This window comes from Setaria italica, chromosome III (assembly GCF_000263155.2).
Source record: "Setaria italica strain Yugu1 chromosome III, Setaria_italica_v2.0, whole genome shotgun sequence".
Lineage (NCBI taxonomy): Eukaryota > Viridiplantae > Streptophyta > Magnoliopsida > Poales > Poaceae > Setaria > Setaria italica.
Window position 1 is genome coordinate 23181094 of NC_028452.1, and position 70979 is coordinate 23252072.

Consider the following 70979-nt stretch of genomic DNA (forward strand, 5'->3'; position numbering starts at 1 on the left):
GGGTAACTATGTCGATTCACTATACATGATCCAGCATCACAAATATGTGGAAGGTTATAAAGGCAAAGCTATTATGAGGGGCACCAAAAGGGGCTACTTATGCCAAAGATGATTCCCAAATCATTGAACAATAGGCACGTCAAAATCAATATGGATGTAACTTTCTTTAAGGAGCATGACTGGCAGGATTAGGCTCTATTTTCATCTAGGCAAATTTGCTTAAATTACATGGATGAAAAGGAATTATAATTATTATCATGTTGGGAACAATTGCATATACAATGGTTTTATCCTTTTTGGGAGTATGTGAATAGGAAAAAAGGTGAAATAGAGTGTTCTAGCAACTCAAATCCCATTAAATGAAAAATAAAGTAAAGTTATATGAATGGTCATTTGCATGGGAAGCAGACAAAAACACAAGAATCGTAAGAAAGATAACAAAGGAATTTTTCTAAGAGGTTGGGCCTCATGTCAAAAATCCTCCATACTTCTTATGGAACAATCCATTTGATAGGAATTTAAAAGGAATTCTAAATGTTCAATACTTTGTTCTATAAGATTCAAATACTATAAAATTCCTTCATTTTCCTATATAGCAAAAGAGACCTTATAATTTTTTAGACAGGTTGTTTATCAATTTGTTTAGCGCTAAATTATTGGGCTATGTTGGCATTCATGTTGAAAGAAGTTGAAGGCAAGTTAAAGTTGAAAGAGGTTGAGATTAATCTTTTATTAGAAGGGGGGTCAGGTGTCGAAATTGGTTGTAGGTTTACTAGCAAATAAGGGCTCCAAGGAATGCAATACATTGCTATTTGCATGCATGCTACAGATTTCGCTAGTACCCTTGTGGAAGTAGATCGTAGCCCTTTAGCATATGTTTGATTGGTAGGATGAAGAGGGTTGAGGTGGAGCAAGCCCACTTCGGAGGGTGCCTGGTTGAGAGACATATGGGTGAGATATATATTATCTCACCGATCAACATATTCGATTAGAGATGGTCTAAACTTGAAATATCTCAGAGATATCATTTTGAACAATTTTTTTTTACTACATGTTTTGCTAGGACACTATAACACCTATTATTTTTATAAACTCAATAAAATTATGAGATTGCAAGAGCCTAAATCGACTAGTATAATTATGTTTCCAGTAATCTATAATATTTTGAAAGAAAAGTCTAAGATATATGCACACATTTAATGCAGGGAAAAAATCTTCTTCCATGATATAGTAAACATTATTTCACTAATAATTTAATAGTATAATCAATTGTTGCTACAAAAAAATTTGATATAAACGCATTGGATCTGGACGAGAAAGATATGCAAAAATCTGTATAGAGTATCTTGGCAGGGGCTTACCAATTTATGGAGTAGGAAGTATCTGTTGACTAAGATGCCAAACTTGAGGTATAAGAGACAAGGAATTAATTGCTGGGGATTACATGCCTTCAATACGGCCTCCACGTCGGCCCCCGTCCTTCTCCTCGCCTCGCCTATTTATTCGCCGGCCCGCCGCTGGCTCGCCGCGGCCGCGCTTCCTCCGCACCTCCCGATCCAGTCAGTCCAGCAGGCCACATCATCGTCCAGCACCCTGCTGGCGCTCGCGCTCGAGGGCGCGGGTCGTTCGGGGGTTAAGAGGCGCCGCGCGATCGGGTCTGGGAGCGGGAGCTAGGGATCGACGATGGGGAGGGCGCAGTGGCTGAGCGTGGCGGTGGGGTGCGCGGCTGCGGTGACGTGCGCGGTGGCAGCGGCGCTGGTGTCGCGGCGGGCGGCGGCGCGGTGCCGGTGGAACCGGGCCGTGGAGGTGGTGCGCGGGTTCGAGGAGGGGTGCGCCACGCCCACGGAGCGGCTGCAGCGGGTCGTCAACTCCCTGTCCGTCGAGATGTTCGCCGGGCTCGCATCCGAGGGCGCCAGCAAGGTCAGGATGCTGCTCACCTGCGTCGACGAGCTCCCCGACGGGTAAGCGGGTAACGATGGCGCCAACGCGTGCCCTTCCCTTGCTGCTTCGACGTGCAGTGGGTTCAGTTCGTGGTGTTCATGCATGGGAGGGGTTCCTGCTAGTAGGGTGTAGTCAAATGTTAGCAGTTCGCAATTGTTGGTTTGCGAAGTGTGAGCGTTCAAAAATGCGATTCTTAACCATTTGTCCATTGTTTATTGCAGTTCATTGGCACCGATTTGTCCACATCTCTTTCTTCTTTTCTTCACTTTTCAAAAGTCACGACCACGAGCAAGCATTTGGTGCAAATGCTCACGAGTGACCAGAAGTCCAGAACAATACAATTTTCGGGCCGGTTGCAGCTTGACATTTTGATTCATGCTGCATTACTCAATCATTCTGATGTCCTACTAATTGCCTGGACAAATTATCGAACCGCTTACGAAATTGCTCGAAAACTTGATGTTTTGCTTCTCTTAACATTAAAGAAAAATTGATGCGATGCAGAAACAATATTGGCTGCATAGATTTTCAATGTTAATCTGTTCTCTGAATTGAGAAATTCCGATTGCCAACTCAATATATATAGTGTCTACGTATTTATTTTTAGCATATGGATCTTTTGGTTCGTAATTTTCTAATCAGATGCAATACGTGATAGTGAACACGGTTTCTTAAATAATATATAGTATTAGTCTCTCATCCTCTTATGGTGATTCATATGTGCATGCGATGGAGCAGGAGCGAAGAGGGCATCTATTATGCCATTGATCTTGGAGGAACAAGCTTTAGAGTGATGAAACTAGAGCTTGGTCCAGGATCTATGGTTATCAATAAAAAGGTTGAACATCAACCTATTCCCGAAGAATTGACCAAGGGTGCAAGTGAGGTAACTGTCATCATTTATTTCACTTCTTTGCAAGATGTCTTGTTTCTGTATAGTAATTTTACCCTTTTTGCAGGATTTGTTCAATCTAATAGCCTCGGCACTAAAGAATTTTATTGAAAGAGAGGGTGGGAAAGATGAGGGAAGGGCACTTGGTTTTACATTTTCCTTCCCTGTCAGACAAATTTCCATATCCTCAGGGTCATTAATTAGGTGGACTAAGGAATTTTCAATTGAAGAGGCTGTAAGTTAAAAGTTGTGCCCTCAGTTATTCTGCTTTTTCATCACGCTTGAAAGTGAAATTGCTACTCAAAGAGCTAATTTTTTAGAGCTAAACTTTATGTTGCAAGAAATGATGTGATAAAATGGAACTTTATATCAGGCTGATAATATCTTGTTGCTATGTGTCGTGCTGATAATACCCTGATATGCAATCCTTAGATGCCAATACTTTCATAGATTTTAAATTCCCCTCTCGATAGACGATGCGTAAATATTTATTCACATTATTACTTGGTTGGCCTTGTGGTTACTGTTGATTAATTTTATTATACCCACTGGCTTGTTTGAACTTTGGAATGGCAGGTTGGAATGGATGTTGCTCAATGCTTAAATGAAGCTCTTGTTCGGAATGGACTGAATTTGCAGGTCACTGCATTGGTATGTCCCTGACATAGTTATGCTAGTAAAGTAATTTGTATTGGGAAATTAATTTGATCACACTAGTTGGGTTAATTGATTCCACTCTCCATCTCTTTTATGCGTACACTGTCTTAATTAGTTAGCATTCTTACCTGATAGTTCATCATATGTGAACACCATTATTTAAATAGCATCCTTTAGCAGAGAGGCAGTTGTACCCGTTATTCCATTTGCAGCAGCATAATGGGAACTATAGATAACCTCTAGCAGATGTTAACATGCAGGCAAATCGTATATGAAATTCTTTGATGTGAGCTAGTTTATTCGTATCTGACTGGTGGGTGCCGTCTCAACGGGTGGCCATACCACCATGCTATAAGCACATCCATTTTTAAACTAGAGCTATAACATGAACTAGATGGTTTTATGTTAGGGAGAAAATAAACACCCATATTAAGTTGATTATACATGTACTTGTGTTTTCTAGGTGCGGTGCAACTGAGGAGACTGCTATGATATTATTATATTTGAACCTGTATGGATAACCTCTCATCTATATACAACTGTAACTTGCTTTTAAAATAATGGAAATATATGTCATCACCATTTATTACTGTTCAAAATAAATGCTAGTATCGGATCTGGATGTCCGCATGTTTGTGTCACATTACAACAAGAGTGGGTAGTAAGTTCCTCCTTCATTGAGTTTAACAAATTGCTTTTCAAAGCTGATGTCTTTAGTTTATTCACTGAAGAATCATATCATATCTTTTCACTGATTTCATGTGCTACTGTAAAATAGGTGAACAATGCTGTGGGTACGTTAGCAATGGGGCATTATTATGATGAGGATACAGTTGCTGCAGTGATTATAGGAGCTGGTACCAATGCTTCCTATATTGAACGCACTGCTACAATCACAAAATGCCAGGGTCTTCTTACCAACTCTGACATCACGGTATATTGTTTTGCATTTTCCGCTTTATTTGGATCTTTCGTTTGATTAATTTTCAATGTGAAAATTAACTTGTTATTCTACTTCATGTTATATTAATGCTCTATTCATTAGGTTGTAAATGTAGAATGGGGTAGTTTCCGGCCTCCACAAATACCATTAACTCCTTATGACATATGTTTCAATGTTGAGAAGGATCGCAATCACTATGACCAGGTAAGAATTTATGAAAATTTCTGTTGTGGCATTGCTTGTGAAAAATCAAACTGAAAAGGCTTGCAGCAACTAATCTGAAAGTAACACCATTTAATGCATATAGGCTTTTGAGAAAATGATCTCCGGTGTCTATCTTGGGGAAATTGCAAGATTGGTACTCCAAGGAATGGCTCAAGAATCAGATGTATTTGGCTCTTCTGTGGATTTCTTATCGACCCCTTTCATATTCAGGTATCATCATCCTTGTATTCTTTCTAGTTATATTGTGATATTACAGATTAATTTTTATTTCTGGTGATTCTTTGGCTAGTTTCGTATGATACGCCTAACTTTACACTAAATCAATATTGCTCTGCTGCTAAGCTTCCCCGTTGCTTCCACTTTGCTCCATTGCTCTACTTACGTCCTGACACTTATGTTACGATATTTGTTTGGTGTCTCTACCTTCTTTCTGGTAATTTTTTCTTTTAGAGGACATGTACAGCATATATTGCATTAAGAAGAAACAGTTCAATAAAAAGACATTATATAGCAATCCAAATGTTAGAATTAGCCAGTAAGGTTATTGATGATCCATGCAATTAAGATGAATTAATTGGGTTAGTAACAACCTGTCGGTTGGAAAAATGTTCTTTGTTCTTGAAAACTGAACTTTCCATGTTAAGTTTCAAAGTTTCTACTTGCATCTATATACATATCTTTACTAACAGCGGACGTTTATATTTCCTGAAACTTAACAACAGCATCATAATTCGTATACTATGTTTGTAACTGATCGATGGTAAGGTATACAAATATTTGCTTCTCAGTTTAAGTTTCAGGGGTTTTATTTAATAAGAATTATAACTTTGTAAGCATGAAACGTGGGCTTTGCATTTTTTTCATGTATAGTCAGATTTGCACATTTTAGGAAAAATCTATGGTCTGGTTGCCTAAGAAAATGATAACGCTGAGACAAAAAAAAATTATGTTGATTATTGTCATACAGTACACCTTGTCTAGCTGCTATTCGTGAAGATGATTCCCCAGATCTGAGGGTAGTCGGTAGGGTGCTCGAAGAACAACTGAAGGTCAGTTCTAACATCTGACTGGCTTACCTAAAACATTATTTATATGTGAATCTCCTATATTTTCATGACACATTCATGTCATTTCCCTTGCAGATACAAGATGTTCCACTGAAGACTAGGAGACTTGTTGTGAGAATCTGCGACATTGTCACCCGAAGAGCAGCTCGTCTAGCAGCAGCTGGGATAGTTGCAGTACTACAAAAAATTGGCCGTGATGGAACCCTTTGTGGCACCTCCATGGTTAGAAAAATAAGAGGCAAGCCAAAGAGGTCGGTTGTTGCAATTGAAGGTGGCCTCTACCAAGGCTATTCAGTCTTCAGGGAGTATCTGAATGAAGCCGTGGATGAGATCCTGGGGGATGAAATTGCCTCCACAGTTAGTCTGAGGGTAATGGAGGAGGGTTCCGGGATTGGGGCTGCGCTCCTTGCAGCATCTTATTCGTCGACTAGACAAAATTCTGCATAGGCTTGACATAGGTTTATCTCCTGATTTATTCTTAGCCTCTCAGGGTAATGGACGAGGGATCTGAAATTGGAGCTGTGCTCCTTGCAGCACCGTATTCGTTGACTGGAAAATTCTGCATAGGCTTCATATAGGTTTATCTCCTCAAATGAGGTAGGAGGCATATGTCCATCCAAATGTTGTACCTGGTAGAAAGTCAGTTCTTGTACTGTTGTATCCCTTCTGGTTTGTCGGAACATGTCTTCTTCTCATCCATGTAAATGTACATGCTGTGTGGTGCATCGATATATAAAGGTTAACAAATGTATCATTCGGTGACTTTAGAGAATAATTTTAGTGACCTATGAGCCACATATGTACTGTTGTCTGTCAGAATGTTGTGAAACTACAGTCTACAGATGTAGGCTTGGTCTCCTTGCATGTATGATACGGATATATACAGCCTGTTAATAGGATTATTATATGTAGAAAGCTTCCGGTATACTGATAATAGAGACGCATGATTATTCTGTTTCCTGGTAGTAATTAATTTCATCAGCATCTTCGAGGTTCTTCAGCACTACAAACACGATAGGCAACAATAACCAAAAGAACCTCAAACTGTTTTTTATCAGGGTCGTTGTGTGATTATTTTCATGGCTGTGGAACTATCATTTTTATTTTATTAATTTCACCACCTAGTTAGAAATTAATCAAACCGTATTCTCTTATTTGAATGTGAATCCAAGAACTACGATAAGTTTGCTTCCAACCACTTCAAAAAAAAAAAGCAAATCTAACATATCTGCTGGTTGTTTCCATTTTTATGGCGAGAATTGTATGCAAAAAGAACTTTTCTTATGTTTCTACTTTTTTCTCTTTAGTTTTATTTTGTTTTCTTCTCTGGTGTTTTGTAATATATTTTTCATAGACTTTTTTCTTTAAGAGCTTTTAAAATTATGATAATTTGTTTAGATTTATTTTTTGGATATTATTTAGTTCATCAAAAAATTGGTCCAAAGAATACTAGTGAATATCTATTGACCTAATAGTGAAAATTTATCCTCCGGCCTTCCAGACATATGAGTCGCCTACGCTACTATACATGAGCGAGCCCAAACATAGAATTAATCCAAATTATTCCAAACAACCTGAATTATTAAGAACAATTGCCAGGGTTTGCCTAGCTTGATTTGAATTCATTACCCGACTAAACGATGAGATTTACATCCTCTGTGTGCAGCTTTTCATCTTTCAGTTTTCATTGATAGTGTGTATGAGGAGGGCATCGGCCAACTATGTATCACGATAAGATAGAGGATACAAGTGTTATCTGGAATGAATGGCGTAAAGCATCTATAGGTGGATTTTCGAGCCATCCTAATTGAAAGTAAGGCCCCGTTTGGATCATTGGAATTGAATTCCATCCTAATAATCATAATTTAGACACAAATTAATTAAGCTAATATAATTGTATGTGGAATATAGTTGTATATTATAGTTGGTGATATGGGAGAGATACTTGTATGCTGCACTTCTACTATAGAGAAGCGAGTCTAAGAGCGTGCTATAAGAATTGAATTCCATTCTAATAACCATAATCTATAGAATCAATTTCCATCTCCCACCCCATGAATTTAAGATAGGCTTATATCTAAACTTTGGAAAGTTGTGGAATGCCACATTCCAACATAAATTAGCCTACTCCATAAATAGATTCCAATTCCTTGGACCCAAACGGGGCCTAAGGGGAAAGAAAAGGAAGGAATTTGTGTCAACGAAACACTGCATTTGTGATTTTTGAATCAACCACAAGCAAGAAGTAAAACACAACAAGTCGTGAATTATAGTCACATATATACTAGTGTACTATATGCTACAAGTGCTCTGTCACATACATTATATTCAGGTTCCTTAGATCGCACACATGATCGATCCATCCATCCACATCCACATCCAGAAATAAATAAAAAATCGATCTAGCATGAATGCTAGCTAGGCTGATTCTTGAACCCTACATGTAGGCTGATCACGGCGAAGGCATGAATGAAGCCATGCGCCAAGCATGCATGCATGAGTTTCCTCCATGCGTCTCGCGACATGCACCTAGCTACCGATGCACACGTCACGAGTCCCAGCCGGTAGGCACCGGCACGAAGTCGTCGCGCAGCATGGCGGCGCGCAGCCGCGCGCTCTCCTCCCGCGCGCGCTCCATGTCCCGCACCGCCGCCTCGTACTCCGCCTCCACGGCGGGGTCCACCGCGCCGCGGTCGTCGTCGTCGACGACCACGTCGACGTACATGTCGGGGTCCGGAAGCGGCGGGACGCCGCCGGCGTGCGCGAGCCCGATGCCGCCGTTGATCTCCGCCCAGTAGCGCTTCCTCGCCGCCAGCAGCGCCTCGACGGCGCCCGAGTCGTCCCAGCGCGCGACGCGGCCGCCGGGGCCCTCGGCGTTGAGCCCCGCGCCCGGGTCCGTCACCTTCCGCCACGGCACGCCGCGGGACTCGCAGAAGTCCTTCTCCCACGGCGCCACCGAGCGCCGCACGGGCGGCGGCCGCGGCGGGCGCCGGCTGCGCCACGGGCGCGCCGCCGCCGCTGCCGGCAGGTGAGCGGCGGTCTTGCTGCTGTCGACCACCCGGCTGAGCGCCGCCATTGAAGCCGGTCTGTTGACTACCCGCGGGCTCCGATCGTATCGAGAGGAGGCGTAGCGAGAGCGCATTGCGCTTGCGCCTGCTGCATTTATATAGACGGGACGGCGGGGTGCATGGCGCCATGGCAGCTGGCGCGCCGCGTCGCGTGGACGAATCCGCGTCGGATCGCGCGGCTTCTTCACCGATACAGAGTCGGTCTACATTCCAACAAGGAGCCACCGGAGAGGCTCGTGAATCCGATTGTCCGGGGACAATCGGACATGCATGGTGCTACGTACCTAGCACTAGCAGAGGGCCAGAGCCTCGTAATAGCCGGCTATAGTGCTACCATAGCACAGCTGCCCATACAATATCATCAATTAATTGTTCCGCTATCTTGTTAAACACCGCTATTTGATTTAACCGCGAAATTTTTTTTAGAGGTCCAATCTTAAAGGAAGCAAATATTAATTATTTGCTCTACATCACCGGAACTCATGCCTCCGGCGTGTCTTTTTTTTAACTTAATTTAATGAATGACTTAATAATCACTGAATGAATAATGACTTGTTGATTGTTTTATGCTTAATGATGATATGAATAATGATTAGAGCCATCGGTATGATTGATTGAATAACATTGAATCAATGAACATGAAGATATGCATTCCTCAGGTACATGACATGTACTTGAGCTTTTCTTCTTGCAAAACACACATACATGCATGTACATACACTCACCCCTAGTACACAAACTCCTACATGTACTTGAGTCAAACGAATGTTGTGTTCATAAAATTTCCAGTTACATATTTCTATGTATAATTAACTAATTTTTTCATGTTTTCTAGTAAGACTCCCTAAATGAAAGATTTTTTTTTAAATCAATAACTGAAATAGCTACCGCTATATCCCATTTAGCTTTTGAAACTTGTTAGACAACCTAAGAAATTTGTTATAACTTTTGATAAAAAAAACACTAAATGACTTGGCCCGACATTTAAAACCTTAATGGAATAGGGAGCCATAGATAATATAGTACAGAGGGATGGAAAAAGTCCCGCGACTATACATCGCGCGTGACAATTGTTGATAGTTGTCGCCCACGTGTTTAGCTTATTCTTCCTCCTTTTCAGTCGTTTTTCTCACCGTTTAGGGCTTGAGGTTTCGGGATTTCAGGACGCGGGGCTTTTCTCCGGTGCACAGCCATAGAGGGAGGTTTGTTGGGTGGCTGCTAGCTGGTGGTGGTGGGGTGCTGCCGACAGCGAGATGGCGGGCTGGTGGAGAATAACCGATAGTCGGGGGCTTCAAGATGGCATCTTAGGGCGGTGGTATCCGACGGCAATAGCCGTTGGAGACGAAGAATACGGGTGGTGGCAGTCAGGACCGTCTCCGACGGTGAGGAACCACCAGTAAGATAAAGAGTGGCACGGGGCGAAACTTGCCATCTCTTGCTATGTACGATCGCTCCCTGGAGAAAGATAAGAGTAAAAGTGGCCCTACAGCTAGTTGATAATAAGGCCCGTATGAAAGTTTTTTTAATGAAGGCCCATTTGAAAGGTAGGATTCGAGCAGAATAATTGTGAGAATCATACTACTAATTTGACTCGATTACTTTCCAGGTTCGAAACGACCTGCTTCCGAAAGTTACACTCTGGAAGGAGATTCCACAACATCTCGCAGATGTTTAAAATGATGCCTTACATCTGCTAGCAAAAAGCCAAAAATACATGGCGAACAAGTGGAGTAAAGAACAAACAATTAGATTCCAACGTTGTGCAGTTACAATATGTACACTCGTTTCCAATTGCCAGGCACGCTACATCATCTGGATAATTTATAAACAAAATTGAACAGCGCACGCAGAAAAGAACATGACGCCTCTTCTTTCAGCTGATCTTTTTTCTGTAAACCTGAGACAGCAGCCATACACTCAACAAAAGAATGCCTTTGCCTATGGAGAAACCAATATCTTTCTCCGTGTTTCTAACCTTTGATGATGTTGTCAGTGTTCGGAGCAGAGACCATCATGCCAGCCATGATATCCGGATGGCCCCACTCCCAAGCAGTTAGTGTTCAGACACCATCAAGCCAACCAAAGATAACTTGAGGTCCCGTTTCCAGATCCTGCATATGTGCCAGCCAAGCTGCAACACCACAATCCTCCCAAGTGGCCAATCCTTGTGTTTCCATCCTCTCAAAAAATAAAAGCATCAAACGGATGGGGAAGCTGTGAGGGTGGATTGACAGTGGCACCTAAAAACCCCAGACAGGTGCTACTCATCTTTGGTGAAAGATGGCCTTGCTCTAGATGCAACTGCCAACTGATGCAAAAGTTGCTCCTCGCCCAATGAACGCACCATATGTAGCTCCCAATAAGCTTACCAGTAATCATCTGAGTGTCCATACCAACGTGAGCGTGATCCTCTGCTTGACTGCCACTGGCGTGGATTAAAGCCTCTGTTGCTGTAGTTTTGTTCAGGTGACCTATGCATACTCCTGGACTTAGATACTCTCTTACTAGCTTTTCTTACATCCTCTTCGAAGTCATAATCTTGACGCTGAAAAATTCAAACAGGACAGGCTTCAAAACTAATCCGTTTATCCAAGTGACAAAAACAAAGCAAACAGCATAAGACTTACATTGAAACTATAATGAGTCCGAAATAACGGCTATTAATAAGTAAGAAAAAGAAAAGTCTAAAATACCCATGGTCATTTTGTAGACAGAGGAAAACCTAGTGATAGAGCATTAGAGCACAAGTTGAGGTACCTAAGGTCATGGATTCAAGTACACAAACTCCTTCAAATCACACAAAAAAAATGCAGCTCCTGCAACATACTCTAGTTTTTTTTGCTAGGTTGTTATTAGTCTGTGACTCTGTGCCCAGTAGCATGAGAAATCCCGCAAGTCCCTGCTGATAGCAGATTTATCCTTTACGCCTATTATTTCCAGCAGAATATTTACACAGCAATTGCTACTCGATAAAATGAGCTTTAAGTTATCATAATCCCAATTTCCTCCAACCATGGAAATAACTAATTCAAGACAACATTACTACTAGTTGGTAATTATTGCTAACAGCAAGGATTTGACTTTGCATTTTACCTTGTCTGGGTCCGAAAGAACATTATAAGCCTCCCCGATTGCTTTGAACAGATGATCCGCATCTGCATAAACTTCCTTGACAACATCCCTCCAAAATCCATCGTCAGTATTCTCATTCCTTACTAGAAATTGAGCAGCCTGCACGTCAAAGCAGTGTTAAAAGCAAAGCTCTATATTGTAAAATCGATACGAGATCGTCAAAAGCAATGAGGACCTTGTCTGGGTGATGTCTCAATGCAGCTTTCCGGTATGCCTTCTTGATATCTGCTGCAGAGCAGGATGACTCCACTCCCCTGATAAGGAAAAGAATAATTAGCAATTAAGTTTATCTCCACTCAATACCAGCTAAATAGGATCTGCCTATGTCAGGATAAGGCACCAGAAGTTAATAGTAGTAGAATATCAATGAAACAATATTGATCACCATGTGATGACCTGAGTACTTCACAACATGAAACAGTTCACAATGGTCATAAAAAGATAAAACTTAACTCTCTTAAACATTTGTGAGATACTAGATGAAATTCTTAGCAACATGTACAAACAACAATTATCGATTTTCTCAATCCTAATGTAGTTACCGCTGCATCTCAATAAACAAATAAATGCAGCTACTAATGTTCCCCCATTTCAAACACTTCAACTATCTCGGAAAATTGGAATGCAATTTCTACGATAAATAATAATCATGCATGACAAAATAATCAACTACTTTATTACTCCTGTTCCCAATCACTAGTCGTTTTAGTTTTGTCCTATGTCAAAAAACTTGTCTAACTATGACCAAATTTATACAAAAATATATTAACATCTACAATATCAAATAAATACATAACCAATATATATTATATGGTGTATCTAATGAAAGTAGTTTGATGTTATAAATATTTGTGTATTTTTCTATAAACTTGGTCAAAGTTAGAGAAGTTTGACTTAGGCCAAAACTAACATGACTTATAATTTGGGGCAGTAGCAGTGAACAACTATGTTTGTACCACTCTTGTGCTCCTATTGAAAAGTAAGTCGTACTTGCTGCAAAATCCAGAAACGCTATGTCGCTATCTCAGGATAACATATTTAATGCATTCTACACGTTCCAAATAATGACATTTTTCAGCCAATTTCAATTCATTTATTGTGAAACAAATATTATTGCAAAACACAAATATATGCCTTAAAGGGCCACTGAGCAAAGCGCATTCAATACTAGCAGGCAATATAGCAAGCCGCATTCTTTTATTATCTGGATAAGTGATAAATTGATAACCACAGGTGAAAATCACATGCAGGGATAAGCATTAACAGCTTTCAAGGAATACAAACATTCAGGTTAACCAGGAACAAGTTAGGGCAAAGAAAACCTTACTAGAGTAACAAAAAGGTAAAACTATTTTGGAAAACTTACAAGATTAAATACAAATTCAGGGGAGTATCCTTTTTTGCTTCATCCTCTATGGATGAAAGCCGCGCGCGTGCTTGCTTGAGATCACTGTGCTTGTTAAAAAATTTTGGTGATACTCCAGACACATTGACTTTCTTCTCAAGAAGCAAGATTAGCTTCCTTACATCATTAGCAGCTTGTCCATAATCCCTTATCATCTCGTATAAGGTGGCTCGCCTTGAAATTGCCTGAATTATATATATTATGTAAGGTCTGAGAACAAGATGTCACGCTTAAACAGCTGGCACACATGTCCCAACATTCCTCCTATACATGCAAATTCATGCAAAATGACATGCTTCTAAATAGAAGAGGTCCAGCAATATACCTTTGGATAACTTGTATCAAGAACCATGGCAAGTGAACAATCTGCTATCGCATCAGTAACTTGACCCAGTGCTTGGTATGCAGCTGCACGATTGCAAAAACAGACAGCTGAAAACGGGCGTGATTCACTATTGCATGCCAAAGCCGCCGAATACTGTTCCACAGCATCTGAATATTTTCCAGCTTGAAATAATTCATTTCCAGCAGCCTAAGGATTAGAAGGTAACAATAGATTAGTGATGCTAGTTCCATCAAAAGGGAAATTGGTATTTTTGGCACTGCAAAGATACACGTTAGGATTTGTCACGCATGGATATGTGAATCATGGGTAGGGATGGGAACGGGTCAGGTCACGTACGGGTAGAGCAAATACACGCCCAATAGAATACCCATACCATCTCACCACACCCGTACCCGAGATACCTAATGGGTGAGAAATTGTACCCATGCCCGCTGGGTCTCTGGTACCCGCCGGATCTGCTCATGTCACAGCAAAAAACACATCCATCTAGCAACTAGCATTCAAGGAATCAAGCAGAGTACAATCAATCAGATCAAGAATTCAAGCAAATTAGAATTAATGCCATGATGTGGATTGCCAAGCTATATCTATCTCATGGATATGTGAACCAAGGATTCATGGGGCCACATGTCAGTGAGAAAGGAGAGGGAAATCCTGAATGGACCTCAATGGAGTGGAAAGTCTCAATTTTCAAGGTTATCTAATTTCAAGATTATTCCGTGATTTTGTACTAAACATGAAAAATAAACAGATGTTTAGTTATCATTTTTTTCTGTTTTTAAGCAATGTGTGCTGTCTGTCACCTGCACATACCACACTGGAAAATAGAAGAGTAGCACAAAGGCCAACATGTTCCCAGTTTAGAGCCAAACTTAACAATCAAGGTAACTCGGGACGTGCTAGTCCACTTGAAGAGAACAATAGCTTGGAAATTCTGCAACGTCCCGTGACGTGAAGATATGCCATATGCTAGGGTATTTTACCATTTTTGGATCTAACACATGCTAGTTCTCAATTTCCATAAGAAGGTAATTCTTGGAATACACATGGACATCAACAAGAGACAAAACAACAGCATAAAATTACATGAATGAGAAGTATTAGATATGATGAACACATATCACCAACTTCCTGCTAGTGCTACTCAGTAAGAGGATGCACAGAGATATTAAGGCATACCTTAAGGGAAAGTAGTTGTCTTATAGTTGCTGACAATGATGACAAACGTTCTTGATATAAGCTCTCGTCACTGTGTGAGTTGCACCATTCAAAAGTTAAACATCACAAGACACAAGACACCAAAACAGAGGAAATTTAAAGAATATGACAAATATACCTTTCTTTGACAGGTGTGACTTGCTCATGTTTCTTTAACAAATCAAGAGCTTCATCAAACTTGCCTGAATGGAAATAAGCCTTGCAAATAAGGTAGGGCCGCCAATGCCTTCCAGAGAATTGTGTCTTTTCAGAGACACTGGAACTCTTTGGTTCTCCATTAGCATTGAATAAAACTGAATTTCTTTCAGCCGGATTTACAGATTCCTGACATAGTTGAATCACTTCTTCGTATCTTCGTAGCTGTTTGGTGCAGAGATGATATTAGTAACAAGAAATAAATATATGAGGGCAAAACAAGACATCACCTGAACATTTGGTAGCATATACACTCTTAACAATTCATGGAAGAAGCAGAAAAAAAAAAGGAATACAGACCATCAGCAGTGCCTCAGCTTTCATCTCCTTGAGGCTATCCCAATGTGGACTTATGTGCAATGCATTGGAGATCAATTCTAAGGCTGTTGTTGCTTCAGGAGATGTTCTTTTCTCAAGAAGTCCCTTGCACTGGGATGCCCACTCTGTCACTCTCTGCAGAAATGATAAATGCACGTGAATGTAGTAGTAATGATAAAACCTCATTTGTGGAGAATACATTTGAGATTAAATGAACTAGAGATACTAAGGACACAATAATGGAACAGAACACATATATAATATAACCACGAATAGAATATATGAAGTATTGAGCACAAACTAATAGCCAGGCACAATCATAGAAGCCCCTTTTTTTATACAGTGACACAAAATCAATAGAAACAATCTAAATTTGGGTACGTACTCCACGGAAACTTCTGCATCTATAGGTCCTTCTGGGAAAAAGATGTCAGCGAAAGTTCAAATATTGCTGGCACAAACTAAATGTTAACTGTGGAACTTGAAAGTTATTTTTAAAGAAGAATATGTGTTGATTTTATGCCTGAAGTGAACTAGTTCACCTGATTGTACCTAGCAATAGGTTTATACTAGATTGAAACCAAAATAAGAGAAGTGCATCAAGTCAAGGTACACGATAACTCCATAAGCTGTATAGCAGGAAGAATGACCAGCTTCGATGAGCTAATAGATCACAGCAATAAAGTTTGTAGTTTTTTTTAAAAAAAACTGTATAGAAACTATGGGCGATTCAGTTAGGATATTTTTAACAGGTTGAATTGAATGCAAAGGGTAACAGGAAATCCAAGTGCAGCTGCAGTAATGTCCTGAATTATTTACAATAAATTCATGTGTCATGAATGCAACAGTGCATACAGAGATAATTTAACCATGCTGAAGAATTCAATCTCAATCATGCTCCTAAGGATGAGCATCTTAAACAAATGTATACAAAACCCCAATGATCCTGTTATTAGAATTATTGAGAATATCAAGGCCACATGATAACATATGCCTTGGTCTGTGGAATTGCTTTTTTTAAATTTTGTGGATTGTTGGAATGAATTCTGTTGCTAAAACAGAATATTTAATTTTTCCAAATGCGATGAGCATTTGCTTTGGAGTCTGTTACATGAGCAATAGATGTTCTTCCACACCTGATTACATAACCATCAGCATACCTACTTCCCCTAAGTTACGTTATCATATTACTCCTGCTATGAGGAAATGAATGCCAAATTGAGCCAGCTTACCAGGAAGGTATGCATGAAAGAAAGATAACACAAGGATTAACAATGCAACAGATCTCATTTGATGCGCCTATTGCCATCAACTGTTATGATGTAAAGGGCTAGTCAACTGAGAACCGATCCTTTCTATGTAAAGTGACATGAAGAATCACATTATACATGTATCTTACCCAATTTTTTACCAAGTCAATATTTATCTCAAAAGGACTTGTGGCAAATCTAATAACCAATGGAAGAATAATCACCCCACATCACAATAGTACCAGAAGGATTCAAATAAATGCAAACATAAACTAGGTCTCCTTGCATCATTACTAGAGTATAGTAGTCTTTCTTTTCATAACCTACTAATTGGCTAATTCAGAGTTTCATGCTAGTGCCAAATTATAGTTCCTTGCAAGTTAAGCTCTGCAAGTGTTCAGATACCCTCTTGCATCTGCATCCATTACCTCCAGATAGAACCAAATTGCTAACCGGTCCCTCAACCTACCACGTAAGGCAACAGACTACTTCCTCCGATCACAAATATAAGTCCATCTACATTTGTCCTAAGTTAATCTTTTTTACCTTTGACTATATATACCTAGATTTTTATATAGATCGACAATACAAGATCGTTAGTAGATTCATTTTGAAAAAATAAAATCATAATATATAACTCTTTTAAGAAATATGTATTTACAGGTATTACTAGTCCATGTCATATTGGAGCTTACGTGGATGCCATAGTGGAGTCATATGGAGTTATATTTGCAATGGGGGGAAGCACATATGTAGTTCTGTGAGGCATTACTATTTCAAAAGTACTGAATAATTTTGGGAACTAAATAAACAACTAATAAGTCTTTCTAACTAAAAACAATTGCATTGCATACTTACTACGTACTATGATTTATGGATTCTAGAACATAGAGAAAATCAATTCAAATTTAACAAAAAAAAAGATGGAATGTAAAAAATAAAAATAGTGAATATTAGATGTGTCTGCTATAAACAAAAAGGACAAGATAGAAGATACCTTGACTTTTTCCAAACCATCAGAAGCTTCAGTAAACATTTTGGGGTCAGAACTCGAAGTGTTACTGTTCAAACAGGACATGTAGTTCCTTGAGGCATCTTCAAGATTGCCTAATGCAAGGTAGCAACTGTATTTACACAGATAAAAAAGGTAAACTTAATAGCCATTTAAGGAGGAAAGAAGACGATCACAGAAAATATATGCAATTGAAGTTGCAGAGTCAACAATCCCTGCCAAATCAACAGGTGCAATACAAGATATTCCTAATAGAAACATTTTTCAGTACAATACAGTTTTGTTCATTTCAAATATAGCATGGTTATGTTCAAGCCGAAATTGAAGCACAATGGTGCTCAAACATCTACAATTTCCCAGATAAGCATATAGTTGAAAACATTGATAAGCCATCACGGTGCCTTACACTACTTGGAACATAACAGACTGTTCTCAGACATACTATGCTTGCGATCACTGAACTGGCCATACTCACAAATTGAAAAGAACACCTATATACAACAAAAAGAAGAAAAAGTTGAATTGAGGATAACAAAAGCCTTACTTTGCAGCTCTAACTTTAGCCTTAAGAAAGCTGGGGTCAATTGACATAGCAGTCAAACAATCCTGAAGCGCTTCCCGCATCATGCCAAGTGACATCCTTGTTGCTGCACGGTTGCTATAACACAGCATCAATGCACGGGAGCAGCGTCCAGAAGTGCCATGATGGGAAATAGAGTTTATTCCACGGGTATAATAATCCTCTGCGGTAGCAAAGTGGCCATTTGCATAGGCTTTATTTCCACTGGAACAAATGAAACAAGCAGGCTACGTTACATCAAACCTTGAGCAATCACAAGAACAAATTATATACTACCTCCGTTTTTGTATGTTTGATGTTAGGACAGCATGGTTAGCTTATTTTTGAACTAATTCTGCTGTCCTAACATCAAATATATAAAACAGGAGGTAGTGTGAGCCATGAACATTGAGAAATTAAGATAGCATTAAACATGTTCACACAAACCTAGTACGCCAGGTTTCACAGGTCTCCAAGGCTGCAGAAGTAGAAGAATCTCCTGTTGCTTGCTCTTTCAATGAGTCTTCATTTCTACTTGTTTCATGGAAAACTTGCATGCCCTTCGTATCTTGTGAAGATTTTGGCTGTACAAAGGAATTGGTAGTTGAAGACTTAGGTGCTGGAGTGCCCTTTGTTCTCAACTTCCTTCTTGTGTTACGTCTTTGTGCTGATGCGGAAATTTGAGGAGATGACGAAGCGCCAAAGCTAAAGTTCAGCCCACTAAAATTTGAAGAGCTTGATTGCAAAGCAACAGCTTCACCAAAATTATGCTGAGTTCTGTAGGCATTCTCATCACAGGCTTGCCCATTAACATTGTACCCATAACCATCAGCACAAGCTTCTGTTGTTCCAGTTTTATGTTCACCATTTAAGCAAATATTGACGTTAGTGAAAGAATGTTGCGATGCATTACTTAAATCTCCTTCAAAACTAGAAAAGATGCTCCCAAAATTGCTCTCAGATGCATCTACATTCGGTTCTCTACCTTCATTTGCAAACACCGGAGGGTCAGCATCAATAACCAAGTGCTCAGTTGCAGAAATTAGATCATCTGCACAACTGGAGTTCCAGTTAGAGATACCACTATCACCTATGTGAACAGACTGATCCGAAGCCACATATGCCTCTGTTGACACACGTTCAGTTTCTGCCGGATAAGGAGAACAATCCATTGGTGAATATTCACCTGCTAAATCTCCATTGGTACAGGGTTCCTTAGAAGCAGCATGATGGACTTGAGCATGTTGCTTTAGCCTAGTTGGTCTTTTATTTTTCCTTTTGCTTTTATGTACTTCTTTTTTATCCCTGTATGCAGACTTTATGCTGTCTAAACCAAATAAGGTCTCTCTGGAACACCCAGGTAAATCCTGTTTGACAACACAAGGATCATCAGGAGCAGTTTCTCCTTCTGCATTCATGGTTCCAAAACTGAAGGCAGGCACTGTATTCTCAAAAGTAGAGAAACTAGATGAACAATTCAAATTTGCAAATGGGTGAGACTCCTGTTTGGGTCGGGGAACAGCGCCATATCCTGTAGAAGCATCTGCTTTGCTTTGAAACAAAAATTCAGGAGCTGCAGAATCATTCAATTTAGTGCATCCTAGCGGAGGCCCTTCCCTGTTGATGTTCAATTTCTTGATTTCATCATGTAGTGTGTATTGCGCAGCTCCTTCAGAAGGAGCGGCAGCATTGCTGCCTCTACCAAAAACAAAGCTACTTCTCCCGCATCCTTGATTACTATTTGCCTCAGAATATGTAGATTTACTAATATTCTCATCAATAAAGTTTCTTCCCTCCTCCTTTGGTTGAGAGAATAAATTAGTTTGAAAACTAGTGGATGGTGTGCTTGCAGCCTGGGCAGAAGAAAAGCTAGAAACATTACTTCCAAATACAAATCCTTCTGGTGGTCGAGTAGCAGTTTCATCTTGCCTGCTCTGAGATGGAATTCCAGATCCTATATTTAACTTTGTCATCTTCTCTGGAATGTTAGTATTTGCATCATTGACAAAATTACTTCCATCATCCATGGCTACGCTTGCAGAGTGCGAAACGGAGCTCCGGGTTCCATTTCTTCCGAATAATGCCTCTGGTGGACAATTAGCACCATCACTTTCCATGCTCTGCGACATGACTCCACCTCTTGCACTCAAATCTGATGTCTTCTCTGGTGGCAAACTGTCTGCAGCATTAGCTGAACTATAAGCATTGCTATTTGCTGTAGAGAGAAAATCACTGTTTGAACTAGAAGCGTTGCTGTTTGCAGAGAAGAATTCACTGCTCCTATCTGAAGTGCTGCTTGCTTCCTTCCCAAAAACAGCACCTGGTGCTCCTCTACTCCCAAATGTAAACACTTCGGGTTGATGATTACCACCAGCACTTTTCATGTCATCCAAGGGTATGTCACTTCCTATGTTCAACCGTGTTATCTTCTCCTGAAGCACACCTTCATCATCCAAACCATTAACAGCAGTGGATGAACTCATATTGGCATCAGATGCAACATTGTTTGTACTATCCAGATGGATGCTTGTTGCAGTGCTTCCAAATGTGAAAGCTGTTGGTGCCCCATTATTATGTTCGATCCCCCTTCCCCTGGAAGGTGCTTGATCACCTATATTGAACTGTGTCGACTTCTCAGGCATAGCTTTGGCATCAGTAGCCTGAACTGAGGTAGGAGCATATGAATGTGCACCAGGGGCAGCAGTGTTCCCACTATCAGCAAAACTCCCAGCTCCGTTACCTCCAAACACAAGTGATTTTGGCACACCATTAGCAATGTCACCCTTCTCACTCTGAAAGGGTGCTCCACAGCCTAAATTCAACTGTGTCAGCTTCTCCGGGAGCACATTAACTCCGCTGTTAGAAACCAAACCAGATATATCAACACCGAATACAGAACTCCCATCCTTCTGATCCTTCCCCTGACTAAAACCAACGCCAACCTCCCCCGTTGGGCGCAGGTTCAGCTTCTCCATCTTATCAAGCAGCTTTGACGAAGTAGGCAGCCCCTCCTCAAAGCGTGGCAGGCTCTCCCTCACGCCCCCAAACACGAAGGGAGCCTCACTGGGTGAAGCCACCGGCTCCGGAGGCTGCTGGCTCACCGACGGAGCAGCACCGAACACAAAGCCCCCGGTCTGACCATTCCCGAATCCCGCACCACCTCCGCCGAGCCCGCCAATCCCGTCCTGCCTCGGGCCATCTGTACCGCCGCCGCCAAACGGGTTCCACGACCCCGCGGGGGCCTGCGGGGCGCGGGAGCGGGAGGAGGCGGGCGGGTGGCGCCGCTTTGCCAGGCGCGGCGCGCGGCGCGAAGGCGGCGGCGCCCCGGCGGAGGGCTCCGCGCCCGGCGGCGCGAGGCCGAGCCCTAGGCCCGGGTTCGCCATGTGGGCCGCCGCCGCCAGCTCGGGCCCGCTAGGGTTTTGGCGCGGCGGGTCGGGCGCTACCGCCGGCGGCATCCCCCGCGGCGGCGAGGCAGCGGCCGGCGGCGCGGGGGCTCTCTGGAAGGGTGGGGAATGGGGGGCGCAGGGGGTGGGGTGGGCGGGCGGGCGTGTCCGACCGATTGATTCGCGAGGAGGGAAGGGCCAAGGGGAGCGGAGCTGCGGAGGTTGCTTCGACAAGGCGGTAAGCCGGCTTGGTTGGGCGAATTCGGAATTTGGAGATGAGCCTTGTGGCCTCTGGTTTGAATTTGACTGCCGTGTGCCCGTGTGCCTGCATTTCAGTTCGTAGATGAGGGGGCTGTTTGGTTTGTTGCCAATTGCAACCAAATTAAAATTTTGGCACGCCATCGCAACTTCTTGTATGCTTGGTTCGCTGCCTAAAGTTGGTGCGCCAATCGGGCCAACGCAGAACAGCGGGAGCACAGGGCAAGAATGCGGGCGAGGAAAATGCTCGCCCAAGATTTGGCTGATGCCAACGTCCCTACGAGCAATCGCGGCAGAAGCGGAGTGAGATCCGGGAAGAAGCTGTATGACTACGGAAACCGAAAATCCTGGTTCAACCATATTTAAACGCTAATATATTTGAAATGGTTTATTTAATTAAAATCCAATTACATATTTATAATCCTTGCAATTAAATCTACCAAAGGAGATATCACTTGGCTATATTTCGATAAAAAAATAACAATGATATGTAGACCCCATACGTTGTACTCAATATTTTGACAAGTTTTGGCATGGCTACAATCCAAACATATATTTTAGTGTTGCCCACACTTTGGTCATGCCGACTTTGAACGTGGAGTCTGCCGCACGTTCCAGAGTTTGCACCGCAAGAGCAATGGACAACAGCATCTGCTAATGCCGGAGTGCATGGGAATTGATAAGGCTGGTATTTAGTTGATGATAGCTGCACTTTTGTCACGTTTAGTATGTCAAGCAAATTTGGCAGGCGTATTGGCTTTGTTCTCATGCTTAATTTGTTATTGTTAGTATAATAATTTGTAGCAGCACCACGGCGTGGCAATATGTCAATATGATTTGCGAAACATGATCTATGGTCCAAATTACTACGACGCCACAAGGAATTGACACATATATTGTATGAGGCATTGTTTGGAACTCTACCTCTCATTATATTAGCACTTGTCGGTGCAGAATCTGGCCGACCAGTAAATATAAGTAGTTTCGCCGTATGTTAGATCGGATATGGCGTAGCACACAATGACACAGGATTTATACTGGTTCGGCGGTCGGTCGACTGTATTCCTAAGCCCAGGTACTCGAAGTTTGCAGTGGGGTACAAACGAGTGAGGAATGAGAAGGGGGTTCGAGGCCCGGTCATGCTCTGGTTCGAGTGGAGGAGAGTGACGAGGGCTCGAACGTGCGCTAAGTGCTGGAGAGAGTGTTTGAGTGCGTATGAGCATCAGAGTGTCTCGAGAGAGCCAGAGAGTCTTCGATCGATCGAGGGAGAGAGTGCGCCCCCCCTTTATAGTTTAAGGGGACGGCCTTACAAGTTAGAGAGAGAGAGAGAAAGAGTGTATGGGCGCTGCCTAGTCCTGTTGTTACCCACATCGCCGGGTACGGTATGGCCATCGCCCTCCATCCCTGTTCATGCTCCGTTGTGACGGGCAGGTAGCACAGTGTCTGCCTGACATGGTACGGTGGCACTATGCGGTCCGTGCGCAGGGCGTGACGGGGTACGGTCTTCTGTACGGTAGTTGACATGAGTGTCTTTCCTTATCCGTTTCACCTACTCCCCGGGCCCATACCGAGCTGGCGTTCCCGGTCGGTCGGCCCGGTCGGCCCGACCGTGTTGGTCGGGGGAGCGGTGTGAGTCAGTCCGGTATATCCCGGTCAAGAGAGCTCGGTCGGAGTCAGACTATGGCCTAGCGTTGCATATCTGGGCCGACCCAGGCGTGCATTATCGCTACGCCTCTCGTTGAGCCAGGCGTTGTGGGAAAGCAGGCCCATTGGGGACCTCGGGTTTATGGACCCGTCAACAGCCCTCGAGCTCCTTTGGAGCTTTTCTGAAGCCGTGAAGGGGCTGTTGGATTTTGATCGGCAGATTGCTGCCTTGTCAGGATGGACATGTAGGAGTGCCATTCGGCTTCGTTTTGAGCCGCATGTGAACACTAGCTCTGGATTCCCGACAATAAGGATAAGCTTCACGCGAATATCGTACCATCGCCTCGTGCCCTGGTACCTTTATTGCGCAGTCACGCACGCGTACTGTAACGCTCCTGGAAGGTAGCCGGCGGCCCGGCTATAAATAGGACTGCTTTCGCATCTGGAGTCTTCATGGCTCGAGTTATAGCGCTGGTTGGCTTGAGGCTTTTGCTCTTCACTAGGGGTAGCTTCGGCTACACTTCATGATGCTGGGAGATTTCTCGTAATGGGTGCCCAGATGCTTGTTCCCTTCGCAATCTCTTCGGGCGTGTCCGGAGGCCACGATGCTAGAAGAATTCTCGTAAGGAGAGAGCATCGTGTGTCCCAACCCGGTCTTGTCCCGGTCGCTGCAGAGGGAGGAGAGAACTTTATTCAAGCGCAGCTTTCTTGCATGCGCTCTTTCTTCTCCTACCGCCCCGACACTTCTTGCTCCGAGGTGTAGAGCAGTCCTGAGGCTATTCACGCACGCTTTGTGTGATATTGTAAAAGCCTGGGACTTCTATTTTCTCACGCTTTACGTGATAATGTAAAAGCCTTTTTTAGCTCAATGAAAGATTTCATCGTTATATGTCTCTTGTTCCCATCGCGCCGTGGAGGTGGGTTGTCGTTGGGACTTTGGCGTTTCCCCCCTTTGTTTGCGCTGCTGTGTAGGGTTGCCGAGTAGGATCAGGCGCCCAGCCCTCGAGGAGAGGATTGGTGAAGGTCGCGGAGGTACGCCGAGTAGATATAGGTGCCCAGCCCCCGAGGAGAGGACTGGCAAAGACCGCGGAGGCGCGCCGAGTAGATATAGATGCCTAGACCCCGAGGGTGGGGGACTTTGCTTGTAGTCCGTCTTCTGCCGAGTTCGCGCGAGCGGACCCGGTAGGTCTAGCCCCTGAGCTTGTGGCTGATTGGGGAGTCGGTCAGAGGCTAAATCTTTCCAAGGTCGTGGACTCCTGTGTCCCTACCAGTCGATATGAGGCGATCCCTATTGCGGGTCGGGGCGTCCGTCTGTGCGTGTTCCCGACCGCGACCTGTGTCACCGGTCGGGATTCCCGAGTCGGGATCTGGTGGCCCGAGCCCCCGAGCCCCGTTGGGCTCGGTCGGGGTCGGTCACGTTTTTTCCTGCATCACCCCGTCCGCGGTTTCCGCAACCGGAGGGGTTGAGCTGACACCACTTACCTCGATGGCTCGAGTAGCAGGCTCGGTGAGCTCCTAACGGGCATGTCCGAGTGGAATCCGGGTTCGTCGTCCATGACGGGGTCGGCATAGCCCTCATGTGGCATTCCACTGCTCCTCGACCCGCCTCCCGGCAGATGCCCGAGCCGTCCGACCGACTCGGGTGGCCCGCTGGCCTCTCCTCGATAGAGATTCTGTGGGCATGGCTCGAGGTTAGGATCGAACGAGAAGTTGACATGACCCTATCCGCTTCTGAGCGGGTTGGGCGAAGGCCGCTAGGGCTCATCTGCTTTCCCCCCTGGCTCTGTTTGACGCGAGGCAGCATCGAGTCCTTCATAGACCAGCCTTTGAACCTCGGTCGGTCACGGCTCATTTCGAATGAGCTGACTATTGCTTTGTGATGCGACGCAAAGCAATGAAATGCAATGACCGTATGTACAAGATGAATGTATGAATGAATGTATGCATGCATGGGATGGATGAATGAATCTTCTTGCAATGGGAAACGAAACAGAGGGTTGGTAAAATTACCTCGGTCAGGTTTTTAGGCATCACCCCCTCCGCGGTTTCCGCAACCGAAGGGGTTAAGCTAACGCCGCTTACCTCAACAGCTCGAGTGATAGGATCTGGGAGCTCCTAACGGGCGTGCTCAAGTGGAATTTGGATCCATCATTCATGACGGGATCGACGTAGCCTTCATGTGGTATTCCACTACTCCTAACCCCTCTCAACAAATGCCCGAGCCGTTCGACCGAATCGGGTGGCCCGTTGGCCTCTCCTCGATGGAGATTCTGATGGTGGGCCCCTCCAAACCCTACTCGGGAAGTCGGAGGGTCGTTTAAGTCATGGTCGTGCCCATTTTTGCCTTTTACTGACTTGGCTTCTCGTGCATCCTTGGAGTTGAACTTGGAGACGACCCGAGCGGCACCCAGTCGGAGTGCGGAGGTGCTGGCCCGGCCCTTGGAGGAGTGAGCCGCCCTTGAGGGAGAGCTCGACCAACTCTGCAACGTGGCGCAGGTGGTGGTTGCTGAGGTGCTCAAATCGGGCCTGAGCACTAGCGCGCCTGCCATCGAGCTCGCGGAGATCCCGGACAAGGTTCGGGCGCTCATCTCCGAAGGCGTGTTCTACAGGGCGTCGGGGGTGCTGACGTCGGTGGCGACCCACCACCCCACCCTGAGCTTCAAGGCCATCTGCGAAGGGTACGCCGACGGGTGGAGCGCGGACAAGATCTAGGCGATGGGGGAGAGCTTGGTGCCGCACGCGCAGGCGATTGCCAAGCATACCACCACGCAGTGGGTGATGGAGACTCGCCGCTTAGGGGAGGCTGCAGGCATGGGTCAAGAAGGCGTCGCCAATCCTGATGAAGCGGTGGAGATCGGGTCGGAGCAGAATGTCGTCCCAACCACAACTGAGGCACCTTCGTCCACGCCAACCGCACCGCCAGCCGACGCGATTGGGGGGTAGTAGTAGAATTCTATAGAAGTAGTTAGGTCTTGGTATTATAATGAATTTTGCGGGGCTGAGAGCCCCCGAATGAACAATTTAAGTTCTTTGTGATCGTATTAATTGTGAAGGGGAGCTTGTCCCGCCCGTCCTCTTTTTGCTGTTAAGTAATTCTGCTTTTTGCCCTTTTCCTTTCAAACCTACCTGTTGACCGTAGGCTGCAACTTTTAGAACCCGAGCATGGCCCGCGAGGCTCAGCTGCTCATAACCGTAGGTCATGGTGGGGTTTGTGTCGGCTAGGCACCCTCGGGCCCACCAGAAGACTTGTACGGACCCACTCAAGGGAACGTACCCGAAACTTACTCGAACATGAAGACTATTCTGCAGGACGCGTAGGCTTCATGGACTCCCTGAAGACTAGTCGAGTCAAAAGGAAACTACTCTACCAAGTTAGAGTAGGACTATGTAACATACTCGACTAGGACTCTTATACATAATCCGCCCTATAATCTTGCTCCCCCGACTATATAAGGGCGGGTAGGGACTCCCTCCAAACAACGAAGAACAAGATCAATACAATCTACACACAGAACGTAGGGTATTACGCGATCTAGCAGCCCGAACCTGTCTAAATCATGTTCCTTGCGTCACCATCGACTCCTTGATTCTCGACGACACCCACCACACAAAAGACCACCTTAGGTACTCCCTAGGCAGATTGCCGGTCTAAAACACTGACAGCTAGCGCGACAGGTAGGGGAAGTCGCCGAGTTTCTCCACGCGAGATTGATGGCACCAGTCATCATCAAGTCTACGTTCGCCTTCGAGGCGAGCGCAACCTTCATCTTCGGCTCCTAGCTTTGCATCGCTGACGGTGTTGGATCCTTTCAATGCTGCATCATCGGCAACCAGGAAAAGAAGCGTCTCAACGAAAACTTTCTTCATCAAGAAGCAGAGAATCTCGTCGAGAAAATCCAAAATTTCAATGATTGACTCCTTGATTCTCGATGACACCCACCGCACAAAAGACCACCTTGGGTACTCCCTAGGCGGGTTGCTGCTCTAAAACATTGACTGTTTGATCGGTCAGGAGGCTGAAGCGTAAGTTACTTAGGGTAGTCAGAGGAACGGGACGCCCTTTCGTTCGGCGTGGTGCGTGATTGCATGAAAGTAAGGACGGGGTGGTACGCACTCCCATGAAGCTCCCGAGCGACCCAGGCCGAGAGTGCTCGGGCTGGGGCACTGTAGGAGCGAGTGTCGAATGGAAATGACCATTAAAAATTGAGTTAGGGAAAGAAACAACATAATTGTTCAATGTTCCATGAGTTGGTGAGGATATTGTCATCATTGTCCTTCAGTCGGTAGGCGCCTGGTCCGGTCCTTCTTGTTCTTCTTGCCCTGCCGTGCGGAGGGGCCCTCATCCTGGACCTCATGCATGGCCTTGCCCCTTGTTCTGACCACCACTGAAGACCGCCCCGACCGCCTCCTCGCCAGAGGCGTGGTTTATGGCAATGTCAAGCAGGTCACGGGTGGTACGGGGCTTCAGGCAGCCGAGCTTGTGGACCAGGGTCTTGCAGGTTGTTCCGGAGAGGAACACGCTGATGACATCTGCGTTGACGACATCAGGAAGGGAGTTGCACTGCCTTGAGAACCTGCGGATGTAATCCCGCAGGGACTCATTGGGCTCCTACTTGCAGCTCTTGAGGTCCCAAGAATTCCCGGGACGGCCGTACATCCCCTAGAAGTTCCTGACGAAGACCTTCTTGAGGCCCGCCCAGTCATGGATGTTGTTGGGTAGTAGAAATTCGAGCCATGCCTGGACGAACTCCCCTATGCAGATGGAGAGGTACTGGATAATGAAGTAATCATCATCCGCTCCACCGGCTCAGTAGGCGAGCTGGAAGTCTTCGAGCCATACACCGGGGTTCATCTCCCCCGTGTACTTGGCGATGTTGGTGGGGGCCGAAAGCGTTGTGGGAACGACGCTTTCTGGATGCGGCAACCAAAGGCCCGTAGTCCTAGGCTGTCCAGGTTGGGGCTTCGGTCGCCTCGATCGGCTACCATGCTTGGGGTGCGTCTCCTCGTACTCCTTGACAGGCCAGCTCGGGCCCACGCCGCCTACGCTCGCCGCCATTCGGTGTACGTCGGCGTCGTGCCAAGCCTGGCATCAAGTGTTGATGCTGCTGCGAGCATCACAGTTTAGCCTGAGTAGCTCGTGGACGTGTGGACGCCGTGGAGCAGGTGTCGGGTCAGGCTGCGACGCGACCATGGCGCCCTGTCCTGCTCGAGGCGGCTGTTGTGGTGGTCGGATGGAGTGATTCGACTGGTGCGGCTCCAATGCCCCGGTCAGGCAAGAGGCCGCGTGCCGCTGTCGCAACGCGACGCTCTTCGCCTGCTGGACGGCGACAGTCTCCACCAGTGCCCGGAGGTTTCGGTGGATTGCCTACTCCTGGGGATCGGTGGGCTCGGGAAGGCTGCGCAGTAGCATCGCCGCGGCAACGATGTTCTGACCGGCCCGAGCGAACTGAAGGGGATCATCTCCCCTGGCCAGAATGTTGCGCTAGACCTGGCAGACGTGGCCTCGAGCGCCGCTTGCCAGGTTGCGCGCATGCGGCTTAGAGCACGGCGCTAGGCGCGCCGGCACAAATGGCTGCCGGCTCTACCGCCACTGTCGCAGCTTGTCACCGTGCTCCTGTGCACGCACTAGGGCCTTCGCGTGATGATCTAGGGGGTGTGAGTCTGTTGGGCCCCCACCACCTCCGGTGGATGTCCCGGGGGTCTGCCATAGCGCACTCCCGGGACAGGGGATGCTAGGTGCCATAAAGTCGCTGATGCTAGAGCCGTCGCTCTCGACCTCTTTGTTGTAGAGGTCGTGGAAGGAGGCGGGGGCGTAACCCGTCATCCCCACGAACTCGGATGTGAGAGGGGGGCAGCGTTATGGCCCTCCGAAGCTCCCGCGCGTACACATCCGTGGGGGACGCGAGGCCATAGGAACCGGCCACGTGGCGAGCGCGGCGGAGACAGTGGGGTCCCTCTGAAGAGCTGGCTGAAAGTTTTGAACAGTGATCTACGTCACTCACCGTGGGGTTCGAGCCCAATGCGGACTCAAGGCGGAGCGCGAGCGCCTCGACGTCGAGGTCGTCTAGTGGCTCGAGGTCCGTGGAGGGCGCTCCTCCTCCTGGGGACGTCGGGGTGGGCGCCTCCTCGTGGAGGCGCAGTACACCGAGCTGGCCGGCGACGAAGTCCAAACTCCCGAAGCAGAAGGTCTGGGACGGCGTGGAGATGGGTGGAACCCATACTCGGGGCACGGGAAACTCCAGCGAGCTGAAGCGAATCGTATCGCTCGAGCTCGCCATGCCGAAAGTGGCGGGAAGGTGGGCCATCCAATTACTGAAGATGCGAACGCACAGCATGCTCCCCACGGACGGCGCTAACTATCGGTGCGGAATCTGGCCGACAAAAAAATATAAGTAGTTTCGCCGTGCGTTAGATCGAATATGGCCTAGCACACAATGACACAGGATTTATACTAGTTCGGGCAACGTGCCCTACGTCCAGTTTGAGATTGATCGGTCGACTGTATTCCTGAGCTCAGGTGCTCGAAGTTTGCAGTGGGGGTACAAACGAGTGAGGAATGAGAAGGGGGTGTCTGAGGCCCGATCGTGCTGTGGTCCGAGTGGAGGAGAGTGACGGGAGCTCCAACGTGCGCTAAGTGTTGGAGAGAGTGTTCGAGTGCGTATGAGCATCAGAATGTCTCAAGAGAGCCAGAGAGTCTCCGATCGATCGAGGGAGAGAGTGCGCACCCCCCTTTATAGTTCAAGGGGACGGCCTTACAAGTTAGAGAGAGAGAGAAAGAGTGTATGGGCGCTGCGTAGTCCTGTTGTTGCCCACGTCACCAGGTACAATATGGCCATCGCCCTCCATCCCTGTTCATGCTCCGTTGTGACGGGTAGGTATCACAGTGTTTGCCTGACATGGTACGGCGACACTACGCGGTACGTGTGCAGGGCGTGGCGGGATACGGTCTTCTGTACGGTAGTTGACCTGAGTGCCTTATCCGTTTCACCTACTCCCCGGGCCCATACCAAGCGGGCATCCCTGGTCGGTCGTCCCGATCGGTCCCGACCGTGTCGGTCGGGGGAGCAGTGTGAGTCAGTCCGGCATATCCCCGGTCAGGGGAGCTCGGTCGGAGTCGGACTATGGTTCTAGCCCCGACCAGGCCTCCTGGTTGGTGGCCGGATCATGGTCTCAGCCTAGCGTTGCATATCTGGGCCGACCCGGGCGTGCATTATCGCTGCGTCTCTCGTTGGGCCAGGTGTTGTGGGAAAATGGGCCCATTGGGGACCTAGGGTCTATGGACCCGTTAGTAGCCCCCGAGCCCCTTTGGGGCTTTTTTGAAGCTATGGCTTTTGGATTTTGACCGGTAGGTTGCTGCCTGTCAGGATGGACATACAAGAGCGCTGTTTGGCTTCGTTTTGAGCCGCATGTGAACACTAGCTCTGGATTCCCGACGATATGGATAAGCTTCACGCAGATACCGTACCGTCGCCTTGTGCCTCGGTATCTTTATTGCACAATCACGGGCGCGTACTGTAACGCTTCTGGACGGTAACCGGCAGCCCAACTATCAATAAGACTGCTTCTGCATCTGAAGTCCTTTTGGCTTTGGACGGTAACCGGCAGCCCGACTATCAATAAGACTGCTTCTGCATCTGAAGTCCTTTTGGCTCGAGTTATAGCGCTGGGAAGCACCTATATCATGTAACCACGATCCTTACGTGTCACAATGTCTCTGTGGTGTGTTTTCATCCATTTCCATTGATGTACGCTCGCATTACTTAGGTTATGTTTAGCCCAATTTAGTTTGCTCTGCTTATTTATTCATTCTTAGATTATTCAGGTTTGTTTCGCCTATTAAGTTCATTCACGTACTCCGTAACTCGTAACCTGCCTATTAAGGGGCTGTTTGGAAGCACTTCACTTTAGAAAAACCAACTCCACTCCACCAACTCCACACTTTCCTAGCTCCACTCTAACAACTCCAGAAAAATATGGAGCTGTTGCACGTGTTTGGTTGGAGGCAGTGCTCCAGCTCCAAAAACATGAGCACTTCTTGTGAATAGCCTATTTTACCCTTTGTGAACGGACCCATATGTCTGTCTCTCCTCTCTCTCCTCCCCTTCTTTCCTCCTGTACACGCCACCATTTACGGTCATCGGGCGGGCGGCGCGCGGCCGGCGACGGGCGGGCGGCGGCCGGGGCGGCGCGGCAGGGGCAGGCGGGCGCGGCGGGCGGAGCGGCAGGCCGGGGCGGCGCGGCAGGGGCGGGCGGGCGCCAGGGACGGGGCGACGGAGCTCCTGTTCGCCCCCCTGGACAAGATCGACAGGAAGAAGGGGGCGACGGGATGGAGGAGCGACAGGAGTCTTTTCTTTTCCGTGAATCAAACCGGTACATGTGTAACGAGTGGTAATGGTGGGTAAATACCCACCAACTCCACGAGGAGGTCTGTAAAGGGGGTTTTTGGAGCACCTCTTGAGGTACTCCACCAAAAACGTGGATCTACCCCCTGCTTCACCTTTTTTCCTGGAGCCGGAGTTGCTGGAGACGAACGCGTTTGGCTGCGATTTTTTTGAGTTGGTGGAGTGGAGTGATTTTTGGTGAAGTGAAGTGCTCCCAAACACCCCCTAATATTGATGGTGAATCTTAAGTCGGCGCAGCATGGATCTTCCGTTCGCTCCAATCAATCGCTCTGGCCGCTGGGCGCGTGTTCAACGAATCTCAGCTGGAATTTTTTTTAGGGCAAGTCCGCTGGAACTTTTTCATGTCCAGCTCCATGAAAAGTTTGGCCCAGCGTGGCCCAACCTCGTCCAAGAGGCACCAACTTGGCCCAGTGGCCCACGACCCACGCGCGTCTAGAGGCAGCCACAGAGACACGAAAAGCTCCGGCTCCCCTGCCGCCGGCCATGTCGGCCGGTCGCCGTCGCCGCCCGCCCGGGCCCTTCTTCTCTGCTCCGCCTCCCAACTCTTAATTTGAAAACCCGAGCTTAAACAGCCGACGACGACGTGGCGGACGCAGCGGTGTTCCGTCGAACACCCGGTAAGCTCCCCCTCCCCTCCCGCCGCCCATCTTCCCTTCTGCGGCGCACGATCGCGCGGTTCGCCTCTCGTCCTTGCTGCCCTTGGGTTGCCTCTGCCGTGCGATCGTTGCGATGGCCGGGAGATGCTATCGTAGGGGGCGGTTCCTCAGGTGAACACGCAGGGATCGGAAAAATTGTGCCGCGCGTTTCGCGTCGTTGGATAATACATAATAGCGTGTTGCGCTTCCAGGTTAGATTGAAGCGCAAACCCGCGAAATTACGCCGAGGGAATTGGAACTGTTGTCACTTACATCCTGTTGAATCTATCAGAACACCATTTTGGTCGGCCAGCGCCGAGCCATTGACTGGTTGTGGTTGCCTGGTCGGTCGTCAGTTAAGCAGGTAGTGCATCAGCTAAATATTTTCAGTTCTGATCACGGAACTTTAACTATTTGCAGTTGCTTCAGTGATATGCATAATTGCTTCCAATGGCAGGATGGACGAACTTAAACTACTCTCTTTTATAGTGGTGACATTTACCTTGCTTGATCTGACCTGAGCACTATCTGTTAGGTTCTGACTGTCAGGTATATTGCAGTTTTCCGTGTGCTTTTCTAGGCAACTAATCCAAATGGTAGTCCACAACAATTGTAGTACAATGACTGAATGCTAGTGCAGGAGTTCGACATTGCTGTTGATATCTAAGTGGGTACAATGATTGTTTTTCGTGGAGTTAGACCACATGCAGTCATACAGGCACACTGCAGAGCACTGATATGACAGACTACTTTTTTATGACTTCGTCTGTCTAGATAAGCCGTAATCGAACGCACTTCAAAACACTCATGACATATAGCCATCAGCATGCGTGATTACAGTACCCTTTTTCTGTTTATTACCCCTTTTAGCTGCTGCTGGAAAGGATAAGGTGAATCAGGCCTTCCATTGGCCAGTTCAATGCTGTCAATCACCAATAGTATTTATGGCCCGGGCTACCTTTTTGGTACCCCATCAATTTTAGGTTTCTTGACAAGGACTGGTTTTTGCCAATTGATGTCATGTTCCGGAAGGACCACTACCTCCTTTAAGATACATTGTAGTGCATAGTAAAAAACAAAAATGAAATGCTATTTCTGTTTTTGTGCTTAGTTTCAGACTTTGTCTGCAAAGTTGAGACTTAATATATTGTTAATGTTACATACTTGATGCAACTCTGCTACTATCCATATGGAATGCTGAAGGTAAGAGATAAGAAGCTGTCAAAGAATGAAGATAACCATGCTAGTACCTTTTTTTCCCTTCTGATTATTTACATTATGATCGCCATGAAGGTGTTTCTCCACAAGGCGCACCAGGGTTAATCTTACATACAATGTGGTAAAAGCAAGCATGCATTTAAAAGTAGGTTCAGTAAGATGATTTGTTGATATTACACTAGTTTTAAGTTCAACAGATCTTTTTCTTGATCTGAATATAATTTCTTTAGTGTCTGTGGTATATTATTTATTACCAGAAGATTTTACAAGCACATTCTCAAGATTTTGCAAGGAGTTGTGGAAATGGGAGGGGCAAAAAGGGTGGGAAGTCTAAATAAAGAGCATTCCAATGCCCTTCATTTTTTCCAGAATAATATGATTTTATGAAAACAATGCATTATTAGGCAATTCAGTATGTAGAAAAAAATTAAGATGCAGATGATTCTACTTTTTCCTTGATATGGATGTTAGTGTGTCTGATGTTTTCTCTCACTTTTAGATGATAATCCTAGATTGAAAATCGATAAAGGTGACTATTGTTAGTGTTTGTAGCTTATGTTGGTGTGGTATAGCTTGCAAGGGTGACATACTAATGCTGATGATGTATCTATTGAGATGGAACGTCCAGATTGATTTGGACGGGCACTGAGCAATACTATAGCATGATCTGTTTGAAAGAACAACATATCAAAGTAACTACCGTAATGGAGACAGTCATAATCAGAATGGACAAGCTTTAACTATATTATTATTGGACTTGCAGACATAAGTGAGACTCAAACATAGCTTCCAGTTTTATTTGTTTTTTCAAGTTTGCATTGAATGCTTCATCTATTGGATTGATTGTGCGGTCACATCCCACTAATGGGCATTTTTATGATACTTTGTTACTTCCTGGTTAAGTTGTATTTTAATCCTAAGATTCAAAATGTGCTTAGGCTTTGAGATTTGTAGATCTATCTGGTGCTTTTTTAGATGCTATTTGATCCAATTGTCTTTTGTCTCTCTTTCTCACTATCTGTCTCTAGTTGCTACCTGTTTCAGTTCTGAAAACTCTATCTTTATGTTTTATAGCTGTTCTGCCAGAAGGTGATGCATGTGCTTCTGTATATGCTTCATGAGAATGTTTCGTGTCACCAGTTTTAATCCCTTCAGTAGGCCTGATTGTGTAGTCTCGACGCAGTTGTTTCTGGTCAAATGGACTCATGCTACTGGAGTGATAAATTAATTTAGCAAGTTTTCAATAATTGATCACACGAAAAATATCACCGTCTTAAGTGAAAATACTGTAGAATGGCTTAATATACTTAAGAGGCAAATGATATTTCAGCAAGAAAAACATCAAGATTCATATATTACTTGTTAAGTGCTGACTGTTTTGCATGAATGTAGGGTATTTTCCTTGATGAAATATGATTCATACAGTTATGTGCATGTAGGTGTAATTTAGATCTTGAACAGCTTTATTTGTTCCTCATCATAACAAAAAGTTGCTGCCTTTTTCTATTATCATCAGTTAACACAGTACTCAGCATGTGTCGTACTTGATAGTGCTCAGTTGAGCATTCTTCTTTGCACAGGGTCTTTGTGGTGTAACAACTGATGGAGCTGATATAATCATCAAATAGTTGCTTCCAGATAGCATCAAAGATAAGGTAACTCCTGTATTTTCTTGTGCTTCATAGATTGCAAAAGAACTTTTACCTATGGTTCTGTACACATATGTTCCACAGAAACTACAGTAGATACAATCATGAAGGCAATGGCAGTGATGCCTTTTGAAATATTCCCTGTCCTGGGGCTAGGATGGCCAATGGGTCATAGGCATTTTTCCTTCGTAGAAATGTCTCCCACCTTGCCTCAAAGTGGGCCTTCCACTCCTGTTCAGTGTTGTAGTTTGGCAGATATTGCTTCACCCCAATACCTGCCTTGTCAGAGAATTCTATTATCTGGTTGTTGAGGTTCAATGTATGCTCGATGCTGTGGGGGCCTGATGAAGATGGTGCTGAGGATAGGAATCCCACTAGGTAGAAAACTTCCTCATCTGGTATGACTACTGACGTTCTGTTGTCCCATCTTCATGAAATGGTTATAGTCAGTCAATCAAACTATGGAAGTTGCATCATGAGGTTTCTGGTCTCACATATCATCTAATTACCTGAATTTTTATCAGCAGCTAATTACCTGAATTTGTTTACTGGGTAGAGCAATATGGGACCATTGTTGCTGTCTTTCAGAATTTTCCCAAAGACCTCCCTTGCGAATGTGTGTATCGAACTTTTTGGAATCATAAGATTTAGCCATGGGTGTGGGACTTCCCACATCCCCTTAGCTCTCAGTTTGACCTCAGAGGAATGCACCCTATCCAGGAACTCGATGTAGGTGACATCTGTGTGGAATAGGGACTGAGGTATGTATCTAAGTTGATACAGTAGGTTGTTGACCTCCTGCAGAATGGAGACATACTTTGATCACTCTCAACTTGATGTGATATTAGTCACAAGTCATAACCATATTTAATGGCATCTCACCTGTTCCATGTTGTCCACCTCTTCAGGGTTGTAGTTCTTCGTCATCTCAAGGCAGAAGAGAACTCTTCCATCCGATTCGAACTGGCTAGCCCACACTGGATCCTGAGGGTTAAACGATGATCTCCAGTTGTTCAGGATACCCGTCCTGTTGATGGTGACGAAACCCTCTATATAATCAAAGGTCCTTTCTGCTGAAATAAGCATCTCCTGATCCTCTGTGAAGCTTATGAAGTCTGAGTAGAGAACTCTTATCCACCTCACCTATTGCATATTCAAATGATTAGCAAGTGGCTACTAAAAGTTGCTAACGTTAAGTTTGTATGAATGAATTTTTTTTGTTGTACCATTTTTGGAGCTCGCTCAAGGGCAATCCTGGCTCTAGTGATGATGCCGAACTGACCTAGGCCACCGAGAGCAGCATGGAAGAGATCGGAGTTCTGATCGGGTGAGCAAGTGATGATATCCCCTCTTCCTGCATTTGACAGTCATGATATAGGATCCATTCTGTTGCTTTGGAAACTTTTAAATCAGCATATTATCATGGTTTGTCTATACCTGTCACAATCTCCAGCTCTATGACGTTGCTGATTTGTGGGCCATGTCGGAACGTCTGCCCACTGACCCCTGCATTCGACAGTGTGCCTCCAATTGTGAGGTGGAGATAATCAGTCCATGACTTTGGCGCCAGACCATACTTAAATGTCTCATGCAGGACATTTATCCAGAGTTCTCCTCCTGAGGCATCAACATAGGGTGATGCACCAGAGTGCACCTGCATTCTGGCAGTCGGGAGGGATTCCATTTTGATGACAATCCCTCCAGCAGCCTGGCACTGCCCTCGGAGTGAGTGTCCATGCCCACGGGCCGCCACGGTGAGCATGGAGTGCTCACCCTTCAAGAAAACATGCCTGACCGTAATGGCAATGTCATCTACTGAGCCTGGATGAAGCACAGCAGCTGGCATGAAGCTAGAGAGGTTTCCAAAGTCCCTGGCAGCGGTAGACATGTCGCGGAAGCTGAAATGGCCATCAAGGGGTAGTTTACGGAGGGATTCAAGCACATCTTGGTCAGGCACGTGGGCAATGATAACTCCACCAAAAGCAAATAAAAGGAAAAGCTTCAGGTATTGCAGAACTGAAGGTTTCATGGCTCCTACCTACAGCTCAAGAACCAACTAGTTCGGCAGTTCAAGTTTTGAGGAGAAAGATGAAAGGTTTAGTAGGATGGTGTGGTTCAGTGCAGGAGCAGAGGGATGGGAATGGAAATGTAGGGAGGGAAGGAGATTTAAAGGGGGCACTCAGAGGATTTGCATGTGGACTAGTGTAGGAGGTGGTGTCGTCAAAACAGACTTTGGGAACCGTTTGGTAGACTAGGATCAGTATGTGAACAGGCTTGACTGCAAAATATGGATGCAGACATACTGCGTATTTGCGCTGGTGCAAGTGTTCCTGCCTAGAGTCTCTTGCTTCGTTGCTTCTATTTGAAGTGTGGCACAACATGAGTAAATGAATGGAGGAAGGATGAAGAGATGTAGTCCATTCATTAGAGACTGTCTATCATGGTTCATATCATTCACTACACCAAGCCCATGAGAACAGTGACGTTTCAAGGATCGTGCAGTGATAGAGATATATTTGGAATTTGTATATGTGAGGCATATCTCAGCAGGATTGAACTTATGGTCGAGCCAGACAGTTGTAACATAGCAGATATGTAAGTGGCAGACTTGATTTCTGTCTAGCAGGACCCACTTGTGCTTTAAATCTGATTTCATGTGCAGAATTTCCTGTCAGTCTTCGGCAGGATCAGCTGTAGATGTGCTATTTTTTGCCTTTGGACTTGTAAGTGGCAACATCCTCTTGAGCATATCTGATAAAGTTGCTTTCAGGATGCTTGTATTTGTACAGACACTGCATGCATATCTATTTCTGCAGAACATACATGTCGGTAAGAATCATTCTGTCTAGCCAATTTCAGGAATGTTGATACGCTAAGAGAAATTTTCTTTTCAATATTTTGTTCTTAGCTCAATCGTATGGACATGGAATGCCTAAGGATTCTTTTCCTTTGTGGTGGCCAAGAGCTTTCACATGATAATGTAGAATCCCTTTGCCCACATGGTGTCAATTGTCACCCTAGCTACTTACCCAGTTATTCCTTTTAAGGTTTCTCCAGAAGAAATGCCATGTTATTGAGAACCTTTTTTCCAAGTTACTGTTAGAGTGTATCTAATAGATTCTTAGATCCTCATTCTTTCTGGTACCGGATCCTATCTGTTTGAAACAACACAAGCAAATCTGTACACCATACCGGATGTTCTTTCAAATATCATATCTTCTCTTTACACCTATTGAGATTAAGAGACAGCTACGCCATACAAAGTAGAAAATGAAGATCAGTCATCCTTTGTGACCCTGATTGGAGAAGAGGTGACTGTCAAGTATTTACTACTCAGATAAAATTTGTCCATCTTTGGTGCACGATACCCTGGTGAATTTTCTGTTTCTAATCTATCTAATCATGTGTCCTTAAGTCTTTTTTCCACTATTATTGGCAGTTAGCCATGACTTGTCATTTTGTTCATCTTCTAGGCATGCTTTTGCATATATAAAAGTTTCATGCACCATTATTTAGTTCTGAAGTGAAAGTTTTCTGGTGAGCAAAAGGACTGAAGCGATACTATTCACCTTAAGTGTCACAGTTCAATCTATTGTGAACCTCCTGTGATCCTGTCATATATCTAACTGCTTTGAAGGAAAGTCAACCATGATCAGGTATTTCAAATGCCTGATCGCTGAAATTAATTGCAAGTATATAACTTGTACTATTAAAAACGTGTCTGATTCCTGACCAGCAAAAAACAACCAACTAGGCCACTCTATTTTGCCAAAAGCCAGGTGCATAAGAGCTGCAAAATCTATAAATTGAGTTTGTGATCTCAACAAAGTAAAATGTTTGACATTAATTATTTATTAATATGAAACTAATGTGAGTAAACTTTGTGCTGATTTTTTTCATAAATATTGCCTCCTTCAAGTGATTTCAGTTAACCAGATCTTTGGTTGAATGGGTACTGCTGATGCAACCAGTGATACTCTCCTCAGTTCCTTCTATAAGCCACTTTAGACTTCTAAGCTTTTCTCTCAATTTAAGTCATCTAGAACTTATAAGCATTTCTGACCCTTTTTTCCTCTTGCTAAATGAATGATGTCCCTCTAATGAACGCGAATGAACCATTATTCCAGACCTACGGTAATTGAAGGGCAACAAAGTCTTTTCATCCACTTCCTTAATGCATGCACGCAAAATCTAGGATGATCTATAATTGTAACCGGAGATTCCCTATATGTCATCATCAAGGAATGACTTCGGTGTAGTGGGCTTTCGTTTTCTGCTCTATCTTGACAGCAAATGCAGGGAGTTGCAAGAGACTAATACCTTTTTCATGAAAATGAAAGGCAATTTTTTATGGTAGAAGTTATCTGCAAATGGTTTTTTTCTATAAAATAGATCAGCATTTGAGTCACTTTCTTCATTCCAAAACAAATGACTTGCTTTCATTTTGGTCCTTCATTTATCAACTAATGTGGACATCATACTTACATTGCTACTCTCCCTGGTGATAGAGGAATTATTATGCATTATTTGCACTAACCCAAGAAAACGATAGCTTAGCCTCCTAGCTAGAGTCTTAGGTATTGTCACTGATCATGGAGCTGTCATTATTTACATGTGGGGATCAACAAATAAGTGTTACTTTGGACATTTTCATATTCATGAAAACCTAACAGCAGCCACTAGTTAGTACTCCCTCCGTTCCAAATTATAGGTCGTTTTGGTTTTTATAGATACATAGATATTATTATGCATCTAGACATAGGGTATATCTAAATGCATAACAAAGTTTATGAATCTAATAAAGTCAAAACGACCTATAATTTGGAACGAAGGGAGTAGTTACTATCATCGTATATTTGAAAATCTAGTAAAACTTACTAGTATGTACGGCGTTACACATGCTGTCTTCTTACCGCCAGGATCACATATTGCGAAGGTATTATTTTAAATTTTTAATCAAAACTTGAACTGTACACTTCTAGAATGATGCTAATTCTAATGGAGAAAACTTTATGAAGTAAATGTCTTCAAATCAGTATGGTTCTTTCTTTGAAAAGGAAAAAAAGGAAATGGGGATGCCGGCCTCCATCTCTGTAAAGGAGGCTACCACTCGTTCCCCACTTGGTAGGTTGACTCCAGAGGACAGGATGGAGATTAGATTCCCAAATCCATGACATGCATCGCAATCGCATTTCACAAAGGTGACATTGATCTGCATCCGCATGCTTTCAGGAGTTGTTCCTTCGCTGTTTTAGTCCGCGCTGTCGATGGCCAGGAGGCTCGGCGCCCAGTCCCAGCAGGAGTCCCCTACACACTGCTACAAGATCAGTGGATGGAGCCACCATTGCCAATATTAGTGGATGGAAGTCGGGCAGGTTGGCTACACTCCTTTGGTGGCAATGACCACTTTTAGTATGCTGGATTTGACAGCCAAGAACCAGTTCTTTTTCATCTGAGGGGCACCTTTCTTCGAATTACTTTCAAATAAGCTATTGAGAGATACTTTCAAATATGTCTGCTTGGCAAGCTCTATTAAGCCCTGCAATCTCATGGTAAATAGGACCAAAATGGATAGACATAACACTGATATGCTTCAACTCTGCAAGGTCTATTTGACATGGTGAAGTAAAGCAATCTCAGAAGGTAGGTATTTCTTAGGATTTATGTGAGAACTATGTTTTATTGCTTTTCAACCTGTCATGTTTTTAGTCATTTTGGCTTTCTTCTGTTCTAGTTACTCGTTGCCATTGCACTTTCAAACGGTTTCCATTATGGATATAAGGTTGAGAATCTTCTTATTTTTTTTAACGAACCGCACAAGGCAGTACGAGTTTATATTAATATAGCAGAAAAATATAAGACTACGGCCCTGAAAGGCCATAGGTAGGAAAATAAAAAATAAAAAATAGCCTATACTCGCCCGGTTGGATTGAGATATCTACGCGGCGGGTAACACACAACTCAAACCGCCAAAGCCGACCGGTTGTATTGGGACCTCAACGCGGCCGCACAACTCCACTCGACAATGGCACCCATACCGAAAGTCTTATCGCAACGTCCACCAACAATCTCACTCTCATATAGTCACCGAGACCTCCCGGCGGGACTCCGCGTTGACAAGGATCCAAGAGAAAACAGATCGCACTGCACCAAGAAGCATGCGGGACCCTTCATTGTAGTGTTGCTGCAACACCACACTTCATCTGACAGAGTGATCCCACCAGATCCGGACCCCACGCAAGCTGCCTCGCAGTCGCCACCACGATAACACAAACGCGTGGGGGTCTCACCATGCCTGCCGTTGGACTCCACCTCGCTCTCGTCGCTTCAAAGAAACACTGTGCGCGGGGGCCTTGCCACGTCCGCCAGAGTACTCCATGTCACGAATCCGTTTCTATTGTCGCTATCAGAATGGAGAGCAATTCTAACTCGCTTCCCAAGGTCCCCATCGAACAGCCAAACTGTTGCCGCAGGCCGACTTTGCCTCGTTGCTCCACCCGCGCACATAGCCTTCACCGCCGAGGCAGTAGTCGAAGAAGTCGCTTGCACCGTCTTTCGACGATGTACCATACCGGAGTAGCCCATCAATGCTGAGTCACCCGCCGTAGTCTACTGTAAACCTAGTCATCCCACGATGCTGTTGCTGCAAGCACCGTCCTCCGACGCAGTCCCACGCCACACTAACAGTTGCTAAGCAAAGCCAGCCGCCACGGTCCGCTGCATGTAGCCAACCCGACAACAATGCGATAACCCCTGGTCACCACCAGAATTGCGATCGCCTCCACATGAGCTCAGCAACCTCCATCAAGCTCGCCATCCTGCACCATGCTGCCTTGCGCCGCCACCGGCTGCGGCCTCCCTTGGTTGTCGTCACCAGCAATGCCACAAGTCAAGCTGGGTCTCTAGAAACGACGCCTCAAAGTAGGGGACGACGCTAGCGTTGCTGTCGCCTGTCCAGAATCTGGACAGTATTTTCACCCAGAGAACCCCTTGCAGCAGGGATGGAGCTCCAAGATGACGCTTCCAACGGGGAGAACGACGTCCTAGGACGCCGCTGCCATCGCCCATCGCCACCAATAAGATCGCCGGCAAAGGCTTTCACCCGGAACATCCTATCCCTACCATTGCACGTCCCAGCTCGGCATTCCCAGCTGCCACGAAAGCCCTCCCGGGACGGAGCATACAAGGAAAAAAAACTTTGAGCAGAGCACGTACCTGGCAGCTGGTCTATTCATTGTTCACAAATAATATCCTTAAATTTAGGGCATATATACAGTAAACCCAAGTCACGTAGAAACCCATATCTTTGTACGACTGCTCAGATGAGATAGGATTTTTTTAGATGGGAACAGATGAGATAACACTTGATGGCACATGCACATTCAAATCAATCAACTGTGCAACATCCCAAAATGTGAGGATGTTAGAAGCGAATCTGTCTGTTACATAAGTAAAAATGGTAAAATTGTTGTCGTGGAGCTTAAACTCCGTACAGGAGGATTCAACTTTGCCGTGTTCAACCTCTACGGATGCTTGTCGGCAGAGTTTCCTAGTTTCCCTTTCAAACCCCTACTTTAGCAAAAGATGAATTGGACCTATTCGCTTCAGCTTATTCAGCCAGCTTATCAGCCACCAAACAATGTTTTCCTCTCACAACAAATCAACCGTTTCAGCTTTTCAGCCGACTTATAAGCTAAAGCGAACATGTCCAAATATTTCTTCGATTTTACAGTTAGCTTATTCTTCTTATGTTCTCAATCAGATATTGGCCTATAATGTGCTCATTAAATTATTGTCCCTTTTCTATTGTCATTCTGGGTATCAACATGATCTCCGATCCGATACACATCTTTTACCACTAACCTTAAGTATATGTTGGTAATCATACAATAATTGTAATAGTTTCGCCAAACTCCTGGTGGGGTTTATAACATGTGTTTGTGGTAAATCGTGGTATTTTGTGCATACCACTACAAAAGTTTTAAAAATCTGACAACATGCACTCTAAAATGAATTTAGGATCAAACAGAGTGTCTGCATATTCTCTCCAGTCACAAATATAAATGGCGTTTTGGGGTTGAGTTAGCCATTTCAGACTTAAGACTACAGATTATTTTTATGTGCTTTAGCTTGGAGATTTGAAAATGCTATGAATATATTTTACCAAAAGTTAGTTCTATAATAATATACATTTTTCATTAGTTATAAATATACCATAAAAGAATTAGTGATCAAAGTTGTGTTTAGAGGCTATGTTGATGTCCAAACGGCAAAACATCCCTTATTAGTGCCTAGAGCAAGTGTGTCTTATGAAAAAAATTCACAAAAATTACTATTTTCGTTAAGGTATATGTATTGGAGTGATGGCCATATGTCGACGAGTATAAAGAACATTGGCAGCACAGGTGTGGAAGAAAGGTCCCCGAGCATGAATGCGTGATGCTCCAGTTGTACGGAGAGGGCCCAACAGCGAGAGTACAGAGGAGGCCGTAGGAGAGCTTGCCGGCCGGCCGGCCTCCTCCGATGATTACAGTTTTTCTAGCTTATAGTATATTTTCTCGTATTTTAATATGAGAGAAGATATCTAATCTCATACACACGCTTCAAGATTATATGGGGATGATGTGTGGAGTTATTTATATTATAAGATATATGCTAAGAGTCAGATTATTGGAAGAGTTGTCTCTTAAAGCAGCTCATACCATTGGAGGAGGTCTAAGTGAACTTGAATGGGCCCACAGTTCACGTGGGCCGCTTGAAATTTCTTCCATCCGTGGCACGTCGGGCCCACCGCTGTCGGGTCGATCTCCTGGAAACAGAAGCATAATCCGCAACTTTGGGGGTAGGAAAAGTGTGAAGAGACTGACAGGTACGGGGAAACTTTGTCGTCGGTCATGGCTCTTCATCATAGAATTAAGCAAATTCAAAGGACATAAAGAAACAACTATTCATCAGGAACCTTTTTCTGAATCTTCTTGTAGTAATTTCCGATCCTTGATCATAAACATTGGATCATCATCATCATCTACCTCTCCATTTGCTGTAGAATAAGAGTTAAAGGGTTTTGCTAGCAAAATAGCTAATTTTAGAAAATTTCTGTTCATATCACATCAAGAGTTAGAACTGGAATCCAGTTAAGTTGACACGATTAACGATGAACTGATGATGATCAAGAACGCCTCTGGCTATGCGAGAAACTAGAATCACCATTCGCCGATGGTGGAAGGCAGCGATGATAGAGTTGTGAGGTGATGATGACGCCATTAGATACATGCACATTAATAGGGGGGCGGACGTGCCAGAGATGCCAGCTATTCTTATATTCTTATATACCCTCACTTTAGCTTTTATTATAGTCCACAATTTTTGCTATGTCCAGACATAGGTACTCCCTCCATTACAAATTACTATTCGTTTTGATTTTTAATACATACATATATGCACATAGATACGTAACAAAAGTTATATATCTAGAAAAGTCAAAATAAATAGTAATTTGAGATAGAAAAGAAGTATATATTTATATAATTTGGAAGAGTAGTTACTTATTAAAGTTGTTTTAAGTTTTATCCCTTTGCAGTATAGCATGTCTTAAGTTACTCAAAAATGACTTGAAATCCAAGAAAACAAACATCTCTCAGTCCTAGGTATTAAAAAAGCACATCTGCGCGTACCACCACTACGAATTTCAAATATAAATCAGAATCAGCTTGTAAATACACATTGATGTATAAATACGTGATTTATACACAAGTTGTTGGCTCAAACCAAATGGTTGTACAGTGTAGCTGTGTAGGAAAAGCACTAGTGTGTGAAGACTTGATCGCCGTATGCCAAAAGGTGGAAAGGGCCAAACCAAACCGAGGAGTGGCCGCGTGCGTACGCGCTGGACCGCCTGGGCCTCGGTCCAACACGTTTTTTTTTTTTTGAGTCCCCTCTCGAAAAATTGTGCTTATGCCACTCCACTAATCACCGAATAGCATGAGATCAACAGCACGCAAAAGAGGTACAAAATTCAAGAGAAACTTGGATTTTTCAAGTGCTTCGAAGACAGTGCAACGAACATTCGAAATGATAACATGGGTACAATCAGTAAATAGTAAGACAGATTTACTTAATACCACGGACGTCATAAGCGTACACACAGTGCAGATATCTGTGTACCAAACCATGACTCGAGTTCAAACACACCCCGACCTCAGTTCAGGAAAATAAAAACACAGCAGCATCAGCAATGCAGCTGCTCCAACCAGACAACGCGACCACGCGAGCTAGCGTCTGTCTCTCTTGCAATTTATTGACCATACTACTGACACCGACTCATTACTAAGAAGACACTAGTAGATTATACTAATAAACTCTCCTGATGGAGCATCATCAGAAGGCACCGTCCATGTCTGCTTCGTAGTAGCATCACCAGACTCCAAGCTCGAATCAACAGAGCAAGTGAGCAACACACCATATCTCCAAACCACCAATGTCACCGAGCTTACAGATTCTAGTTGCTTAGACCTTCTTCCCTCCAGCAGCTCCTCCTAGAAGTAAAAGATGCAAGAGCCAGACACACAAGAATCAATAGACATGAAGAACGAAAAGAAACACGTGTGTAATTAGTTTATCCATGCAACAGTACTGACCATGGTTTCCTTACACCGATCGTTTGGATGTTTCAGGGTCATCCCGTCCCGGTGTGGCCCGGGCCAGCACAGGCTCCTCCCGGACCGTGTTCATTTGGGTTTCGGTTGATTGCTATTCGAAGTCTTCGTCGTACTCCCCGTCAGACAAGTCATCACCTTCCTGGAAGGCAGTGACATCGGCTGGGTAGCGGAGGATCCCGCCAATCCCACCAAATCCCCGGCAGAACTGAGAACCTTCCTGGGACTTGTTCGTGACGAACTCCAGCGTGCAGCCAAACTGGTGGTAGTTCTCGGCAAACCACTCAAGCAGCAGGGTGTTGTCGACGACCTCCAGTTCTCCAGATGTTGCTTCGTCAGTGAAGTTGCTCTGGTCAGCCTCCTGAGCAGGGTTAAGATACTTCACAATGGTTTCTCCTGTGGCACTGTTCTTGAGCTCATACCTCCTGACATCAAGGTTTTCCCACACGATCAGAGTTTCGACCGCTCCCATTTCCAGGGCTGTCATGGTGTCTTGCACACCGAGGACGTACTTCCCCGTGTCTTGGCTTATCTCCTCAAAGTACTTCCCGATCAGCTTCTTTTCTTGGACAAACTTGACATCAGATAAAACCTCAGCAGACATCTCGATGGCTTGGTTGAAGCCGCTATCCCCTCCATAGGACACGTCAATCATCTTGACTACCTTGGCCTGCAGACGCGGATCAAACATCTCAGATTTTCCCAGCTCGTTCTTGAAGTCAGCAGATCCAGCAAGAATGAGGCCCACGATGTTTGGCTGGTTGGTGGCTGGATTGATGAAGTACTGTGTTGCAAGCTCAGCAACTTTGCGCAGGTAATTGTGTCGCCTCTCCATGCGCAGACGGGCAAAGCGGACTGCAGATTGCCCACCTCGCCCATGCTTCTTTGGGAGATCCACACTAAACTTGTAAAGAACCTCCCTGCTGTTGCCACTCAGCGTGCCATACAGTGTCCCATTACCATCCATAACTATGAAACCAAATTTGTCATCAGATGCCAGAAGCTCATTCAGTGCCTCAGTGTGGAACTTGTTGTCGCAGAGATACAGGGAAGCATTAATGGGCCTAAATGGCTCGAAGTCAAAGGTGACCTTCTTCTCTTTGCCATCATCAGTGACAATGGTACCAGTATAGAGCACCAAACCATTGGGGGGAACTCGATTGTAAAGCTTCAACCTCTGTTGAGCTGAGGTTATGGCAGCCAACACAGACTGACGGTTGACTCTGCTCTTTATGTTTGAGGCCGTTCCATACTCATCACCCAACATCTTAGTGACACGTGAAATCTGATCACGAGGTGGCATGATGAGAGAAATCATGCTCGTGCCATTGCCCCTAGCAGCATCAAGAGCCTTGATTAACTTCTTGACCCTCCAGATCTCAATGTTCTTGTCAGCTTCGTGTCCCTCGCCCATCTTGAAGTCTTTAAGGATCAGCCTTCACCTACAAGACAGACAGTTTAAGGTGAGAAAAAATACAAAATGCCTTTAAGGTACTGTAGAGGATAGCTTCCTTGGAATATCACTTAAAGCAAAATCACATCACGGCCATAATATTGCACACACATTGTTTTAGGCCCTGTTTGGCATGGTTCCAACTCCAAACTCCAGCCTGGAGTTGAGTGGAGTCAGCCAAACACCTCAACTCCACCAATTTGTGGAGTAGCCCAACTCCATGGAGTTTTTGGAGCTCTAGTTTATTTCTTTGGAGCACCTCTTTCCCAACTTCAAACTTCTTCGAAATGAAACTAAACATGGAGTTCGGGGTTATTTACCCTCCAATGCCACTGGTTATGTAAAAAAAACAGTTCGATCGATTTCCATCCTTCTCTTGTCGCCTCTGTCGCCCCCCTCCCTCCGTCCGTTGCCCCGGTGCCGGCATGCTGCCCGCTGCCCTAAGGCCGACGCCGGCCCCAACCGCTCACCACCGCAAGGTCTTGAGGCTCGTTGCCCCGGTGTCGGTGTGCTGCCCGCTGCCCTAAGGTCAACGCCGGCCCCAACCGCTCGCCGCTGCGAGGTCTTGAGGCTGACGCCGACGGCAACCGCCCACGGCTGCGAGGCCGAACCGGCTAGGCCTCACACCGCCCGTCATCCCCGAGGCCAAGGGCGTCAACTGGAGGCCGCCCCACCCCCAAGGCCACCGGCGCCACCTCGAGGCCGCCCTCCGCCCCCATCTTGCTTGGGCGGGGCTCCTCCACCGCCGGCCCAAACCGCCGCCCTGAGACACGCCTCCCCAGTCCGCCATCCCCGTCCGATGCCGCGCTCGGGTCCCGCCGCTAGCGGCCTCCTCCCGTGCGTCCCACCCGTACAGCTGTGCTCGGGTCCCGCCACCGCCAGCCCCTCCCTCACGCCCCACCTCTTCCCTGGCAGTGTGTCGTGGCTTGGGGCAGCCACGCCTTCTAAGGAAGAAGAAAATGGGGATAGAGAGGATGACAAGTGGAGCCTGAATCGGGGGGCAACAATGGCGATCCACCCTGAAATCGGTCTTTTTTGGAGCTAGAGCACTCTTCTGGCCAAACACCCCATCTAGACCGCTCCAACTCCACGCAGAGCAAGCTCCAGCTGGAGTTGTGGAGTGGAGCAGCAAAACGTGGAGTTAGAGCCATGCCAAACAAGGCCTTAGTATCAATCATGACAAGATTACCTTAGACTTTGGACCAGAGTTTCACAAAAAGAATTAAAAGATCAGTTTGAGTTCATTGGAGAAAAACTAGCACAAGTTTTGATTTGTAGCATGTTGTATTCAAGCAGTATTCATTACAGTGCTTTTCATCTTGAAAGGCACAATAGTTCAAAAGAACAATCAGACAAAATACTTCCTAGTTTCAACATCACTTCAAGATGCTTTTCATGTTTTGACAGGAACTAAATTAAGAATGATAAATCTAAAACTGATTCAGCATGACAAACTACCCATTATATTCCTGAATAAATAACATGTATTGCACCAGAAGTTGGAAAAGAGGTAACTCAATCCAGCCAGCACGAGCAACAATGGTCAATCCAGCTAGCACGAGCAACAATGGTCAATCCAGCCAGCATAAGCCACCAATCGAAAAAACACAAACTAGTGTAACAGATGCAAAGCATTAATGAATTTACAGGAGTATTAATATGTTTAATTCAATGTTAGGGTTCTGCCTCAAAGCAGAGGTGAGTGAAACCAAGCAAATATTAACGATCATAATCTGCAGTCTGAAATTACATACCGAGCAATAGAGTAGTTGACACTAATGCTTTGTATACTAAAGTAGTTGACACTTTTATGCAAATTGGAGAGCATGCTGGAGTCGCATCATAGACAAACATAAAAAAAAACACAGCAGAAATTAAAAGGACAATTTTTTCCATTCCAAGAGCATAAGCGCAGATCTCATCTTAAGCATCCATCCTGGCACAAATTCCAGGGCCCTGTTTCGCTAAACAGATCTGGTGAACTAGACCGAGATATATTAACAATAATCCTACCAAATTACATGTTTGAGAATTAAAAAAGAGGAGATTAAGATTAGACACCCCGTATCTGTTATCTCAAAAAGTTCAACTATAAACTCGATGCATATAAACAAAACCATCTGCTAATAGGACACAATCGTCACACCATCAAGAACAGATCACACAGCATCACAACATGATCATGATCAGGAAAATACGCATGTTTTTGCATCATCAAGAGTCCCTAAAGCATATGAGTATCTGATAACAAAAAATTTGGTAGTACACAAAAAAAAGAACAGTCTAATACATCACGAAACGATCCATCAAACCAAATTGGTACCACACAGTTGCACATAATTTTGCACCACCTAGACCAAGAAACAACTAAATAAACATGCGGACCTTTCGTTTCAAAAAAAAAACATGCGGACCAACCAAATCACTGCAACTGCAACAAAAAAAAAAAGCGAAGACATCGGCAAAGGCACCGCACCTGCGTGGGATGGGCGTGAGCGCCGCGCGGGCGCCCGGCGGCGGCCTACGCAACCGATGGAGCGGCGGGCGAATCCGCAGGAGATGGAGATCGCCTCCTCTGCTCTCCCTCCGATCCCTCAGCCTCGCTCGGCGTTCGGTCCGGCGCGTGGCGTTCGGTCCGGCGCGTGGCGTTGCGGCTCTGGCCTGTCTGTTTGCGGCCGTGAGTGGCGGAGAGGCTTATATTATGTGGGACGGAATGGCGAGGCGGAGGCCGAGATGGTTGCGAACTCTTGCGAACGCGCACGAAGCTTTCGGGGGAGAAGGCTCCGCGTCCACGGGGTGCGTACACCGCTGGGCACAACGGCGCGTCCCATCGGGATTTCCAAACAAAGGAAGTGTGTTTTTCTTTCCTTGGCGCAAGAACGTGCGAACGAAGGGAGTGTTTTTATTAGTAATGTTTTCCAACTCAAATTTGACAAATTTAACATGAACAACTATATTTGATAAAAATGCATCTTATATTTTGTCACATGGAAAGTGGAACTAGTTTTAAGATTTTAACACTTGTAGAGACCATACTTAGGCAAGTTCAGTGGTGTCATTTTATTGGCCACCCCATGCAACATTTCCAACTAACTTAGTAGGCAAAGCATATAAATATCGCTCTTTTAGTTACATATAGCAATAGCTATGTCACACGGTGCATGGTACGATTGTGCATGATCTCTCCTAATGTAGCGCTAAAGTTAACTTTGAGGCAATTGTTTTGCGACAAGGACCTTAACGTCTCCTCCACATCATCGCATGGCGTTGCATAATGAAAACTTAGGTATAGTAATATCGTGACATTATAAATGTCATAATAAGTGCATAAAACACCATCATTTTAGTAGGTACATAGAATGTATTGCTTGTTGGTGGCTCACTTGAGGGTATATCCGGTTGTCATCTCACAATCTCCCGTGCATATATAGCGGGAAGACTACATCCACTATACACTATTTTGGTAGAATATTTTGGACGGTGAAAACAAAATTAGATCGCTTCCTTTCCATAAAAAATAAAAAAGTGAGGTTTAAGCCATCTAAAACCTCCTGCACCATATCAGATAGCATATATAGTTATATATTTTAATAAAATAATACTCAAAGAATGGATCTCTAGCCTAATAGTTAGAGCACCTGAGTGCATTTCGCATGTCTAGGTTCGACTCCCCGTGGAAGCGAATTAAACAAGTCCGGAATAAATAAATTATAAAAAATAGGTTGGACTTCAATCAAAAAAATAAAATAATACTCACTCTGATTTGAAATATTTATCGTTATTGATTTTTTCTAGCAATGTTCGACCATTCGTCTTATTCAGAATTTATTGCAAATGTACAAATAGATAAATCACTTAAAGTATTTTTAATGATAAATTAAGACAAACAAAATAGATGATACTTATATTTTTTTTAATAAATGAATGGTCAAATATTGTGAAAGTAATACCTTGTCATGGCAAATGTCATGGCAAATGGTTTATTAGACGGACAAAAAAGCGCGAGTGAGCTAGCATGTGTGCGCGTAGCGCCGGCTCGAGTACGAGGGAGCCAGCTCGCCCCAACCTTTTTGGGTTTCCTTATTCCATTCACCAACTCTTGCCTGCCCTGCCAGTCCGGCTCGTGCCGCCAGGAGCCCAAGTGTGGCCTCCCAGTTCCGGCGGCCGCGACGAGCGTCTCGACACGTGGCGCGCCTCCAGAGCGCAACAAATCAACGCACAGCACCTGGGCGCGGCGCGGCGTAAACGGAACGGGATGCTCGCCCATCCAAGATTCGCTCACCGAACCTTTTTGGCCTATCTGGCCTGCCTGACCCGAGATATTTCCCCACTGCTCCCTCCGTCCATGCACCCGGTCGCTGACGGAGGGGGTGGGCATGCTGTGGGACCCGATGGCAGAGGCCGAGGTTGCTGTTCAGCGCCGCGCCTGAACTTGCTATTAAAAAAGTTTACCTTCCTTATTTGCCATCCACTCAAAATTGCATTCTCTATATACCATCAACAGTATTAAGCTAATATGAAAAGACAGTTTTATCCTCATGACATATCGCAGCTGATTTTGCCTTCTCTATTTCCTGAAGTTGTGTTAATCCATGCAAATGCAGCCGATCAAATTCTATAATAATATAAGGGTAAAATTATATTTTTATGTCAACTTAACTCTATTGATAACTCTATTGATAGCAAATACAGAATACAAAATTTAAGTGAATGATAAATAAAGAAGGCAAATTTTTTCGATGGCAAGCAACTTGGATTCCGACGGTAAGGCCTGTTCGCTTCAGCTTATAAGCCGGCTGAAAAGCTGAAACGGCTGATTTGTTGTGAGAGGAAAACACTGTTTGGTGGCTGATAAACCGGCTGAATAAGCTAAAGCGAACAGCCCAGGAATTTTCACTGAGCTTGAAGAGCGGAGCGGGTTCTGGGGATGCGGCAATTATGCGGTGTGTGTGCCGGGGTGGGTATTTGCTATGGATGACGCGTGTACATGTTAGTGGAGGTGACAGTATGTGATTTTAAGACTAATCAAGTACTAACAAACAGTGAACACCTTTGCTCGTTAAAAGGACTAAGGTCCTTTTCGTTCAAAACACTACCGGAAACACGAGTGCCTGAGGCACTCGGCAAAGGTCGAAAAACTCTCGGCAAAGAGTTCGCCGAGTGTAACACTCGGCGAACGGCACTCGGCGAACTTTCCTACGGCAAACGTGGAGTTGCCGAGTGTCGAACATCGAGCACTCGGCAAATGATTTGCCGAGTGTCAGAAAGCACTCGGCAAACATTTTCGGAAAAAATAAAAAAAAATAGACCGCCGGCCCCGGCCACGGCCACCACGCCGCCACCGGCCGCCAACGCCGCTGCCGCCCGCCCGCCGCTGCCGCCCGCCCGCCGCCACCCGCCCGCTGCCGCCCGCCCGCCGCCACCCGCCCGCTGCCGCCCGCCGCCACGCGCCAGATCCGGAGGGGAGAGAGGTGGGGGCCGCCGGATCCGCGCCGGAGGGGAAGAAGGGGGCGCGGATCCGGCCGGAGGGGAGTGAGCCGGGGAAGGAGAGGCCGGATCCGGAGGGGAAGAAGGGGGCGGCGGCGGGCGGGGGCGGGGGCGGGCGCCGGGCGGCGGCGGGGCCGGGGGCAGGGCGCGGGGCGCCGGGCGGCGGGGTTGGGGGCGCCGGGGCCGGGGGAGGGGAGAGAGAGGAAGATCTGAGGAGGACAGTACTCGGTGCGGGGATAGTGGCGGAGGAGATCCGAGGGGCCGCGTGCGGTGCGGGCCGGGATAAGGCCGGCTTGCGATTGGAAAAAAAAAACGGTCGCCGAGTGTCCTAGGGTGACACTCGGTGAACGGTTGTTTGCCGAGCGTCTAACCTAGGACACTCGGCAAAGATATTTTTAAAAAAATTTAAAAAATATCTAACAGTTTTAAAAAATTGTCAAAAATTTACATGAAATAATATATATTCTCTATTGACTATACAAAAAGTTTTGTAGTCAAATCAAAACTCGACCGTCATTTTGACTCCAAATCTTATGCAATCCTTCTCAACGTTACTATTCTTCTTCTGAAATGCTTCGGTTTGTAAACATCGTACGTGACGAAATGTGCAAAATATTCTCAATTTTTTTCCACAGCCTCCACCTATGATATCATCACATCATGACAAATCTCATGATTTTCAGACTTTGCTTGTTTTTTTATAATTTAAAAATACCACTGCCACACGTTCGTGGTCGTGTTTTCTGAACAAGATGTTCGAAATTTCTTGTCATTTCATGGGTCAGGTCTCAAATTGGGCCGAATAACATGAACATCATTTTTCTACTCATTTTGTTCCATAATTTGAATCACTTGCAGTTCAAATTTGACTTATACCAAAAATTTCCTTGAAATGCAATTAATTAAATAAATATAGCAAATAAATCCAAAAATATACCAAATTTTAACATGAAGTACCACATGTTGTATGTGGGGAGTAGAAAAAATTTCATGGTGAAAAGAGGAAAAAAAATTATTTTTTTGCCGAGTGTCAAAAAAAACACTAGGCAAACCCCCCTCTTTGCCGAGTGTTTTTTTTGACACTCGGCAAACCCCTCTCTGTGCCGAGTGTTTTTTTTGACACTCAGCAGAGAGGGGGCTTTGCCGAGTGTTTTTTATTTGACACTCGGCAAAGCCCTGATTTGCCGAGTGTATTTTTTTTACCGAGTGTTTTTGGCTTGGCACTCGGCAAAGAGCTTGTTTGCCGAGTGCTTGCAAAAAAACACTCGGCAAAAAAAATACACTCGGTAATTTTTAGCTTTCCCGTAGTGAAATCAGAGGACCGAGGTCCTGTTAGTGTTTGTTTATCAAATATTTGTATTATCCATTGCTAAGATCTAAGAACCATTCATTTTCAAGAAAAAAATTTGTTCTTTTATTTTATTTAAATTTAAAAACAATCAACAATATCCCTTTTAAAAAATTTATGATTTCATATTTCTGGAAACAAATGACACGCACATGAACTAGTTTCAATTCAAAAAAATCATCCCCTAAAAAGAATGACAGAAACATCATGCGACATCAAGAATATTCATGAACAAATTAAGAAGATGCAAATCAAAGACAAAATCACCACAAATCCGCTAAAAGGATTGACATAAACATCATGCAACATCAAGAATGGTCATGAATACATTAAGAAGGTGCAAAAAAGAGATAAAATCACCCAAAAATTCTTGGGATGTTCAAGAAAAGCAACACAATTTTTCATGTCTCAGTGTGCATCCTGGAGCTCCTTCTGTGGTGTCCGCCGGGATGCATCGGGACGGGGACGCTGGCGGATCTTGGAGTCCTACCTTGAGCAGTACTGGCGACGCCATGGATCCGCTCATCCTCCACTCCTCCGGAGATCCCATAGATCCACCCTACTTCAGCCTCCATGGTTCCAATGAGGAAGGATCCTCACTCGGCAGCCGGTGGCACCGCGTGTTGCTGTGTCGGAGCCTGTGGATCAGGCGCCCCACCACCGATCTCCCATGAGAGAGAGATGAGAGAGAAAGTGAGGAAAGAAAGGGAGGAGAGACCGAGAGGGAGGGTGCATGGGAAGACGTGTGGAGCGTGGGTGATAGTAAGGGCTTGTTTGACAACAAGGTGTTAAAGTTTAACATCGTCACATCGGATGTTTGGATGCTAATTAGGAGTATTAAATATAGGCTAATTACAAAACTAATTGCACAGATGGAGTCTAATTCGCGAGACGAATCTATGCCCCGTTTGGATACACAATGCTAAACTTTAGCATAGTGCTAAACTTTAGCACCCTCAAATGGAGTGCTAAAGTTTAGCACATTGGATGAGAAATGACTACATTGCCCTCATTTATGACTGGTTTGGGGAAAAGTGGAGAGGAGAGAGAGGGGGCAACTAGGGAAAAGGTGGGTTTGGGGACCACTTTTAGCACCCATTAGCACATTTTAGCACCCCTTGGGTGTGCTAAAGAAAACAAGGGTGCTAAACTTTAGCACTCACCTTTTAGCACCCCTGTTTGGGAGTTCAAGTGCTAAAAGTGTGCTAAAAGTGAGGTGCTAAAGTTTAGTAGCCCCTTTCCAAACACCCCCTATTAAGCCTAATTAGTCCATGATTAGACAATGTGGTGCTACAGTAATCATTTGCTAATGATGGATTAATTAGGTTTAGGGGGCGTTTGGTTCCCTTTGCTTATTTTTAGCATGTGTTACATCGAATGTTTAGATACTAATTAGAAGTATTAAACGTAGACTATTTACAAAATCCATTATATAGATGGAGGCTAAATGGCAAGACGAATCTATTAAGCCTAATTAATCCATCATTAGCAAATGTTTACTGTAGCAACATATTGTCAAATCATGAACTAATTAGGCTTAATAGATTCGTCTCGACGTTTAGCCTCCACTTATGTAATGGGTTTTGTAAAAAGTCTATGTTTAGTACTTCTAATTAGTATCTAAACATTCGATGTGATGGGTGCTAAAAATAAGCAAATGTAACCAAACGGGACCTTAATAAATTCGTCTCACGAATTAGCACAAGGTTCTGCAATTAGTTTTATAATTAGCTCTTCCCCTAATTAGCATCCAAACATTCAATGTGACACTGTTAAAGTTTAACACCTTGTATCCAACCAACCCTTAGATGGGAGGATGAATAAAGAAATAATTAATGTCTTCCGGTCTTCCTTAACTGCTTCTCTCTCCACTAATCTTTCCTCCATCCTCTCTCCACTAATCTTTCCTCCATCCTCTCTCCGTTGATTTAGGAATCAACGGCAGATTGAAATGCGCTCCGAGGTACGCAACCTCCGGAGGTGATTTTCGGGGTTCTGGAAGCCACGGCAGGCCAAAAAAAGGTGCGCGACGGAAGGGCCGAAGGGGCACGCGTCCGCCGCCCCGGCGCCACGCCCGTGCCAACCCCACACCCAATCCCGACGCTGCCGACTGCCGTGACCCAAGAGAGTAAGCATCTCTCTTTTTTTTTCCTTTTTATTTTTCCCTCTTTCACGAGGAGAGGTAGCGGCTCATAGCATGGACGGGATGGACAAAAATCTCTCAAACCGTATCCATTGATCCCTCTCAACAAGCTTTGCTCCGGTATTTATAAATATCTTTAAGTCTTAACTTTTTCTTAACATGGCCATACTAACTATGAAATTTACAAATTGTGATCTTACAATCAACTTGATATTTAATGCAATGGAGTCCATCCATACAACCAGGTCCATGGTTCTACGGAACATGGATTCAGTATCTTAATTTGAGCAAGTCACCGTAGGCCTGTCGGTGGGTATTCAAACACACTAACCAAATCCATGCCCATGTGAATTGGGTAGGGTATGGACATAAGTTTGTTTACCTAGAAAAATTGGATAAGTATGGATTCTACCCATTTAAATAGGGTACGGGGAGGATTTTCCTCATTTATCCACTCCTCAATCTTCATCCATTCTCAGTTGCCGCTTGGCGAGAAGGAAGCTAGGAACGGGAAGAACTTGACAACTCAATTCGCTCCATGGCTAGCGCCGATGTGTCTAGCGAGGTTGTGGCCTTCATCTCATTCGCCGTCATCGCCTTCCTTTCCTTTGTCACTTGCGGCGAGCTTGTTAATGCCATTGGCATTTATCCCATCAGCAGCGCCCCCCTCTCAGTCTGAAGTTTGAACCACCACATCCCTGTCGCAGGCTTGCAGCTCTCCAATTTTGATCCCCATATATGCATACTTCAAGTTCCTCGGCTTCTACTATGAATGGATCAATGGATGCTCCATGTGGATGGAGAATAGGGGGATTTATACGTCGAGGAGGCCATGAATGAAATGGGAAGTTGAGGGGACGAAGGAATGGCCAGAGCTGATCGGCTCAGGTGGGTCCAGACCGATCGGCCTGGCCCTTCCTTTCATTTTCTAGCTCTCTCATTCATCTCTAAGTATTTTATGTTGTTCTGGAGTCTTATTTTCACTTGTACGTGGGTGTGACACATAGATATCCTCGTGATAAGAATGGATCTTGATAACCTTCCAAATCTTACGCTTGCTTAGTCTTGATCCCGAGATTATCCTGCATTATCTTCAGAAACTTAGCCCTTAAGTTGTTTGGAGGAAGGTTCGTGGAAGCTGAGCACGAATGAGCACCAAGAGGCTCTGGGGGTGATCAGCTTGGGCTCCGATCAGCCAATGCCTTTTTTTGTCCTCGGTCCATCATCTTCTTCATGTGAAATGCTAATCACAGGTTTCATTCATTTATGCTCCAAAATAGTCCAATTTCCTGTAAAATCAGAACATAATGGCAGAACCACCCAAATTAAACCGGCTTAAGTGCGCTAACCATCCTCTTAATAGTTAATCCGATCAATACGCGCTTAAAATGATGTAATCTGACAGTTTGCTAGGTCAAGCCCAATTCAACCACTAAATATATCGATCAAAACAATACACCACAAGCCTCACACGAAGGTGAGCAGAGATAATACAAACATCACAAAGTTTACATAAATTAATGTACAATACTTAGCTTTACAAACAGAGTTTAAATATACGAATGGTACAAAGATTTTGAACGCACGGCTGAAAGAAAATTGAAAACCAAAGGTAAAGCTAAGCTAGACGATAAACTATCAACAACGACATCACAATAGTATACTAATACTCAGCAAGTCTAACCCGACTATGGTATATACTTAGCTGACTCCTAGCATGAAAGGCTTTTGGTTTGCTGGATTTATTTTGCAGAATGGAGCTTACTACAAGTAGATCCTTTCAATATTTAGCTTAGGTTTAATATGTAGGAAATACCAACTAGGTTTGCATAACTAACAAGAGCAAGCATGGTATACAATTAATCAATAAAGGATATCATAAACATATCTCATGTCATAACCATTCCATTCTCATTCCACTTCTTTACTACGATGTGACTAAGTGATCAAGGTTCTCTTATCTGAGAGGTACGACGAATCGATCTGATTTTATCCCTTGTAAGGTAAACCTAATCACACGACATACGCATACCCCATCGAGTAGCGCATGGCAACCGTTCTCTTAGCGAATGCTAACATTTGAACCGCCTCGCGACCCTCAAGTACTAGTCCCCACAAATATCCCGATGGGTCAGACATGAGTTATAGACTAGTACTCGATGCTGAAGTTAGGATCAAGCTGTTTTCGCGCACTAAGGTATGTAGGTTTACCGGTTTCGACTACCTCCTACTCCCAGCATGTGATTAGTACTGTTCAAACTTGATCAGCACAGCCAACAACGGTTCGGGCCTTAACCGACACAGGTGGAGGCTTACTTTCCATCCATCTCATATCCTTAACCAATTCATCTCCACACGGTCTCTATTTTTCATTCCCCAGCAATTCATTCTCAAGTAACTTTGCCATAAGTATCAAGGTCCTATATCTTGCGAGTGACAGGAAATCACTCGACTTCTACCAAATCATAATTAAGCATAGCAGTACTAACGACCTACACGTACTAGTATACTCATGGGACCCTATGGATCATGTATCTAGGGTTTCATACAACTCCTATAAACATAAATGTCTAAATACATAATTAAATATTCATCGCATAAGTTGAAATAAAGGTCATGCTCTGGGTGCTTGCCTTTCAACTATGATGTTAGTACTTCGAAGGTCTTGGGCCCTTCCAACCTTGGGCCGGGTATTCGGACTGCTCCAGCTGGTCCTTCTCTCCTTGCTTAGCCACGATCCAGTACACCACGTTTTCAGCTAATGTTTCCAGCTACGGAATCTACGTGTATGACACGATGCAATGCAAACTAGTAAATAAGTTGTAAACATGAAAATGCAGTCGCTAACCGAGTAAGTGCATAAAAGAACTATACCAAGACGCATGATGCAAGATGGTGACCAAATTTGCAAAACATAAATTTTGCATGGAACAAACAAGCTAAAACAGTAAACAACCATATATACTTATCTTGGAAAGATCATTTCAATTGATTAAGCTATTAACAAGCATGGAATTGCAATATTAAAATCACAGGTTGAGAAAAAATATGAATTAATTTGCACTGATAAAGGTCAACAAGATAAGATTATGAGAGTTGAATTTGCATCAAAATAAGTTTCCATTATTGAGATATAGTTTAAGTAAGATAAGGTGCTATAAAACATATTAATTCACAAAAGGCATGTTAATCAACTAGAAAAACATGGATAGAAGTTTTCAGAGATTCTACACAGAAAATATAGAGTAACAAAAGTGGTTTCATCATTTTATCATTTTTCTGCTAATTACTTTGCAAATAATAAAATTAAGACATCAAACAAGAGATAGCTTGAAATCAGTATGGAAATCACATAGTTCATCTATTCAAGCTACAGATATGAAACACCCATGATGCATGGAAGCTAACAAAACTAGTTTCATAATTTTTGGAGCAACCTACAATTGACTATTCATTAAACAAGTGTAGCACAAGATAAATTATAGAAAAAAATATACAACAGTGACATGCACACACACTCATTTTTGTATAAATCTAGATTGCATCAGGAAGCTATCAAAACTTATTTTGCATTTTTATCATTTGTCTACAAATTACTATGCAATTCCAAAGTTTGCAGCTATTTAAACATAGGAGAATAAAGAAAACCGAGGTCATTTTGCATCTAGACCCTTAGATCAAAAGTTTTTGATCTTTGCACTCAGGTCCCTGGATCTTTGCCATAACCCCCCTCTCCTACTCTCATCACTCACCCACACACAAAACAGGGGCCGGCGGCACATGGCCGGCTGTGGCCGCGGGCGAGTGCCCGGCGAGGCAGCGGAGGAGTGGTGCTGCGCGGGGCGGGGAGTCTAGCAGCGAGGCAGGTGAGGCATGGAGCTCACCAGCAGTGGCGGCCCGGCGAGGAGGGGACGCACGGGAGCTCCAGGGGCGGCGGCGGGCCGGCGGACGGGGGCGGCACGGGGAGGCCCGCACGGACGGAGAAGATGGCCGGTGATGCGCAAAATGGGTGCACGGTGTCAAGTAGAAGCTTAGCGCATGACGAATCGGCCGAAGACGTACCGTGGCCGGCGAATCGATCTGGCGAGCGAGCTCGGGTTGGAGGTAAGGGTGGCCGCGGGATCTTGAATCCCCGGCGCCAGGAGCCCAGACGGCGGATAAGAGGTGGTCGAGGGGGTAGGGGAGAAAGTTAGGCAGGCATGGGCGGTGGTGCTTTGAGGATGGTGAAGTGGAGGCAGGGGATTGGGCCGGCGGCAAGAAGAGCTCGCTCTGCTCGGTGCTTCTTTGGCTGGAGAAGGAAGAAGAAAGAAGAAAATGGGAGGAGAGAAGACTAGCGGCTGGGAAGGAGATAAGGCCGGGGCTTGGCGTCCGTGCACTGCCGGACTATGGCGAGGACTTAAGAGCAGTGGCGCGAGGACGGCCGAGGACGAGCGAGCAGTTGGCGGCACGGCGGCATGGGCACCGGCATGGGCAGTAGGAGGGAGAAAGGAGGAGATGACAGGCGGGCCCGACGGCATATTTTGAAATAAACTTCCCCTTCAAACGAACTAGCTACATTTGCCTAAAATTTGACCAAAAATATTCATTAGAAAGAACAGGAAGAAACTTGAATCACCTCTAGAGCTGATCATATTTCACACAAATTTAAAAGGAAAACAGTTAAAATTGAAACTTCACCAAATTTTTAACACAAGTAAACATCACCCAAAAATTATGCAAAAATACTTTAAATTCACCATTTTGCATCTAGCATTTAAATAAATTAACAGGAACCACAATTATGTAGCAAAAATTTAATTTACTTCACAATGTTGAATTTGGACAGCAAACAACAATTAAAGAGCTTAAATAAATGCAATGAAATGATGCTCAAATATGCTAAGGAGGTTCATGATGCCTAAGATGAACACTCGAGGCGTTACAAACATTCTCTAAACCACAAGGTATATGCAAAAATGTCTTGATTGTTAGGTATTATCAATAGTAATGGTGTCATCTATATGCTAATATTGAAGATAAACAACGATAACAACGCCGAGAGAAGAAAAAGAAAAGGAGAGAGAAGGTAAGAAAATGAATGGAGTGCTGAAATAGCAGACCCACCATGTGGGAAGAAAAAGGAGCAGCCGAGCATGCAGTGGAATCGAGTTGGAAAGAGCAGGCTGATAATGTGCATGCTAATAACATTTAACATAAATATTAAAACTATTTGCCTACAGGTTTTTAGACACAACTTTGGTCATCATCAGATCAAGATGAACATTCCAAAATTAAAATTATGTGCATTCTAGATTTCTAAAAATACAAATATTTTGCTTCTACAATATGCAAGAGTATATACATCATCATAAGTTTTTATAGTACATAAAAAATATGTGCACACAACGTGAGAGGTGAGTAACACACATATAAATAAGTGGAAGGTTTATCTGAAGCTTGGTAGGTAGAAACAGTCGTAACAAAGTATTATAATCAGAATGTTATCAAACGAGGGAAATTTTTGTTGGATTTACTAAGACTTGTCAAAAAGGTCATAGAGAAATAATGTTGGAAGAGGGATAAATATGGAAGTTAGACATTTAGATAGTGGGTATGTGTAAAGGCAAATGGGTGGTCCCAAGATACAAAAGAAGTTCTCATTATCGAATTTCACATGGTTGTAAGCATGAGTATGATATTAACAAGAACTCCTGGCCAATCATGAAGTTTCAAGAACCGAGGTGCATTCTTCTTTTTTACTTTCTTTTTCATTTTTTGTTTCTTTTATTCTTTCAATTCTCCCCTTTTCTTTTTCTCAATTCTTCTTCTTCTTTTTTAGCTCCTCGTATCTTGTCACCACATGTGTTGCACATGGGTGAGGACTCGATGACGAGCGTATTATTAAGCCTACATTTCCAAAAATCCTATTGGGCGATCATGCGTCGCTGCTTAATAATGAAGACCAACGAATGGAGACGTGGCACCTTCTCCTCCACACGTTATATTATTGCGTTGATAAACCCGTCGTCTTCAACCTCTTGGACCGCCACCCCCATCTCTCTCCCCCGACCCATTCCTCCAACTCACCGCCAAATCGGAAGCCCGTTCCTCCACCTTGCGGGGCAAATCGGAGTGGTCTGGGGCCAGGTTATTAGGCCGAGTTGGGGGGGGGGGAGGGGTCTCCATGGCTGCCACCGGCAAGCCCGCAAAATGAGAAATCTATGACCATGTGGAAGGAAACTCATGATTGATTCGACACATAATACGCGACAGCCCTACCATTTTCATTTTCTTTTCTCTTGCTGTCATCCTCTTCCCCTTCACCATTTTCACCCTTCTCTTTCTCCCCAGATCCACCACTGAGGTAGGCTTCCCCGGTGGGGAGCTCCACGAGCAGGCCAGTTGCGCCCGCCAGTAAGCGCGGGAGCAGCAAGGGTCTATACCCAATGTTTAAATAGGTGTGTACCATGCTCTGGAAGAAGTATACTAAATGTGTGCTCCCCCATGCTCACAGGCCCCACATTGTGTGGAAGAAGTATTAAGGGCCTGTGAGCGCGGGGGAGCAGCATGGTACATAATGTGTGCTCTAGAAGAAGTATGCTAAATGCTTTCTACACAGAGTACCTTGTGGATTGTTGATGTGGCATTGATTCCTCGTGTTTCATTTTTGTAAGTGCTTTACATACGATGTGTCAATGAGGTTGATTTGTATCAGTGAGCTCGCAAATACAATAGTGGTATACACTCAATTGCGAATTCACTGTACCTAGCAGCAATTGTCGGTCATACATCTATGGGCCCACCAGGAGACTTGGATAGTCCTATAATATGGGGCTGTAGATCGAGACATGTTAGACATGGAGACTACGGTGCAGAACGGCATGGTCTACGTGGAGGACAAGAACTAGTCGAGGATTAGGAAACTACTCGTAGCAATTAGAGTAGAACCCTCTAGTCGAATCCGACTAGTATTCTTGTAAACAACCGACCTGTAACTCTGCCCCCGGTAATATAAGGCAAGGTAGGGACCCCCTCCAAACAACTTCAATCAATACAATCTAACCAACACACGGGATGTAGGGTATTACGCGACATAAGCGGCCCGAACCTATCTAAATGGTGTGTTCAAGTTCACCTTCGAGTTCCTGGTCTTTGGCGAGCCGCACGCTTAAAACACTACCTCAGGTACCCCCTCGCTAGGTTGCCAGGTCTAAATACTGACAGCTGGACATCAAGCCAACCGTCGCGTTCGAAGCAGGCACGACATTCGTCTTCGGCTCCTGGGTCTGCGTCACGGACATTGCTAGAAACTTCCACCACCACATTGCGCCGGCCCCGGAGGAGAAGCACTACGACATCAACCTCTATCGCCAAGCTTTGGTGAATTTCATTGAAAAATTCAACAAAATTTTCAACATCTTCCGAGGCCCAAGGGACGAGTCCGAGTACAACTCAACTTCTTCCACCAATCGAACTGGTTCCCACAAGCTGGCACTTAAGCCATCGTGTGAATCGGTCTATGATACAAGTCGCTTCCCGCTTGGACTCTGAAACTTGGGTGCTGTCTACCAAGCTACCCTATCCAGATCTCAGTCCAACTCAAATTTGATCGAGAAACCCTACTACTACTCAGATCCGGATGAGGAAATCCCTTTATAAGGTCCACAGCAGGGCCTGGTAATCACATCTACTCCACAAGGCATATTCGTTTATTGGCCTGACATGAAGCTATCTGCTCTCGCCAAGGACGACGAGTCACGCCTTGTCGCGTACCTTGATACTCTCCTATACCAGGAGGGTACCCCTCTGTCTCCTATCTACGAAGATGACGGTCCCACAGAGATTATCACGTCAAGCTCGAGTAGTTTTTCTTCAGAACGGAAACTACTCACTATCATCGCTCCTCAAGAGGGCGACGGTGAAGAATCACCAAAAAGGAATCCATGACGCAAGCGCCACCCAGATGACATGTCAGCGGATGAGCTCTCCGCCAACATACAAGGAGAAGAGATCGAGAGTCAAATGACTTGTGTCAGCGAATAAGAAACGCGACACGAGTAGATCGTCACCGCTGGCTTGCATCTGATCTACCCATGATGAACTTAGGACATGCGTTTAAAGCAGTTCAATTGTGTCACCATCGTACTCCTCTCACCACCGTCGCATCCATTGACCTAATTACTCGGGCAATGCCACAAACCAAGTACACCAGGCAACTGGCTATATTGGCGGAGCATGTGTACGAGCAACTCGAACAACAGAACCCGATCAGCTCGGTTCGACGCACCTCTTCCCATCATGGCAGTAGTGGCAGGCATCCAAGTCGCAACGAGGGTGCCAAACCTAGTCAAAACGAGGTTCTCAGAATTGAGAACCCCAGAGCAAGTCAGCACAGGGCAGAAGGTAGTCGGACGGGACCCTCGGGAGGCTGCGGCCATCATGGGCTCCACCAAGAACTGGAACAACCAGTGCACAACCTCCATCAGCAGATCAACAACAACCACAACGCTCGTGACATCATTGAAGGGTGTCATCGTGAGCGTGAACAAGAAGTCGAGTTTGTGGGGGAAGATTCCGACGGGTTCCCCGCTTTCTCAAAACGAGTACGCAAAATGGTTCTACCCGACAAGTTTAAACCCCGGGTATTACCAAGTACAACGGCAAGCAGGACCCAATCCAATGGCTGCGGTACTACTCGTTGTCAGTTCAGGCAGCGGGAGGAAACGATGATGCTAAAGTCATTTACTTCCCTATCTGCATGGAGGCCGGGCCACTCACATGGCTCGAGTCCTTAAAGAGAGACTCCATTGACACATGGAGTCAACTCAAGGCGGCGCTCACAAATAACTTCGCAGGAGCAATGCAACGTCCTCGCAATAGGATCGACTTGTCCCAAGTCAAGCAGCAACAAGGCGAGACCCTACGCAGTTATCTACACTGTTTCTTCGATAAGAAGGCCACTATCATGGATATCACGGAACGGGATGCCATAGAGCGCTTTCAGAATGGTCTCTATGACTACTGGATGTTCCAAGATTTGGGCAGAAGACGCCAAGAAGATATCAAGTCTCTCAAGACCGTGATACAAGCCTGGACGGATGAAGAAGACAAAGAGATCGAGCAGTTCGAGTCTAGTCGTAATAGAGGCCAGAAGAACAACAACCAGAACAACGGGCAACACAACGATAAGAGCCGCAACGATCGCCCCAATGACAATCGAGGCAACTACTCGGGTGGTCAAAATTGTAAGAGGAAGCCAGACAATACTGTCGTGGCGATGTCCTAGTCCTCTAAGAAGAGCGGCGAAAATCAAGAAAGGACTCCATCCAAGGAGCTCCTAAAGAAGCATTGCTCGTGGCACTCACACTCCAAACACTCTGCGATGGACTGCTATAACCTTCGTAGAGTCATGAAAGATCTGCATCACCGTGAGATTGTTGCTGGGCCTCCGCGTTCTCCCGGCTGCGGGATTGTTGCTTCTGGCAATAAAATTATTGTGGTATGGATTTTGGTTTTTTAATTGAATATGCCCATGTACCTTCATTTTATAAACATAATTTTTTGTTTATTGTGGTTTTTCAAACACGTGCGTGCACTTTACTGGTTATGTAAAACAGAACTTTTTGGAACTCCGCTTGTTGGCCGGAGATGGGCCCGGGAGATCCGCCTGGTCCACACAAAACACAAGGGAGGAGATGTCTGTGCTAGTGTCTATTGGGCCTTGGCCTTCGTTCATCGGCTCTCGGCTGCCCGACGACGCTTCTCCTCTCTCTTGGGAGCTGGCTCCGGGCATGGTTCCTACCTAACGCCGCCGCCCCCGCCGCCGCTAGCGAGACGCTCCGCCCGCCGTCCCCCAACTCCCGTACACCGGTCAGATCCTCCACGCGGCCTACGTAGCCGGTCACCAGAGTGGACTCGCAAGAGCCGGCAACTGCTGACCCGTTAATCTCCGCTCCAGTCTCCACTCCACGTCTCCACGACCATTGATACAGGTCAGTTCCGTAAGGCCCGCCTTATCCGATTATGCTATCGAGCTTGGTATCAGCGGCCAATTTTCAGGACGGGTGAATTTGGGATAGTAGCCAACCAGGATGAACTAGGAATTATCTTTTTCTTTAGTAGAATGCCTCACTAGTAAATGCTAAGACCATTCTGCACTTTATACATTGCAAGTTAATTTGCAGACAATCATACTGACTCGATGCAAAGAGCGTCGCCCCAACAGTAAATTCTGTCGCTTAAGATTAAAGGCAGCCTCTTGTAATGCTCTTTCTTTGAACAAAAGTACAAACCACTTGTAACATTCTAGGTGTTGCATTACATACGGATACAATGACCAATACCTTCACAAGTAAATGTTGGAGACATCTCCTTCCACATGCAACCCATTCCAAGGGCACAAGGATATTCATTAATGTCCTGCTGTGTTTACTTTACATTCATATGAGTTAGTATGCTGCACAACCTGTACTAAGCAGTGAGCTTCAACAATTAAGTGGATGCATAGTAGAAGGAAAATTACTCAAAAGGCTGAAAAGGTGCAAAGTTAAATTATGGTTCCTTGGCACATGCGCACTGAACCCTGTTTATTTTCAGCTTTCTGCAACCTCTCAACATCACAAATTCCACCATTTGAGTTTAGATTCTGAACATTTGTCTACACACAATATTCCCCGAACATTTCCTCACCAGCACATGAAAGTCATCTATGACGGGAACTTTGAGTGCTAGTTGTCTTCCCAAAGCTTCTCATTCCTATTTGAATTTTCTTTTCTATCGAGCTAAAAATGAAGAATCAATAGTCTTTTTAGAAGAAAATACATGCACTGGTCTAGCAAGGTTATGTGGTAGGGATGAGAGCAGATATATAGTCTTTCATATGGTGTAAATGGAGGTCGATATATGGTTACTTACTTTTAGTTTTATAGGTGCCGACATCTTCATATATAAGTATTTAATTTTAACATATATGAACATAATTTACTTCGGAAATCACCTCCCCTCAATGTCTGGATGTTGATTTTTATTTCTTTATTGAGAGCTGAAATTGCTAACAAATATCATGTTACTTTATGTTTAGGAAAAAGGAGCAACAAGTAGATAATCCTATGCACTGATTATCTTGAAGATGATCTCCTTATTACGAGTGTTGATTGATCTTTCATCTGGGTGCAGGATCACTGCTGAAAGAAAGCATACTGTCATCATGGTTCACTTCAAGAACAGGTATATGGTGATGGAGGTCTTCATTGATGTTGGCAGAGGTGAATCTGATCCTGTTATCCTCACTCAGTTCAATATAACCAAAGTAATCAGAGACAGCATTCAACTCAACTTTGGGGAGTGTGGCCTAGCTGCATCTCTTGGATCATTGCAAGGTAATAAATACTAATAATTGTCTGTGCAGGATTTTCCATAGCGCGTTTAGCGTTTAATACTGACTATTTTAATTTAGAAGTACTAAATGTGCCAATGTTCAGTGAAGTATGTTAACCCTGTAACAAAGGTTTGCATAGTCCGAGTGTCACGTGAAGACCACCAGAAAGTATGGACCACAATTACAATGGTCAGGTCCATTGGAAAGATTCCAGTATCATTCAACCTGCTGGATGTGAGTGGTGAGTGGTTCTCTCAGATTGATGACAGTACCATGGTTGCAGTAATTTTTGCTCGGTTGTTTGATTGTGTCCAATAACCCTGAATCTTCTCTGAAATATCTGAATGATGTCTCTTGTATTGTCTTTTTCTACATGGGGAATTAGTTAGAAGTAAATGCGATTTAGAAAGGATTTGATATGGCCATCTTATGTCAGTATATGAACTACTGTAAAAAGCTATCAAGAGAGTTGCATGCTTTTTCGCTGAAGGTTATCATCCTAATGAGCTGAAGCAAAACTGATTGGGTTATTAATAGTGTAACCTGGTTCCACAAGTCTGCAAGCTTAAGATTCTTTAAATGAAATTAGCATGGTTACCCATTGAGCGAAACATAGTTATTTTCCTCAAATATCAGAATGGCTAGTCTCAATCTTGATGTGATATTTTAATTTATGTTTTTTGTATCCTTTTGTGTCCAATTGGCTTGTTTTTCCTGTCTTTTTACTATATTAGGGGTAACCTATCCTGTTGCATTTTTCAAAAAAGAGATGTATGCCTGTTTCTTTTCAATATTCTCTATGATATTCCATGGAACAACTGCATTCATTATTCATGTCATATAGGTGAAGGTCGCATAGCATCTATACCATACATATCAAATACAAGTTGAGTTTGTCTAAACAGTATTCGTCATTTAGAAGTAGAACTCAAAAATTTACATTTCGCAGTGTTTTTCCTGCTTAAACTCCATGATCAGTGCTTCCTTAAGTAAAAGGGCTGCTATTTTTTAAGGCCACACTGCCACTGCTGAGCTGATCATCACATTCACTTTCTAGGAAGCATCAGGGCGTGCAAGGCAGCTGCCATGGAGTGCGAGGAAGCGAAATATGAGCAATACAAGTTGGCTGGCGGTGATTGTATCACGCCAGATATCATCCAGTGTGTACAGAGCTGCTTTGACAAAATTAGAGGGCTAGAGAGCTAATGATTTGGTATTTGTTCTCCTGTTTGACTCTAGCAATCTCTTTTCTATGGATGAAAGAAAGAAAATTAAACATTCAGCGAGGTGTGTAGAATCGAGGGCCTAAGCATTCAGTGCTGAAGCTGCACACGTCTTAAAGTGTCCGCGATCCACATAAACAGACCCATAAAAATGTACTTTAAATTCACACGACCCATAAGAATACCTAAGGCCAGTCTTAATGGGATTTCATGGGAAGTTTCATGAATATTAAATTGTAGAACACATCATCAATTTGCTGATAAGAGAGAGAAACGCCCATGACGCGGTTACCAGGTCCGATGAAACGCTACGAAACACAGTGAGACCGTCTTCGTTTCATCGCCGGATCTGCTGCAGCTCCGACGCGTCGCCTCCCTCACCCTTCCCCGCTCTCGCGCTCCAAATCATGGGGCATTCCCTCACTCTCCCCTCCAAATCCCTCGCTCCAAACATTTGGTGGGCACAGCAACGCGGGGAAGAGCGGGGGGAGCTGCGCGAGCTATCGGCGGCGCGTGCTCAATGGAGCTCCTTGCTTCGGTGGACGCGACGATGCGGAGGAGAGCAGCAGCTCGCCTCTCCCCATATCCGACCAGCACGAGAGAGCGGCGGCGGCGCCCGCGGACCTCGCCTCTCTCGATTCATGGTTCTACATGGTGTGTCGTTAAACTCGTGATTCAAAAGTTTGGTCTGTCTTTTGTGTGCTGCGGCTTGCAGGCAGGATGAGGCCATGCTCGAACGAGAGGCTTGCGAGCAATCGAAATCCATGACTCCATGGAGCAACCACGTTGGCTCCACTGCCTGCAAGCTGTTCGAGAAAATGTCGAGGTAAGTTCCACAGACCTGTTCCATGCCATTCACGTCAGGCCTCAAGCTAGTTTAGCTTAGCAATTCTGCAACTGAAGTTGAGTTTTTTTTTTCCCTCAATCATATATATATAGTCCTAACCAGTGACTCCACATTGAAACAAACCTGAAGCTTAGATATGGCATTTACCTGTGAGTACTATGATGATTTTCACTTGTGTCCTTGACTAAGCAGAATGATGTGTACTCCATTTTTTCATCAGTGGTAGCTTATACTTGTTACCTGTATTTTGTGTGCTTGAAATTTAGTAGACACCCGAAGCTGAATGCTCTCTTGATTGCACTTCCAGTACAGACCTGCACTTTTCTGTCTGATGTGTGTTAGCTTGTTTTACTATAATGTCGGCCTCCTACTTTTATTGATATATGGCCTTTGCAACCTTGAGACATTCATTTCAGCATTGTTTTATGCTCACTTGGCTTTCTTGAGATATTCCATATTGCATGTGTACATGCACCATACGTTTAATTTCTATGACCTTGACCTGGTGGGCATGCAATTGTTATAAGCATGCATGTATGCATGTTCCTTATACTTTTGAGTAACTGGCACTTGATGGAGTGTAGCTTGCCTCATTTTGTCCTTCGTGAACCAGGTGTAGCCTCGATAGCATAAATCGCTGCCAAGTAGTGGTCTATGTGGGAGCACTTGTGCATATATAACAGCACAGGAGAACATTCAAGCATAGATATATGGACTACAGGATGTTACTGTAGAACTTTGCACTTTTACGAAAGTTGTGATGTTCTAAAAATGGGTTTGCTAGGTGTCATATACAAGGAACAGGTGCCAATACTTGTCATCATATAATTGCTGGTTGGGGCGCTTTTGTACTGGTTATCTCGTATAGTCAATACTATGCTGGTTACTGAGCTGATACTTGTTGCCATTTTTGAAGAAAAAACATGGGCAAGCATTTAAAAAAGAACAATGAAAGATGATATTTCTCTATATATTACAAATGTTCTAGCAAGCCAGTAACTGGTGGTAGTGTAGTGCATAAGGAATGAGGAGAGATCATTGCTATTTTAG

The 70979-nt window shown here is 44.8% G+C and overlaps 5 protein-coding genes and 1 long non-coding RNA gene across 8 annotated transcripts in view; 3 read left to right on the forward strand and 3 right to left on the reverse strand.

The window, feature by feature from the left end:
- The first annotated feature begins 1683 nt into the window (after window positions 1-1683).
- Window positions 1684-6172, forward strand: LOC101778098 (hexokinase-10). The gene is made up of 9 exons (XM_004962201.1): window positions 1684-1961; window positions 2680-2827; window positions 2901-3068; window positions 3410-3484; window positions 4269-4424; window positions 4536-4637; window positions 4741-4868; window positions 5626-5707; window positions 5801-6172. The coding sequence occupies exons 1-9, from the start codon at window positions 1684-1686 to the stop codon at window positions 6170-6172; spliced, it is 1509 nt and encodes a 502-aa protein (XP_004962258.1).
- A 4185-nt stretch (window positions 6173-10357) lies between these two features.
- LOC101777682 lies at window positions 10358-21910 on the reverse strand. Its single transcript, XM_004962200.3, has 11 exons — window positions 18676-21910; window positions 18214-18453; window positions 17655-17781; window positions 15390-15542; window positions 15013-15254; window positions 14856-14925; window positions 13656-13862; window positions 13292-13515; window positions 12101-12179; window positions 11887-12024; window positions 10358-11338 (listed from the first exon to the last, which is right to left on the reverse strand). Exons 1-11 carry the CDS (start codon window positions 21681-21683, stop codon window positions 11159-11161), a joined length of 4668 nt encoding a protein of 1555 aa, XP_004962257.2. The 5' UTR covers window positions 21684-21910; the 3' UTR covers window positions 10358-11158.
- Window positions 21911-32352: 10442 nt separating this feature from the next.
- Window positions 32353-36457, forward strand: LOC111256600. The gene is made up of 3 exons (XR_002676662.1): window positions 32353-32532; window positions 32763-35423; window positions 36326-36457. It is a non-coding gene; the product is annotated as an uncharacterized LOC111256600 (long non-coding RNA).
- On the reverse strand, window positions 35420-37446 carry LOC101777262 (cytokinin dehydrogenase 9). The gene is made up of 5 exons (XM_004962199.3): window positions 36855-37446; window positions 36644-36771; window positions 36300-36560; window positions 35953-36215; window positions 35420-35844 (listed from the first exon to the last, which is right to left on the reverse strand). The coding sequence occupies exons 1-5, from the start codon at window positions 37444-37446 to the stop codon at window positions 35520-35522; spliced, it is 1569 nt and encodes a 522-aa protein (XP_004962256.1). The 3' UTR covers window positions 35420-35519.
- An 8057-nt stretch (window positions 37447-45503) lies between these two features.
- Window positions 45504-50181, reverse strand: LOC101776581 (eukaryotic peptide chain release factor subunit 1-2). Of its 3 annotated transcripts, none has more exons than XM_004962198.2 (3): window positions 50002-50181; window positions 46069-47514; window positions 45504-45952 (listed from the first exon to the last, which is right to left on the reverse strand). In XM_004962198.2, the coding sequence occupies exon 2, from the start codon at window positions 47484-47486 to the stop codon at window positions 46167-46169; it is 1320 nt and encodes a 439-aa protein (XP_004962255.1). In that variant the 5' UTR covers window positions 47487-47514; window positions 50002-50181; the 3' UTR covers window positions 45504-45952; window positions 46069-46166. The 3 variants fall into 3 exon arrangements, with proteins under 3 accessions (XP_004962255.1, XP_004962254.1, XP_022680663.1); XM_004962197.2 differs by having other exon boundaries at window positions 46055-47514; XM_022824928.1 differs by lacking the exon at window positions 50002-50181 and adding an exon at window positions 47846-47930 and having other exon boundaries at window positions 46055-47514.
- A 16022-nt stretch (window positions 50182-66203) lies between these two features.
- LOC101776177 (probable ribonuclease P/MRP protein subunit POP5) overlaps window positions 66204-70979 on the forward strand; it is a 6455-nt gene continuing 1679 nt past the window's right edge. Inside the window, exons 1-4 of the mRNA XM_022825097.1 lie at window positions 66204-66474; window positions 67658-67860; window positions 67963-68100; window positions 68917-69908. Coding sequence (XP_022680832.1) covers window positions 67689-67860; window positions 67963-68100; window positions 68917-69065 — 459 coding nt within the window. The 5' untranslated portion in view covers window positions 66204-66474; window positions 67658-67688 and the 3' untranslated portion in view covers window positions 69066-69908. The remainder of the gene's footprint in view (window positions 66475-67657; window positions 67861-67962; window positions 68101-68916; window positions 69909-70979) is intronic.

Coding starts and splice junctions, on each gene's coding strand:
- LOC101777262 (XM_004962199.3), bottom strand. CDS start 37,446: ATGAAACCTTCAGTTCTGCAATACCTGAAGCTTTTCCTTTTATTTGCT. Junction 36,216..36,299: donor AGGTGGACAACATGGAACAG/GTGAGATGCCAT, acceptor TCCATTCTGCAG/GAGGTCAACAACCTACTGTA. Junction 35,845..35,952: donor TACCCAGTAAACAAATTCAG/GTAATTAGCTGC, acceptor CATTTCATGAAG/ATGGGACAACAGAACGTCAG.
- LOC101777682 (XM_004962200.3), bottom strand. CDS start 21,683: ATGCCGCCGGCGGTAGCGCCCGACCCGCCGCGCCAAAACCCTAGCGGG. Junction 17,782..18,213: donor GCTAAAGTTAGAGCTGCAAA/GTAAGGCTTTTG, acceptor GTGTAAATACAG/TTGCTACCTTGCATTAGGCA. Junction 15,255..15,389: donor AAGCTGAGGCACTGCTGATG/GTCTGTATTCCT, acceptor TGCACCAAACAG/CTACGAAGATACGAAGAAGT.
- LOC101778098 (XM_004962201.1), top strand. CDS start 1,684: ATGGGGAGGGCGCAGTGGCTGAGCGTGGCGGTGGGGTGCGCGGCTGCG. Junction 3,069..3,409: donor AATTTTCAATTGAAGAGGCT/GTAAGTTAAAAG, acceptor TTGGAATGGCAG/GTTGGAATGGATGTTGCTCA. Junction 4,869..5,625: donor TCGACCCCTTTCATATTCAG/GTATCATCATCC, acceptor ATTGTCATACAG/TACACCTTGTCTAGCTGCTA.
- LOC101776581 (XM_004962198.2), bottom strand. CDS start 47,486: ATGGGCGAGGGACACGAAGCTGACAAGAACATTGAGATCTGGAGGGTC.